Genomic DNA, 72,089 nt, shown 5'->3' with positions numbered 1-72,089 from the left:
TATTACATCAAAGTTTATAAATTGTGATTATGAAATAAAGCTTTAATGAATTTTTTTAATTGAAAAAAAAAACCATACAATTAATGTTACGTTGTCATGCAATCAAAACCTATAAAAATGGAAGTAGCATCCAATCTTCAATTTTTTTCCCTTTTAAATTTGATTGCATCAAATGCATGTCTTGATAAATATGGGGATTGTGACTTAAATAGAAATTTTTATACGACATTTTATATAATAATAATAATAATAATAATTTTATTTCATAATTTGCATGAATATTAGTTATTCATTTTTCATATCGTTGAAAAATGAAATGATTTAAACGTACTTTAAAGGGCAACATATTTGCTAATATATATTTAATAATAATCAATTCATTGACCATAATCATATTTAAGGCAATTTCGTGTATGATTAAAAAATATTAGAGTTGGACCATATTTATGGTGCGATTATACCATGGAGGATTAATAGGATAATCATTTCTTTCCTCATTTCCATCTCGTTGAAAAATTAGAATCCTATAAAATATATATATATATATATATATATATATATATATATCTTACTATACTTACAAATTTAGATGAAAACTCATGTGATACAGTTTTCTTCAAAGTGAGGGGGACTTTTCCATCTCGATAATATAAATGGAGGAAAAAGGAACTAGTCTTTGTAAGGATGAAGAAGAAAGGGTAGGTAAACGATCACAGTCAAAGACTAAATAATCGTTGAGAGGTGAAGGCTAAACAATCGTTGAGGGAAAGGCTAGACGATCGTGGTGAAGAAGGCTAGACGATCGTAGTCAAATACCTAGACGATCGTTGAGAAAAGAGTGAACGATAGGACAGGCGTCTACACAATAAGGGAAAACGTGTAGACGATGGATGGAAGACTGCACGGTTAGGTTGATCGTGTAGGTGACAGAAAGTACACGATTGAAGTAGACGATTGGTTTGAAGTGTACACGAAGGAAAGTACATGATAGGACTTAGACGATAGAGGAAAGTTACTACACGATTGGTAGAGAGCATAAACGAAAGAAGAAATTTGAGTAAGACGATCGACCTTCACGACTGATGACGATCGTTGTGTAGCGATATTTATTTGCATAATAGTGCCACATGGCAGAATGTTAATGGTTTACAATAACAACCATGAAAGAGAAATTACATATTAGTGGAACATGAAGTAGAGAAAGAAAAACGCAGAAAAACAAAATGAAATATGTTATAATTCTTTATTGACACTGCACTCATTTATCAGTCTTCAACTCAATCTTAGTTTAAACCTCATCATCTATATAAAATAGAAGATTTATTTCTCTCATAATTTATTAATTTTAAGATAAAATATTATTTTTATCCGTGAGTCTTTTTCTCTCTTTTTTTTAATTCAACAATTGTACGGTTAGATATCGAAACATTCAAACATTTAGAATATAATAGTTGATATTTTTATTAAAAGAAAAAAAGAAAAAGGTAAATTGGAATTTGTGTATTTAGAGATTTGGATAAAATTAAATGAAAGTGTGCAAGTTGCGAGAAAAGTAAAGTGGGGAAGGTTGTTGTGAAGTTGAAGGGTATCGGAATCGTGGGGGCAAAGGTTTGGCTATCATGTCGGTCACTACTTTTTATTGGTGACAGTTTTTGGCCAACCCGGTTCTCTTGCCTTTTTGCAGCCTTCAACTTCAGCTTCTATTTTCTTGCTTCTATGATTTGAATTGGGCTGGGCCCATTTTTTCCTATTTTCAGTTTCCTTGGCCCACCCTTTCTACATTTCCTTCATCCCCTTTTTCCTTGTCCTCATTCACCCTTTCTACCTTTCACCACCCACAACTAGAGGTGTTCAAAAAATCCGATGATCCGAAAAAATCGATGAATCCAATCCAACCCGCGTAGTTTGGGTTGGGTTATCAACTCGTTCAAATAAATGAAAATTTTATGAGTTGGGTTAGTTCAAAGGTTCACCTAATATAATCCAAACCAATTCGAACTAACCCGAATTTATTCTCACTTTTAAACTATGTTTTTTTATTACTTATAACACAATTATTTATACATATATTGATTTTATTTTTATTTAATTTCAATATTTTTAATAATTTATTTTTCAACAACTCTTAAAAGTAGTTTCTTTGCATTTTAGAAAGAAAATTTTCACTATTTAAATTGAAATTGAGTTGTTAATCTTAATCAATATATGAAAATAATTAAATAAGTTTTTTACATATTTACGTCGTGCTTCTTTTTAGAACAAAATTTTAAACAAATGACATGATTAACCCGAACCAACCCGACCTAAATATTTCATGGTTAGGTTGGATTGATTTCATTTTTTAATAAGGGTTATTTGAGTTGAAGAAATTTATGACCCGAACAATTGGGTTGGGTTGAAAGACTTTTTAGACCTCAACACATCCAACACACAAATCTTCAAAATTATAATTTTTACACTTTTTACCTAAATACTTTAAACCTCAAATAAGTTAATTGTTGATTCAAACATATCTCTTTTATTAGATGGTGATATTTTACGTCTATGATCTATATAACATATCTATACATGAAAAGATATATCACTTCGATTCGAATAGTTGTAATAGAGTAAATGATGTGATTATCTGTTTAAACATATCTTCATCGTCAGGTTGTGGAGTTTTATATCTATAACCTACATTACACTCATATTAAAAAAAAATACATTACTTCAACCTAAATAATTTGAATGAGACAAGAGACGTGACTATCCACTCATATATATATTCAACGTCAAGCTGTGATGTTTCATGTCTATAGTCTACATCAAACCTATACACAAAAACCACCACATTCAAATAATTGAAACGACGGACTATCTATGAATTATTAAAAGATATAAGAACAAAGTGGAGATTTATATATAGATTATTATTTTATCATACATCCGGAAGACATCAAACACATTCAAGACTTGAAAATCGCATATATTGTAAAAAGAAAATAGAAAAGAATAGAAAAGAAAATGGCACATATTTACTAAAATTTAAAGGTAAAATCCGAAAATATTTTTTATGTTAAAAATTAAGATGACTATTCCAAGTCACCAACAACTACGTTACTTCATTTGCTTCAATTTTTCAGTCGACAATTGTAGGCTTGTCAGAAATATTTTAAAACTAAAAGAATTTTTCAATTTAAAATTTATTTCTTCAAACGTATCATAAGATTTATTTTCCTTTATTCTATTATTGTCATATGATATTTAATTCCTTTAATCAACCAACATAGTATCTAAGACGATGATGGATTCTCGAATTGAAGAGCATCTTTTCAAGTTTTTTGATCTGAAAAGAATCTTGTCAATTTAAATATATAGGTTGAAATTTATTAATCAACCAATAAGGATATGACAATATTTGGTGGAAGTAATTTTTTTTTTTTCAAAAAAGGAAATTCATTACTCAAACTAAACCAAGGCCCAATGGGGTACAATCAGGAACATCAGAATTGAGTAAAGAGTTGACAAAAAGAAATAGCAAAATTTAAAGTTTCATTTGAAAAGATGGTAAAAATGTTTTAAAATTGTAAAAATAGTAAAATGAATTTAAATAATAGAAAATACAAATTCGTAAATGACCAAACTACCTAAAAAACTAACAAATTGAATGTAAATAGACAATACTTCAAAAACAACTCGAAAACTACAAATACACTCTATCTAAACTTCTAGAAGAAAAAAAAATGATAATCTCAACCAAAAACTAAAAAACAAACAGCATGATCAAAATCTTAAAAACGGTTCGAAAATCTAAAAACTCGCCAATATAGTCCTCATCGAGAAACAATTGTCACCGGTGGTGGCATGCGGCTGCTTAGAGAACTAGTCCATTATGAGCAAAAGAAGATTTACTAGTTATGCAAACCAAAATGTAGTAGAGAGGATGATGGTGAGACAAGAAAGAATTGAAGGTTCTAAAGGAGGTGACCCAAGATGCGACCGTAGTGAGGAGGATATGCTAGCATAGATTTTAAAGGAGAGGTTGTGGGGATGTTATGGCTACAAGCTATAAATGGGAAATAGAAAAGAAAGAAAGAAAAGGATGGGGATAAGAGGGAGGTAAAATAAAATTATGATTTTCTTAAAATATATTTTTTAAATATGTAGGGAGGAAACTGCTTAGATTTTTTTTTTCACAAATTATAATTATAGTGAAACTTTGGAAATAAGGGTTAGGTTTTTTTTTTTTTAAATGAAACGATATAAAAAAAATCTTATCGAAATAATAAATAGGTATATAAATATGTTTTATATACTATGGTATATTGTTATATCATTAGATTACATTTTAAAAAGTATAAACTATATAAATAGTAATAATATTCACAAAAAATTAATATAATAACAAAATATATAAACAAATAATAAAAAAAGATAAAACAGAATCTGATAACAAAAATGGATTCAAATAGATCGCATAACTTCATATTACAATTAAAATCGCATAACTTCATATTACAATTACACTGTATGTGTAAATGTCTCATAATTTTATGTTACAATTACACTTTATCTGTAAAGGTATTTTAGCTAATTTTCAGAGCCCATCGAAGACATATTGGAAATACGGTCAACTCTTATATTTTGAAGCTGATAACATGTTTAAATTAATGAAAAGAAATTTAGATAAAACTAAATCTGGTAACAAAAAGTTAAACCAATTGAAAAAGAGTTAGATAACCAAAAATTGATAATAATGTACTTAGGAGGTTGAAGAGAAGGTTATGTTTCGGCTGAATTAATTAAAATATATAGTATATTTGCAAGATTCACATGTACATTAGAAAATAGTTAACCACCACACAAAAATCATAACACCAATTCTCCAACATTCACTGCAACCACAAAAGTTCTGATTTATTGTAGTGTCTAACTTTGATTCTCTCCGATGAACAAGATTTCATCTTCTTTGACCAAAAAATAAAGAAAGTTCATTATAATAATGAAACAAAAGAAGATTTAATACGAAATATAAGAACAGATGAAGAGAAAAAGAAGAAAATCGATAGATTGATGGAAAGAGGAAAAGAGGAAAATAGAAGTCTAATCCTTTGTAAAGCCATAACAAAAACAATAGCTTGTGAAAAAAACCACAACAAAACCTAAATTGATAAACACTTTCATTCTTGAGAAAAATCAGCAATTACCCTGTATACAAAATTCGACATTGTTTATGATTCTACACTTACCATATATTTGTAGTTTCATAACAACTACGGATCAGACAAGGATAAATTAAGTATTTGGAAATTTGTGATCATGTGCATGTCACGTGAGTTACCATAAATTTTATTATTGGTCAATTTTGCCATTTTTCAAAAGGAAACTCTAGATTTACTCCTACTCTCCTATTCTCCTTTAGTCTAAACACATAACCAATCAGTAGAATCAGGTTGCTCAAAATTTGAGTAGCATAAAATTTAAACTTCCATAACTTTTTATTTCAAACTTAAATAAATGGTATAATCGGTTCAGTTTGATCAAAACTTAAGTTTATGATGAAAGTTGATAAATGATACTACTTTAGAGGTAAAAATTGATAACTCATCTTAGTCCTTCAAAATCTAAATATCTAAAACACCACTTTTTTTACTTCAATTATGAGGGCTATGCTCAAATTGACGTTTAAATGATCACTTGATCGGAAGTAACTAAGCAATTAGTCAATTAGTTTTTATTGGTATATTGTTTAGTTTGCTAATGTTTTATTTGATATGATTAATCAATTGGACTTTTACACAAAGAAATGATCCTCTAGTGAAAGAATAACTAAATCAATCAGCTCATTCAAAATGGTAGGGGATAAATTGATATTAATTTTTTTAGTTAAAAAATTATATTAAAGTTTGTAGGCGCTCAAATCTTGCTCTCGTTCACGTTTGCTGTTGTTGTGGCCTCTTCGTGGGTTTAACCTTCAATCTGCTTCTCCTAATCTAATCTCACTTTTTGAACAAACTTGCATAAGAGATTCTCACGATGTGGTGCCCAACCTACCACACTTTGATATATAAGTTAGTACAATGAGTGTATAATTCAACTAAACACACGGGAAGTAAAGTTAGGGCTCTTCTTTGGAAATTACTTTATCTTCTCTTTTAGGGTTATCAAATGAGATAATTTATAATGTCCTTCCTTCGACTATCGCCTGTAACTTTAGCGATATCAAGGTTGTTTCCAATGCTCAAGGTTATAGGGTGCCAGACCGAATGCACCTAGGTTATTTCTCGTTTTGTATATATTTATCGGCTCAACTAGTAAGACCAAACCTCAAGGCTCTGACTTTTTCCTTTTGGGATGCACGTTCCCCTATGCATCCCCTTGGTACTCCTTGGGTTTTGGCCTTGCCTTAAGCAATCCTCGACAAAGTTGATCTAGAAGATCATGTGATTATAATTTATTCCTTGACAATCGCTATGTAGCATTAATTAATAAACTATGTTAGAAATATTGTGTTGACAATATTTGTTTAAGTCTGATAGTTGTCTCCCAAGTTGTCTCTGTATTCTTTCTATCAGACAGGGGGTTATTTCTAGAAATGATGATCTTGCAAAATATATTTTTCTTATATGAAAAATTCTGTATGTAGTCTTTTTGCATATTTCTTGCCTTCCCTATGCGTGATTGTTTTGAGATCTACGGTTGCTCTTTTATGTGTCCACTATGCATATTTAAAGGATTTATGTTTGGTGTTTAAAGTTGGCTGTTTTGACAAGAATATCGAGTGTCATTATGTCTTGTGAGAGTTCAGTCACAAGTGTTGTGTTGATCTTTGAAGAGACGAAGATTGTGTTGTTGTAAGGTTGGAGATTTGCTCCAAGTTATCAGTAAACTACTTGATAACGATTTCTCAAGTTGGCAGCATAAGATATTAAAGTGGAGTGGTCTTCATTTGAGAGGGAAAGATAAAGTTCAAGTGAGAGGGAGTCTCAAGACTTAAAGGGAGCTTACGTTTTGTTAAAAGGGGGTCTCAATCTTAAGGAGAGTCTAAGCAGTTCTTCACTAATATTAATACTTAAGGGGAGCCTAAGTCACTAAGAGAGAGAGTTTCACATATAGAGGGAACCTAGGTGAACGGCTGAGTGATTAAGCTTTACGGGGTCATTGTAATCATGTTGTAGTTACAGATAAGTACTACGTTATAATTGCTTATCATTTATATTAGTTAAGATATCTTTTTTGGGTACCCTGCCCCCCAGACGTAGGTGATGTTACACTAGACTGGGTTATCAATCTCCAGTGTTCTATTTATTGGTTGTTTATTTGTGCTTAGTTTTATGTTAAATGTTGTAACATTAATCTTAACAACTTTTAACTGCAGTAGATATCATATGTTTACTTTGAAACTATATTAAATTAATTAATTGTCTATTATGAATTACTAAACTCTTGTTTTGTAACTATTTGGATTTTAGTTTAAAAACATTAAACTTCTAAATTTCTTGCTTTGTTATTTATTTTTTTACCAATGTTTTAAAAATCAAGCTAAGTTTTGAAAATGACAAAAAAAAAAAAAAAAAAGGTTTATAAAGCTTTTTTTTTTTTTTTTTGAATTTTGCTAAGAATGTTGAGAGTGCAACCAAAATCCCACATCGATCAGATAAAGGGAGGATCATGGGTATATAAAGAAGAACAATTATCTCTTTTGGTGTATGGCCTTTTGGGGTGAAACCAAGAGTAAAACCATGGACTTTATAGTCAGAGTGGACAATATCAGAGTTGTTATATGGAAAAAAATTATTTTTATTTAAACTCTTTTGATAAAAACTATATTTAAAATGAACTTTAAATATGTTTCAAAAGTTATTTTAAGTGCAATCATTTTTTTAATTTCAAATTGGCTTATTTTCAAAATTAAACACTCCAAAAGTTAAATCCAAACACACTCTGAATTTTTTTAAAAAATAAATAATCACCAAATAAGTCCTAAATAATTTTTCAAAAATATTAGATTTGTAATTTACAAATACATATTAAAAATTTTACCAAAATTAGATGAGTCGAATTAGCACATGCATCAAACATGGGCTTGGCCCACATTTTACCGTTCCAGGAGCCACAGAAATGACAGCACAAAATGGGCCTAAAACAATCAAACGACCCATTAAAATTGGGCCCATTTAACCCATGGGCTTGAACATGAAAACAACACGCAACCCCAACGACGCAACGAATCAGCAAAACGTGTATTTAGATAAGAAAAGACCAAAAATAAAAATTTCAAGAAGTTTCCATTTCGTCATTATTTCCACTTTCTAAATCCACTTCCACTTAATTTCGGTTAAGTCAACGCTAAAAGAATCCACCATACCGCCCGAAATATCGGTGCCAAAATCAGTGGGCAATGACATAAAACCACGATATTTAATTTTAATAAATTAATAACCTATCGTTATCAATTGATAAAATCTCCACCAAAGCCCTTACTTCATTAAAATCAACATAAAAAAAAGGCAAAATAAAATAAAATTTGAAGTTTGAAGTTTTTAGATAAGATCGGAGCCAAGAGATAAAGACACACTGCTCACCAGATCCCAACTTTGTTTATATATATATTGTTTGCTCTTCGTACTAAGAAACCATACAGTTATCATTCATTAATATTTTGAAAAGAAAAAAAAGTTTGGTTTTTGAGAGATGGGTTCTTTAATGGCTGGTTGGGACTCCCCTGCCACTGACCCCCAAGAAGGTAAATTCTGTTTTAATTTCAGTTTAGTTTCATTTTTAATTAAATTGAATAATTCTGAGGGTTTTTTTTTTTTTTTTGAATGTTTTATTGAAGTGAGTCATCGGAGGAATAAGTCATTAACAAAAGAAGAAATTGAGGCGTTTTGGAAAACGAAGAAACAGGTGCATGAAGAACATCTAAGAGCCATTTTAAGTCCATTTGAGACCTCTGAGGTATATATAATTATACGAAAATAAATAGTGGATATATTTTTATGATAACTTAATTAAAGGGTATTGGGTTTTGGCAGGAAAAGAAAATGGAAAATGGTGGAAATCTTCAGAGATCAGCCTCGCTGCCTCCATTCAAGACAGGGAAGGGTTTATTGGAGATGGAATCTGAAAAGAACTTAGAAAAGCCCAAGAAAAATGCCTGGTAATTAATTATATAATATATATGATTATTCTCCCTATCAAAACTTAATTTAGATTAATTTAAAATTACATAATATTTGTAGATGAGATTTTTTATGAGAGAGTTTTATAATTGCAGGTGGAGAAGAAGCAACTGGGCATTTCTAAACGAACCGCCGGAGACAGAAGGATCGGGTAACAGCTACGTGTCGCAGTTCCACGTGGCAAACATGGCGGCTTCTAGACTTGGTCCTGGTGGCGTCAGTGCTTGAGCAAAGCTTTATGTTTGTTACGTCGGTGACGGTGTGGGTGTGATCCGTTGTCGTGTAGAAAAAAGGAAAAAAAATAAATAAATAAAATAAAAAAACTTGTAAATTAATTAGTTTTATTAGAATTCTTCTGAATTTCAGTGGATATTTTGTAAATTGATATGGGTATTATTTGTAGATAAAGTTATGCTTTTATTATTACCTATAAAATTTGCCACCACATTATTTTGTTGAGCCTTGTTATTTCTATTCTTTATTTCCTTTTTTTTTTCCGTTAATTTACTTGCTAATTTTAACGCTTCCTACTCAATGTTGAATAATATCGTTTCAACTCTTTAAAAAAACCAACTATTACTCTTCTTTTAAGGCAGTACGATGTAGAGCTAGCCTGTATAATTTATTACATAGTAAAATAAAATAATTTAATTTTCTGAAAAACAAATCATTTTTTTTAAAAAAAATACTGTCCGATAAATTTTAATTTAAAAATTAATGAGTTACACAGATATGCATTTCAATGTATTTCAAAATTGATAGATAAAGTGAGGGTTAAATGTTGGATAATTATCAAGATTTTTTTAAAAAAATATTTAATATTCAATAAGTTTTTTTGAGATAATTTTGAACTATTAGATGTTACACTTTATCTAAGTTCAATTTGTGTCTTTAGATCTATCACGTTGATTAAGGGCGAATTGGAGTCATTAGATTTTTCACATCTATCAAGAATAATTTGGAATCATAGACTTGTTTAATGACTAAGTTTCTTCGAATTATAAGTAGGTAAGATTTATGATTGCGAAACTTTATGAAGTACAGATATTTCGTAAGACAAATAATTCGTATCAAACAAGTATTAGATATCGATATTTTCAGATACTTCTCGGATATGTATCTAACACACGTTTTGACGTATATGTCTTTATGCGTACTTTTTCTTAAAGAAAAAGACAACCAATTCATCTAATCTTTTATAATCTAAAACTAGGTAACCTATTTAAAAAGCTCACTAACTCGAGTCCAAAACTAAAAGGAAAAAAAAAAAATAACGGACCAAACCCTAGACTAAAATCATCTAATCTCCATCTTCACATTTGAGTCCCCACAAATTCCACCAAAATATAAATCATTTGGATATCTTCAACAATTCAATGAAGAAGTTCTTCGTATATTTTCATATTTCTTCCTCTAATCTTCTTTTTCTTCGCAATATGAGTCACTTTTCTATTGCATTTTATTAACTATTGTACTTGAATATCTTAAATGTTACTTTTTTTGTATTGTATTTCATTGTTTGTATTCTATTTCGTGTTATTGTTATTAACTTGTATATTAAATTTATCTATATCTTAAATTTTTTTAAAGAAAAAGAAAATGTATATTCAACGTATCATTATTTTTTAGAAATATATAAAAAAAATGATACATTTTTAGACGTATCTATATTTTAATTGATAAATCATCGTATCCAATCGTATCTGTATCTATACTTCATGGACGAAACCATCCGAAGAATCTCGAACAAATTAGATTGTTATTATTATGCCTACCATAGTAAATTTTGTATCCCAATCATAGTAATTTTTGAATTAAAAGAAATTCCGGAAGGTGGTTATTATAAATAAATTAATGAGGGGATGCAATAATTTGGGTGTTACTCTTTAGTGGGAAAACATTGCAGTGGGAGTGGGTGAGAAAAGACAGTATATGGTCCCTCACTTTCAGCACCTAAAAAATATCATATGCTTCTCTTCTCCCCATTTTCTATGCCCAAATCCAAGGGGATAACGTTCCAATTATTGACCCAAATTAAGATATTTTATCACACACACACTAAACTCCAAAACCATTTCCCACTTCTCTCTCTTTATATTTATATTCACATTCTTCTTTTGGAAAAAAAAAAAAAAAAAATCTAAATCCAACAAAAGAAAAAAAAAAACCATAAAAATCTCTTTCCTGATGAAAACATAGAGTCATTTTATAGTTTTTGAAGTCCTTCACTTTCCTGAACACGTAGAACGATTACACTTATAACATCTTGCCAAAACCTAACAAAAGTGCTCTTTCCATGATTCTCAACAACCATTTCCATTCTCGGCACCGGTGCCGGAGCGGCAGCTCCTCGGCCTGACGCAACTGCCTGCATTTGAACCAAACCCATCATTTTTCTGGTCCTGATTTCCCTACTTCTTTCTTCTGCCAAAACATATAACATATATATATGAAGCATGGAATTGAATCGATTATGAAACGAAAGACAAAATAAAAACAGTTAATGAAAAGCTGGGTAGTTTCTTACCGGTTGAATCCGCTGCAAAGGCAAGTTTGGAGTTGTCTGAAAAGAAAATGAGAGTTGGGGTAATGATTGTAATGATAGCCCAGAAGAAGAATATCAAGACGTAAGTTCTAGCAGTCATTTTGGCAGACACAAAAAAAGGCATGAAGACATCCAATAATTAGCCACTGTGTTTATGTAGACACTAATTGGATGAGAAATTGCTAAACTAATCGATGTTTTCTCCTTTTTGTTTGAATAATTTCGTTTGGCCATGAAAGTGTGATGTTCTTGAGAACTCAACTAGTGGTTGTTCTGTTCAAGTTGTTGAAGGGTTGTTATGGTAGTTGGGAATTTTGATGTATTAAGAAATATATTTCCATACCTGATTTGTTAATATATGGGAAAAAATCTAATACTAGGATTGGTAAAATATTTTCCCTTTTAATTCTTTTGAGATTATTTTAGTTTTAGTCCAAAATTAGATCATGTATATTAATCTTATTCTAAATGAAAAAACAAGAAAACAACTTTTCTAACATAGTAGAGAGCATATCAATCCCAAATTTTTTTTTTTTGAACTGTTGTGTTATCTTTATTAATGACACTTCTAACTATCTATTACTACAAAAGTACTGTTTTTTAATATTTTTTCAATGTCAAGTGCCACCTTTTTTATGTTTTTAAAAAGGTCATGAAATCCAATGTCAAGATTATGGATGTTCTCGACTAAAAAAAACGTATAAAATAGTGACACTTAAATGTTTGAGGACAAACTTACAAACAACTAAATTATATTTACTATCAACTAAATTAAAGTTGGTAGTAATCTTGTCATCAATTTTATGATAATTGTATATTGACAATAATGCTAATAACGCAAAAATTGTTTAGCAATCAATCTTCAATTTCATTCACATTAGTAGATTAAATCATTGAAGAATCTAATAATTTGAGCTTCACCAAATTCTTCCACCAGTTCCAGCAATCAACCTTCAACTGAAATTTTTTGGCATAACAGAGCTTCGGAATTGGATCAAAGCCAAGAACCTAAAATGGATCAGACTAAGAAGAAAGGTAACATGTTCGCGATTTCGAAGAAGTAGCATGTGCTCCGTTCTAGGTTGAAAGGCATCCATGTTTTGCGCTAGAGGTGCAAAACAAATTCATCTTTCTTTAGCATCCATCTCCTCCTCAATCATGAAAATAACAAACTTAAACTTTATAGTACAAGGGATATCTAGGTAGCACACCATAAAAGAATATATGGGGACAACCTAAATTTTTGTCAACATATAACTTACAACCTCGTGAAGATCAGAATTTCTAAGTCAGAAGAATATATGAAAAAATCCATATAATATGTGAATGTTTTCTACATTACAAAATTCATCAGTGGAAAAAAGAACTTGAATAATATGGACATTTCCCAAGAAGAAAAATCACAGCTGCAACTGGGCCTTTCTTTCTTCCTTGCGTTGGGCAAGAGACACATACAGAGGCTTCCCTCTTTTCATCTCTCCATTCATTTCATTTGACTTAAAAAATACACAAGAAACATAAATATCAGTACATATAAGAGAATGAACAACTTTGAATAACGCCCACCTTCATTAACTTCCCTCCTTCATTTTTCTATGTAAAGTTGTGGTTGCATTGTATCTATAAGAATAATAACGATTTCCTATGGTAACGGTTTATTTAAGAGGGACAAAAGCTTTATTCATGTACCTAAGATTGCATATGGTAATGACTTCTACACCTTTCTCACTCCTCACAGTTCAAAACAAATTTTAAGGATACAATTATTCTATCATAACATATGTAGGATTCTAAAGATTGATGTACCTAAGATTGATGTCCTAAAATCTCATGGGTCTTGTAGTTTGTAATTGTAATGTATAAATGATTTATTTACTTAATAAAATATGAGATATTTGATTCGACATTTAGTAACATTAACCTAGTGACACTACGAATACGACACTATCCTAGTGATAACCTAAATTAACATCCAATAAACTAACATCCAAAGTTATCTTCTGTAGCTTAAACATGTATGTAGACATACACAGGTGGATCATGTTTAAGTGATAACCTAAATGGTTTGTAGTAGATGGATAAGGTTGGATACCTTATCCTAGTGACACTACGAATACGACCTGCTTTGTAAATGTTAAAATGATATGATCTTTATCATTCATGTGAAGACATGTGAGCGAGGGTGTTTATACAAAAGAATTTGTATAAGACCAGACCATGAATAGTCTCATTATATAACGTTGTTAATAATAGAGACTTACATTTCACCAGAATGACCATAAGTGGCATGACCTGAATCCAGAGTGAGTTGTAAACTCCTGTCTATGAAGGCGGTCTTTTGATTTGTATGGGTGAGAGTGGCCAGATCGCCGACTCAATAAGTCTACCATTTTGGAGATTCCTCTGATTGGAGAGTTGGGAACACGACTATACAAGATGAAATTCACTCATTCCTTAATATCGAGGTAAGTAGATAAATTGCTCCCTTAAAAACTGATTTTGGGGCTTGAATAATGTGGCACCACACACTTTCTTGGCTCAAAAAGGGTTTGGTCATAGTTGGACTATGACTTATTGTTCAATAGAGGGATCGGTGGTACTTAAAGAATTAGATGTAACTATAGGGACAAAACGGTAATTTTGGCCCAACTGTACTTACGAGCAATTTGTGAAGGGTCATCGCACTGTTGACTGGTTATATTCAATAGACACAGAAATATATGTAATGCAAAAAGTGCAGTTGTCAATCTTGAGTTTAATTAATTATTCAAGTAGCATTAGAGCTTCAATCTACTAGTCCATAAGGTCCCCTCTGTAACTCAACGAAGATTATTGATAATTAATTTTGGATTAATTTGAATTGTTCAGATTAATTGAGTGAATTAATTATATATGATATAATTAATATAATGTATTTGATACAATATAGTATAAAATTTATTTGGAGAGAAATTAAATATTTGAATATGATTCAAATACTAATTATATGAATTGAATTTATATAATTAAATTTAGTATAAATGTGATTGTATTAAATACCATGATTGATTGAGAGAATTTAAATTATAGATTATATTGTATTTGATACAATATAAAAACTATAGGTTATGTGTTATATTCAATATAATATATAATTTTAATATGTATTATATGATAAGTTGGGTATCCTCTATGTATATATATATATATATATATATATATGTGTGTGTGTGTGTGTGTGTGTGTGTGTGTGTTTAATTTTATATTCATTAAATTTTTTAATTTAATTAAGGAGGAAGTTGTAACTCATTCCCCTAATTTCTCTCTTCACTTAGAATCGTGGAAGGTTGGGAGTTTTTATTTTTAAGTTATTGGCTTCTTATTCTACACAGAATTGAAGAACAGCCGGTGTGATTTCCCAAAAGAACTCTCCCCAAAAACAAAATTCCTTCCTTTCAAAATCCTTTCCCTCTCCCAAAATCCTAGCAGAGCCCACACTCCTACTAATTCTTAACCCCTAAGGAGAACACAGGAAGTTCACTTGTGGTGGTGGCCAAATTGGGTTACTGCATTTTTGGAGTTCGAGATTCAAAGAGAAGGGTTTGTGATCGTGTTTGTTTGTGACCGATCGAGGAGGATTATCGTGAAGATCTAGGTTCTTCAAGGGTAAGTTATCTCCTTCAAATGCATGTTGTAAAATTTCTGTAATTTGCACAATTTTTCTCTGTAATTTTGTATTTGTGAAAATTGGGAGTTGGGAATGATTCTGCTTCCGCAGTGGATCTCACTGTTCCTTCAAATTTAACTTACAAACACTTGTGAGCATTTGAAAGGATATTTGGTCTAAAGCACTTTCTCAAAAGTGATTCAATTATAATTCCTAAAAAGCACATAAGAAAATGAACAACTTTGTCCGTAGAAGCAATCAAATCAACAGTATCCCCAGGAAAAGGTGTCTTCAACCTTTACATATAGTTTTCCCTACTTAAGGCACAGGCTATATCCAACAACAATTATCAATAGTTTCAAACTTGGAGAATGGTTGAACAAAAAGGAATAACAAAAATATAGCAACATGGCATAACTCTTTCTTAAGAGTCTATCTGCTCAAATGAACAATCAAATCTTTTGATTTCATTTCACTCAAATGAAATTGATTAGATAGATTCTTGTTCCATTTGACCTCAACTTACAACTACCGGCAACAGGTAACAAGACAACTTTAGTACTAGAAGTTTGGATAATTTAAGGAGGTAATAAAAGGATACCAGATTCATCAAGGTCTTCTTGCTCTTCCTCATCTCCCAATGCTCTGGCTTCCCCAGTACTAGAAATGTCTGGCATAAAAAAACTCAAACTATGGCACAAAAGGCTTATCAACAACAAAGATAACTCAACTATGGCATAAACAAACTTTTCAACCAATTGAAGGATGTTCTCGTAATCTCCTTTTGGGTTATTTCCTTCCTATCTCACTCACTCACTCAATCATAATTTAATGTTATATACCATATCCAAATTTTCTTAGGAGAAAGTTCATAAAACACATAATAATTATGATAATAAACATTTAAAGAATACAAGAAAGAAGAAAATAGACATGTTTCTTTAATTTTCCCCAGAGTTGAGATTTATGGAACTCTATGACCCAAATTGTAGTTACAATAACTACTTACCTCAGATCTTTAAGACAAACACACAAAATTTTGTAATAGGAAAATGGTGAAAGCCAAGTAATGCAAAGGACATTGAAGAGAAAATATGAAGATCGAAAACATTCACAACATTAATGGTTAGATATCCTAATAACCCAAATATTAAAAATGATGCATTTCACCCTTTTCAAATTCTGATTGCTAACAACTATACGCCCTTAACAGAAATCTTCTAATTCATAAGGAGTAATATCAAACCTAATACTCTGGCCCAGGTTTGTTGGTAACAATGGACAACTTTTGTCCTATCAATTGGTTTCCAAGAGTACTCTTCCCAACATTCGACTTCCCTACCAAGGCTGTATATCCTACAATTTCATCCATAACTACCCACAATCCAATTTCTCTTTCACTCCTAATCGTAGGAGAAAAGAAGAATACATACCGCTTCTATGGTTACGGTCGCAGGCATATCCAAGCTCCTCCATCTCGTAATCGTCAAGCAAATTCAAGTTTCTATTAGGCTTCTCATTTAGAGATAAGAAGGATAATTCATCGTCGGAGTACAAAGAGCCCGTCCCTTCACCGTCTATTTCCTCTTCTTCGATGAATTCATCCTCTCTAATCCTAACGCTAAGCAATTGGTTCTTGAACATAGAACTCCGCGTCCTTTAACTTGAAATTTTGCCTCAGACTTGGAATCGAGAGTGGGTTTCGTGATAAGGAATCGACAGCAGCACTTCGCGCTAAGCAAGAGGCCCTTTCCCGACGTCGAAAATGGTCGAGAGAAGCCCAAAAATGTGTTGGTGATTCATTTTCCGAAGATGTACATAGCGTTGGTAGAACCGTCGGGAGAAGATCTCCCGACGGCTGATCATTATTCCCGATGGATATATTAAGCCGTCAGGAGTCGGGAGTTGTTGTACATACGTTGTTAGGAGTATTGATCTATCGACGGTTGCTTTGATGCCGTTGGGAGATCTTCTCCAGTTGTGTTTTTACTCGTTTTTCACTTCTGACGCCGATGCCACGTGGAAATATTTCACCAATTTGTTTTTTTTCCAATTTATTTATGATATTAAGTTCAATTTTTAAGAACCTCAAAATACTAATAGAATAATAATACATGTGTTTTATATTATTGCAAATGCATAATCTGTTCATCCAAACAAGTTTAACAAAAAGAATCTAAATGACCCATTCAACATTTTACAAAGCAAAATATTAATGGTATCTTAACAAACAAAAGAACCTAGTTAATTGGATTGAACAATTCAACTTTTACAAACCAACTATAACAAGAATTAATGGGTCCTCTCTCAAACTAGGTCATGTTGCTTCTCTGCGTAAACTTTAAACTGTGCATCCCTAAATCACATAAGAAAGACAAAATGTAAACTTAAGTTAAATGATTATTATTTCAAATTTATATATATAAACTACTTCAATATAACAGATAACAAAAATAGAAACACATAGGACAGTCCACCCCCACCCATTTAACTAATTATAAACACATATACAAACACATAACTCTGCATACTCCATACAACACGTAATTTACACTCTACTTTAGCCAATTCCAAACACGCAAACACATAACTCTAACCCTCATCCCTTACAAACACATAAAACAAACCTCCACCCCTTCAACTAATTTCAAACACACGCACAAACATATAAACACATAATTTGAAGGAACTCGTTTTAAAGAAATCCTTGAGCAAAAGCGGATTGTCCAAATTTCATTTTGATTGAAAAAACAAATTTATAGTGAACATACAAAATATGCATTCTTAAATAAATTACAACATGCTTTTTAAAAGAAATAGAGTTCAAGAGATACTGCCTTTGAAGAACCCTTCTTCTTGTAAATCCCTCGATCTGTCACGAACCTCGAACCCAGCACCTTGAAGACTTTCTTCAAGAACTTCACGAACCAAAACAGAACACAACCACTAGGAGCCTCCGATATACTCAGGATGAGAGTCTAGGAGTTGTGGGCTCTGACTATTTTGGTTAGGAGGGTGAGTTTTAGTTTGAGGGAGGAAGAAGATTGAAGAAGATATAGAACGTTTCTGTTCACTCTATCGTATAGAAACATTCAATCATATAGTGCTCAACGTTAGTCTGTAAGGAAGAAAAGAAAAAAATAAATTTTTTTATTCCATTTGTCATAAAGCCACTTAATCACCCACTAAGGTGGTTGGAGAGAAATGAGGAATTAATATCCAAAACAATAAAATTAATATAAGTAAATATGATAATTAATGTAAGTAAATATGATAACTAACTTATCATATATTATTTATATTAAACTATATGTTATATCAAATATAACACATAATCTATAATTTTAATATTGTATCATATACAATATAAACTATAGTTCTTTTTCTCTATTTTATGGCATTTAATATAAATCATATTTATATTAAATTTTAATAACTATTTGAATCTCATTCAAAAATTCATTTCCTCCAATTAAACTATAATGTATCAAATACATTATAACGATTATATCAATTTAACTATATCCCTCTTATTAATTTTAACAATTCAAATTAACCAAAAAACTGATTCTCAACTAAATTCTTTTGAGCTGCCAAGGGGACCTTATGGACTTGTAGCTTGAAGCTCCAACAGTATGTGAATAATTAATTAAACTCTTTAATCACATTATCCACCATCCGTTAACTGTCGAACACTCCACTAAAGACCGACAGTTACACTCTTGTCTATTAGATATAACCAATCAACAGTACGATGACCCTTCACAAATTGCTTGTAAGTACAGCTGGGCCAAATTACTGTTTTACCTCTGTAGTTATATCTAACTTCTTAAATACCACTGATCTCTTTAATGAATAATAGATCATAGTTCCACTATGACTAAACTCCTCTCGAGCTAGAAGATGGTATGGTGCCACATTGTTCAAGACCTGGAATCAGCCCTTAAGAGAGCAATTTAACTACTTATCTCTGTTTTGGGAAAGGAGTGAATTCCATCTTGTGTAGCTATGTTCCCAGCTCCCTAATTAGACGAATCCTCAAAATGGTAAGCTTGTTGAGTCGGCGATCTGGCCACTCTCACCCATACAAATCAAATAACCGCCCTCATAGGCAGGAGTTCACGACTCACTCAGGATTAAGATCATGTTACCTATGGTCATTCTGGTGAAATGAAAGTCTTTATTATGAACGGTGTTATATAATGAGACTAAACATTTCGTGGTCCGGTCTTATACAAACTCCTTTGTATAGAATATCCCCGCTCGCATGTCTAATATATGAATGATCAGGATCAAATTATTTGTAGCACTTTATAACATTTGTAACATCTACAAAGCAGGTCATACTCGTAGTGTCACCAAGATAAGGTACCCAGCCTTATTCATATACTTCAGACCATTTAGGTTATCACTTAAATATGATTTACCTGTATATCTCTATATACATGTTTAAGTTAAAACGATAACATTGGATGTTAGTTTATTAGTTTGTAATTAATACAACTAAAATATCACATATTTTATAGACAAAGTGAATAAAAATATCATATATTATTAATCACATAAGAGTTTGTTCATACATAATTTACAAACTATAGAATCCTATGAGATTTAAGGCATCAACATCAACAGTAACTTCAAACACACAATACATAACTCTACCCCCACCCTAACACATATATCAAACACACAAACACATAACTCTAACCCCCACCCCGACAAACACATAAAACAAACCCCTACCCCTTCAACTAATTTCAAATGCACACACAAACATATAAAAGCATAAACACACTCCCCCTCCCTAACCCTTTAACTAACTTCAAATACACAAACACACAACACATAAATCTACCCCCACCCCAACACGTATACCAAATACACAAACACATAACTCTAACCCCCACTCCTTACAAACACATAAAACAAACCCCTACCCCTTAAACTAATTTCAAACACACACACAAACATATAAACACATAATACACTCCTCCCCCCTTCTCCAACCCAACAAAAAAATAATAATAATAACTGTAGGATAGTCAACTCTCTACCTTTTTTTTTTTTTTTTTTATCATTTTCTCGATATTTTTCTTTAAAATTATCTATTACTTAACATTTTCTAAATAAAAATATCAAGTAGTTAAAATTGCAAAAGAAAAAAAAATGTGATTTTTCTGGTAATGATCCAAAACTTCAATTACTTAAAAAGAAAAAAAAAAAAAGAAAAAAAAAAAAAAAAGGTGGGGGGACCACATCAATGTTCCAAGTTCAAATTTTGAAACTTGCAATCAAGATCTTGCGGCCAAAGGTTGAACTCATGCAGTTCCCACTTGGAGTACAATTGTGATTAGGAAAAAAAAAATAGTTTTGGATTGTTATGAGCGGAATGATAAGGAAATACTTTGGAAGAAGCGATCTAGTAGCAAGTCGTTTTATTGAGAATAATGAAAGCATTTCTAAATATTCAAAGTTTCATATCGATTGACTGAGAGATTTGAAAGAGGATGCATCCAAACTTGACCTATTTTTGTGCAATCCAGTTAATTGTGTGATTTAAATTTCTCTCGTGACAAATAATATTTTTTTTTACAAATTAACAAGTTTCATGGAAATGCTGTACCTAATGATTGCCCTGGCATTATATGCCTCCAGACTCATCTAAGCCGCTGTGCAAGAAGAAGAAAAGAACGTCAACAACCATGAATAAGGCTGTTTCGCATAACATTGGGCCTTGGAGCCCATCCAACGTTGCCCGATAACAAGTTATGGGCTCGGCCCAAAACATTGGGCTACAAAGATCCACATAGGTGTTACCTTGACGGAAGGGAAAGCCACAATTTTATAATGATAATAATAAGCCTAGAATAATAATAATTAAATATTTTATTCCACTAATTATTAGCACACAGCTCCCATGAATAAAATACACCCATGATTAACAAATAATAATATAATACTCTCATAAGCATCTCTTGAAACACTGTCAACAAAAAAGGGGAAAAAAAACATATTGATTCTCAGCCTAATTTGAAATACTCGAAAGGAGAAAGATAAAGACATGAAGGGTTTTGTCTTGAATGATTGGCTACTGAAATCCCAATGAAAGCATTGGATCCATATATCAATATATTGCATGAGTGCAAAATGATGGTCAAATAAACACAAGTCACTTTCACACTCATTACCTTAATAAAGTGAAAACAAAACAAAAAAAAGAACACAACATGGATGAAAGATAACAAAAGAGGGTTAAAATTTGAAGAGGAATGAAACAGAAAAGTCAAAAGAGTGGAGATGGGAAATGGTCAAAGAATATGAAAATAATAATGATGATGATTAAGGAAGTGATTTTGATTATGATGTTAATTATGACTTATGAGTTATGAAATTATAGGGGGAAAAAATAAAAAGAAAAAAGAGAAGCTTAGAGTGGAAAGGAAATGACAATGAGGGACAAAAGCTGATTCAGGCATCCCCACCCACCACCGCCGCTGCTTTATTAATTATTTTTTATTTGTATATAAATTAAAATAATAATAATAATAAATAAATGCTTTAAATTTATATTTGTGAGGGCCACACATTCAATTAAAATCAATAGCTTATTTCGAATATGATGGTGAGGTCAAAGGCTCTTGCCGGACCCCATCCCCCTACTCCCGACCTAAATTCACTTTATCAAAGATGTTGCTTCACAGGTTTGAATCTTTTTTCCATTTTAAATATTATCACATCTTTCATTTTTACCCATGTACTAATCGAACTAAGGTGAACAATGAGTCAAATTAACAAAACTACATGAAATGTTATAATGTAACATTTCGTCTCTCAATAGAGTTTAACTTAATAATAATTGACATAATTTTTTCTTTAGAAGTCAGAGGTCTGATTCTCCACTCACATATTTATTGTACTAAAAAATTGTAGTTAGAAAAATAGTAGTTAGATCCAAAGTATTAGTAAATATAACGCAATGCAAAAAAAAAAAAAAAATTGTAGATATAACAAAATTTAGATCTATCTCCGTGAATCTATCAGTGATAGACTATATTGTTGGTAGAAGTCTATTAACGATAGACTATATTATTGGTTGGAGTCTTTCAGTGATATAGTCTATCATTTGCTATATTTGTAATTTTTTTAAAAAAATATTACTATACAGTTAATTATTATTCTTAAAAGTGTGATTCAGTGCAATTACCTTGAAGAAAATTGTTTGTCTCTTCTTCTATTTTACCTACCTAATCAAACTGTATACTCAGAGAAGTGGTAAATTTCCTTACTTTTTTTTCTCTTTGAAATTTTGTAATAGTTATGAAAATTTGTACGGCTAGATCATAATATATTAAGTATTGGAATAGTTGCAAATATAGCAATCAGACTCGATTATTAGTTGATATAATATAATGTAAAAAAATACAAATATAACAAAATTTAGATGGTCTATCAATGATAGACCATATTGTTGGTAGAAATCTATAAGTGATACACCATATCACGGATAGACTTTGCTATATTTGCAAATTTTTTAAAATATTATTATAGACTTAGTTATCATTCCTAAAAATGTTACCCATTGCAATTATCCTTTTTTAATATTCACTTTTCTAATACTATTTCATACTTTTAACTAATTTGATATTTCCAGAGCAAGCATAGTTCAATTGACATGTGGTATGTATTAGCAACACAAAGTTTATGGTTCGGATCCTTCCACCTTCTATTGTACTAAACAAAATAAAAAGTTAGATCTTAATATTTTGTTATTGGACTTTTTAGAAAAATAGATAACTAAACAAGAAATTTAGAAGTAGAATTGATGTAGATAACATTGGTTGAGGTGATGTTTAGAGGTTTAATATTAAAAAACTAATAATTAAAAACTAAGGTTCCGTTTAGTAATCTTTTGTTTTTTATTTTTTATTTTCGAAAATTAAGTTTATAGACACTATTCTTCCTTTGTCATGGAGGTAACAGTTTTATGGTTATCTCATGTCAACTCAAATTACACGTTTAAAATTTAAAGTATCCTTACAATTCAATTTTAATATTTATTACGCTAGTTGATTTAATTTTAGTTATCTTTGACCCTTTTTTTTTAAATGTAATATACATTCACTTCCACAGTTCCACCTAGAGCCAAACAAAATATTATTTTATTTAATATTGATTTGAATGATAAGGAGGCAAAAGTTAACTATAATTGAAGGAGTGGATCAGGCCGAGTGGGTCCATTTTGTTCCTCTTTAGTCTTTCCAAATGCCCAATTAGTCTTCTCAAATTCTCCATCGATATCTCTCTCACATCTTATGGATTGAGGAACAAATTAATGTATATTTTATTGATGGGATCCAACACGACTTCTCGTCCATCTTTCTATTTTTAGTTTTTGAAAATTAATTCCATATTCTCGTATTTTTTACCATAGTTTACATCTTATTTAAGTAAAGAGTTGAATCTTTGCCAAATTCTAAAAACAAAAACAAATTTTTAAAAACTACCTTTTTAGTTTCCAAATTTTGACTTAGTTTTTAAAAACATGAATTTAAAATAGATAACAAGACAAGAAACCTAGAGATGAAATGAGTGTTTGTAGGCTTAATTTTCCAAAACTAAAAACGAAAAACTAAAGCAATGTTTGGTAACTATTTTGTTTTTCGTCTTTGGTTTTTGAAAATTAGGGCTATTTCCTCTTCACTTCTTACAATGATTTGCATATTTTTTAAGTACAATAATTGAATTCTTAGTCAAATTAAAAAAAAAAAAAAAAAAAACAAAAGCTACTTTTTTACTTTTCAAATTTTGGCTTGGTTTTTTTAAACTATTGGTAAAAAGTAGATAACAAAGGAAGAAATTTGGAAGTGAAAGTAATGCCTATAAGCTTAATTTTAAAAAACAAAAACAAAAAACAAAATAGTTACAAAACAGGGTCTTTCGTTAATCACTTTTTTTTTTTTTTTAATAAAAAAGCTAATCACATTTAGGGTGTGTTTGGTTTAAATTTAATTTTAAAAAATAATATTTTGGATAAGTTGGAGTGTTTGTCAACCACTCAAAAAAACTTTTGAAAAAATAAGCTTATGAAATAAGTTAGTTTAGAATAAATACTTGAAATTAACTTTTAGAAAAATGATTTTTAAGTGTTTAATGATTAATCTCACATCAATTTGTATGATTTTTAAAATACCAAAACACCCTTAAAAGTCATCTACCTCACTTCCGCAACATTATTGGTTGCCTCTAGCCAACTCTGACAACTACCATCAAAGGCCAACTCCGCTCACCACCACCAGCAGCCACTCCGACACTACCACATGTGGCTACCTTTGACCACCACAACCACCAACTCTAACAGCAACTGCCCAAACGACCAACTTTTGTTATCATTATTTTAAATTATGGGCTAGTTGCACAAATAACAATTAGGCCCAAAATAATTTTTAAAAAAAATGTAGAACAATGATAAACATACTAGGGATATGGCACAAAATTAGTACCAGATATCACTGATAGTTCACTAGTAGCAGCTATCAGTTATAGCTATATAGGTAAATGACTAAAAAGTCTACATGCAACCTACCATTTCACATTTATTCTTTCGATTTTCTCAAATTGAAAACTATCACTAATTGCAGCTATCAATGATAGTAACTGATAGTAGCTATCAATGATAGCCACTGATAGCTGCTATTAGTTGCTATCATTGATAGCTGCTATCAGTATTAACTTTCAATTTGAGAAATATTATACAACCTTAAAATAGTAACACTTGAAATTTCACCTTTCAATTTGCTATCAATTTTCAATGGCTATCATTGATACACTTTGATCAATTGGAATCAAACTTGAAATATTAACACTTAAAGCTATTAGTGGATATCAAAGATAGACTTTTATATGTAGTAATCAATTTTATATGTAGTTACCATGGATATGACCCAGTTTATAATTGTTCCAATAGTTGTGGAATGTTACAAACGATTTGATCCTAATCGTTCATGTGGTGACATGTGAGTGGGGGTATCTTATACAAATAATTTGTATAAGACCGAAGTGCGAAATGAATAGTCTCTCTTTAGAACACCGTTACTTGAAGAGACTTACATTTCACTAGAATGACCATAAGTAACTTGACCTTAATATAGATCCCTAGAAGGGTCTAGTTTATAGTTGGACTATAACTAATAGTTCATTAGAGGGGTCAGTGATATTTAAAGTGTTAAATATAACTACAGGGTAAAATGGTAATTTGACCCAGTCGTAGTTATGAGCAATTTGTGAAGGGTCAACTTACTGTTGATTAGTTATATCCAACACATAAATATATCTACAGTACAAAGAATGCAGTTATCGGTCTTTAGTGAAGTGATCGACAGTTAATGAATGTTAATCAATTTAATTAAAGAGCTTAATTAATTAATCTTGTAGCATTGGAATTTCTAATTTGTAAGTCTACAAGGTCCCCTTGCTAGCTTACTAAAGGTAAAACAAGAAATAATTATTTTTAAAATAATTTGAATTGTTCAAATTATTTAAAGGAATCAAATATGTTAATTATATTAATGTGATTAATATAAAGTATAATATATATTCATACGTTATAGTATACAGATAATTATAAATATGATTTATAATTAAAACTTTATATTATATGAGAGATGAATATTTGAATGAGATTCGAATATGGTTTATATAAATGATAATTATATAAATATTATTGGTTAAAATTTAATGTGGATATGGTTCATATTAAAACTATAGGTTATAAGAAAAATGTGCATTTTAATGTGATTAAAATGCATATTATATGATTAATTAAATTAATTAACTATTCATATAATATACTTTAATATATGATAATAATGTCTACTTGATAACTCCCCATTACAGAGGAGTTATTTTCCATTACGATGGATGGAAGTTAAACTAACTCCCATCCTCCCTCTTCCTTCAAGTTCTATATTGTGAATATAAATATAGGGGTTGCATTTTACGTGAAAGTGAAAAGAAATAATCTCTCTCTAAGTCCTCTCTCAGTCTTACTGCCTTTTCCTTTTTTCAAAAACAAAAATAAGGCCACTCTTCTTGTTTCTAGTTAGAGAATAGCAGAGACTCCATGTGGTGGTGTCCTGTGTTGAGAAAAAACACCAGTGTTCGAGTAGAGGCATTGTTCGTGATCTCGGTGAAGGAGGATATTCACGCGAAGAGGAATACTATAAGGATAAGTTTTTCTTTTTCTCTTCCTCTTAATAGAATAACATGTTTATAGTTTTGATTTATAATGTTTATCTTGTCACTTACATTTTGAATGTTGTTCTTCTCTGTATTTTATGTTTTTCAAATTAGAAACCAATTGCATGACGTTCACAAGCTTTTGCAAAAGAATTCCATTCCTTCAATTGGTGTCAGAGTTAAATCGTGCACTTTGTTTTTCAATTTCAAATGAAAATCAGAACAATATGGATGTTTACTACATTATGAATGTTGGGATTGCAAAATAGATAATTTCAAATTTTGGCACTTTAGATTATTGCTTTAATGTTGATTAAAGTTGTAAGGGTCTGTTATTTTGGATATTTAATTAGCTATCAAGTTTGTAAGTCTGTGTCTTTACCTTTGGCTAGTGTTGCTGAAGAAGCAGAGGAAGATCGAAGCATTTCAAACTGAAAATCGAAGTAGAACACTGCATTCTGTGCTGGAGTGTATTGCTTTAATGTTGATTAAAGTTGTAAGGGTCTGCTATACTTTACGCTGTGGCATAGAAAGCCCAACGTAGCTACATTCGGTAATAGCGTTTTGACGCTGAGTCCGAGTGTAGTAATGCTGCATGAAGCGTAGCATTACATTATGGCAGCAAGCAACCTAATGTAGCTACGCTCGAGAGGAGAGTTGCTATGCTCTAGACGATTGACTCGTACGTGAGGAGTAGTTCCAAGTCATGGGTTCGATCCTTAGGAGCAGTTTATTTGTTTTTCGTTTTTATGTACTTTTTATTTTATTTTAATTAATTAAATTAATATAATTTGTTATATTTATTTAATTACTTTTTAAGGGTACCAAATTTTGGTCTATTTTTGCTATTTATTTAATTTTACATTTGATGTATGGTTAAATTTTATATGTTGCATAATGTATGCCATATAGTTTAAAATCCTACCTTGGGATAAACATTAATCATGCATCATATCTAATATAAATGTTACATTATATGGTCGTATGATGTTATAAGCATGCAGATGCATCATAATTAATATAAATGTTATGTTATATGATAGCATATATTATAAAACATATCAATGCATCATACTTTAGTATAATTGTTATATAAATGTATGATGGGTATGTTTTTATTTTCATTAGTGAATAATATAAATGTTATATTATATGATGAAAATGGAGATGTATTGAGCATGACATTACTTAGTAAATATAATTTTTATATTTAATTAATGTCATTAGGTGCATGTTATAAGTTTTAATACTTTTTTTATATAAAAATTACACGTTTAATGAATTAGATTCAAAATCTATAACAAAGAGTTGCATGCAAACATACGTTTTTTTCACCTAGATTTATGTTAAAAGTATTTCTAATATGATTAGAAATAGGTTATTCTTTTATATTTATTTTAATAGGATTAAAATGAATGCAATAAAAGATTAAATTTATAAAATAGTTGTCTATAAGGGATCTTTGTCTAAGGAAGATTCTGTCTAGGATTGGGGTATTTAAGATTACCGAAATGAAACATTCCTACCTAGGAACCAATCTAGAAAGTGAATTAGACAATAATTTATAAGTATGCAACACATGATTCAATTCATATATTATTAAACTATCCAGCATAAGAGTTACATTGGGCCAATTTAACAATGGACTTAGATAAATTACTAGCCGAATTTACTTAAATAATAAACTCTAGGTTTAAAACACTTTGTGGAGGAAAATGATGTATATGATATGTCAATTTATTTTCACATTCTCCCTATAAGTTCATATCATGAGACCTATACTCGGCCTCGTGACACCATTTTGCTTGTGCCCCTCTACAGAAGGTGTTTGCAAAGGTTAATATCAAGATCAATGGAGAAAGTTTTTATAATAAGTGGGAGAGGGACATGTGTCAAAACATCCCATAATCTCCTTCATTGGTTTGTAGTGAGGTTTCATGCTCGGTCTCGTGACATCCTTTTCTTGTGTCCTCCTATAGAAGGTGTTTGTATGGAATTAAATTCAAACTCTTGTGTCCTCCTATTCGGTCTCGTGACACTGTTAATGATTTCTTGATCGAACAACAGTGACCAATTATTATAGGAATAAGAGTTATTCTGGTATAATAATTGGTTGAGAACGTCTCAATTTAGTGAAGGGGTGACTGACCATCCTATGGTGGCTTTTATCCTAATTTGCAGAAGCATCATTGCAAAATTAGATGGCATATAAAGTACATTAAAATTTTGCTAAAATTGATTGGATTTAATGGGTCGTGCACGTATCTAATATAAAATAATTTGTATGGTTTCAGCAAACTTCAAAATGACTAGCGCTACAATCAATCTACTTAATGCTGATAAATTAACTGGTGATAACTACACTAGCTGAAAAAACACGATCAATATTGTAATTATCATTGATGACCTTAAGTTTGTCTTACCTGAGGAGTTTCCTTAGGTCCCTCCTGCTAATGTACCATGAAATGTTCAGGATGCATGTGAAAGGTGGATAAAGGCAAATGAAAAGGTCAGAACGTATATTCTTGCCAGCTTGATTGAAGATTTGGCATAGAAACATGAATTCATGGTCACTGCATGTGAGATTATGGATTAATTACGAGAGATGTTTGGACAATTATCCTCACAGATCAACGATGCTCTGAAGTTAATTTTCAACGCCCATATGTAAGAGAGAACCTCGGTGCGAGAACACGTTCTCAATATGATGGTCCACTTCAATGTGGTTGAAATGAACGGGATAGTCATTGATAAGGTCAGTCAAGTTAGCTTTATTCTGGAATCTCTACCAAAGAGTTTCCTGCAATTTCGTAGTAATTGTTGGGGTTGATGCCCTAAAGTCTCATGTCTTGTAGTTTGTAAACAATATGTATGAATGCTTGTGTTGTTAATATATGATATTTATTTCACATCTTGTATTTTGCTCATTTACTTGTTTTATTTGCTTTACCACAAACCAATAAACATAAAATTCCTTGTTATCTATATGTGACTCAAGCATGTATGTGGTGACATACAAGTGGATCATGTCTTGAGTGATGATAACCAAAATTGTCTGTAGTATATGGATATAGGAGGGAAACCTTATCCTCGTAACGCTACGGACGCGGCCTGCTTTGTGGAATGGTCACAAGTGTTGTGATTTGTCACAGATGGTCTGATCCTGATCATTTGTGTTGGAGATATGCGAGCGGGGGCGTCCTAAATAAAGAGTTTGTATAAGACTTGACCACGAAGTGTTAACATCTCATTATATAACACCATTCATGACAGAGACTTCACTTCACTAGGATGACCATAGGTAACATGACCTCAATCCTGAGTGAGTTAGGAACTCCTACCATTGAGGGCGGTTCTTTGATTTGTATGGGTGCGAGTGGCCAGGTCTTCGATTCAAACCTACCATTTTGGGGATTCGTATGATTTGGGAGTTGGGAACTCAGCTACACAAGATGGAATTCACTTCTTCTCCGAGACAGGGGTAAGTAGATAGATAGCTCCCTTAAGGGCTGATTCTGGGGCTTGAAAGATGTAGCGCCATACACCTTCTCTTGGCTCGAGAGGTGTTCACACATAGTTATATGTTCTATTGTTCATTAGAGGAATCAGTGGTACTTAAGGAGTGAGATGTAACTATAGGGGCATAACGGTAATTTGGTCTAGTTGTACTTACGAGCATCTGTGAGGGGTCATCGACTCATTGTACTCATGATTGGTTATATCCGATGGATACAGAAATATATTTGTGGTAAGAAGAGTACAATTGTTGGTCTTTAGTGGAATGTCTGACAGTTAACGAATGGTGGATCTCATGGCTAAAGAGTTTAGTCAGCTATTCACGTACCGTTGGAACTTCGAGCCACAGGTCCATTAGGTCCCCTGGGTAGCTTGGATAAAGTCGAGAACCAGTATTTGGGTTAATTTGAAATGTTCAAATTGATAAGAGGAAGTTCGATTATATGTGATATAATTGGACTGGTTAATTATATATGATATAATTGGCAAATTTATGAGATACATTATTATGGAGGAAATTAGATATAAATATGATTTATATAAAGTAGATGAGAAAATACTATAGTAGATTTGTGATATCAAACTATAGGATATAAATAAATATAATATGATTATATTTATTTATTAATTAATTGATTAATTATATGATAATTAATCCTTTTTAGACGTTCGAACGTGGGTTAGTGGACAGCATCAGTTATGGTAACTGATGAGTTGAAATGAAAAAAAAATTTCATTTTTGCACCGTGCAATCGATATTCATTCTTCCGCCCAAAAGATTTCGGGAAGCGCACATTGGTGAAAGAAAACGATCGCTTGAGAGCCCATACGGTAGTTGTTTCTCCACCTAAACGATCGTCCATCTCGCGCTAAATGAGCGCACACTCTCGCCTACATGATTGGATAGCTTCTTTAAATGATCGTAGAGTGTGCCAATTTAACTAAACGATCGTTCAGCAAATCTTACATGATCGTGTAGCTCCTCTAGACGATAAGCATTTTTGCTATGCGATATCGGCCTTCACTTTCCCACTTGCTTATTGCCTACACGACTCATTTTTCCTCCATCCTTTACCAAATTCACCAAAGCCCACCCTTTGGGTTTTCACTCCGAGAATACCTGAGGCTCATTAGTGGTGTTGTCGTCCCCGTTGCGGTGTTTGTGTTCACGTTGATCGTGCTATTGCAGTCGACGTTCCCGCCGGGCGTTGGTAGATCTCTTGGAGGGTTTCTGCTGCGTTAGAGTTCCGAAGTGTGAAGATAGTCTTCAACTGGTATGGAACTCTATCCCTTATGTTTTTGTTTGTTCTTAGCATGCCGATAATTAAATTTATTTGCATAACTATATGTGTTGAATGTATAATGTTATATTTTGGTCACAGTGAGATCAGAGCGATCCGAACACGCTCAAGGAACTCTCGGTATGAGATCCTTCAATTGGTATTAGAGTAAGGTTTTGATACTCCGATTTCATCTGTTGCAACGAAATGCCTTTTACATTCATGGTGGGTGCATTTCTACGCTGTTTAATTGTTAAATCTACTGTGGATGTGCCAGATTAATGGATGTTTTCGGGATGATTAGCCTTGGTTTGTTTAAGATCCTTTTACATTTGCAGTTATTTGTAAATGCCCCTGTGTTTTAGGGCATTAATAATCGTTATTGAGTCTGTATTCAAAGTTTATTTGAAGTTTTGAGTCGTTTGTCGAAGTTCTGGGCAAGCATTGCGGTTCTTCGAGGAAGAAGGCAATCTAGTGTTGATTGCATCGTGTAGAAGAAGTTCTACGTGATCGCTGTCCATCGCATCGTAAAGATGAAGGAGTACGCGATCGCTGATGAATGCATCGGTTAAATGATGGTGAATGCGATCAAGAGTTGGTCGCATCGGGTTGACGATCGAGTACGCGATCATTGAGTATCATGTCATGTAGACGATGAGTTGCTCGCGGATCACTTAACGTGCGGGCGCGCTAGACGATTGTTTAGGTCAGCAAGCTTCATCGCTTCGTAACTGACTAAGCGATCGCTTAGTATTGCAAGGTAAATCGTTTACCTGGTTGCACGCATCGTGTAGATGATGAGACGCTCGCTTATCATTTAAATCGCGTGCGCTAGACGATCGTTTAGGTCAACAAGCTTCATCGCTTAGTAAATGACTAAACGATCTCTTAGAAACTCAAGGTAAATCGTTTACCTGTCGTCGCGCTACACGATCACATAGAAGATCAGGCTTCACAACCTAGTCATCGTCTACGCGATCATTTACTTATGCTCCTATCGTCTAGTGCGCGCTGAACAATCGTCAATCCCCTGTGGCATTTGCTACACGATGAAGACCTCCTGGTAGTTCAAGACCCGGTTTGCTCGATGAAAAATGTAATAGATAGGATTTTTTCATTCCGATTTTTTTGTAAAGGCTCATCCCGGTCCATTAATCCTTTGTTTATGATGTATGCTTTTTATATGTCATATGGTATGCACATATAGTAAATCCCACCTTAGGTTATGCAATGGTCATGCGTCATCTCTTTATTGTAATTGTTATAATTTAGAGAAGCATGAGTTACTCATGTAAGAGCATGCTCATGCATCATATAATATAGGAGTTATATTTATGCATGCATACAAAGCATTGACATGCATCATCTTTATATTATAAATGTTATAGTATAAGGGTGAATGACAGCATGTTTGCTTGGTTGTTACGCGTTATATAAAAGTTATATATAGTAATGATCGGACATTGCATGAAACATGTCACATAGGTTATTTTATAAATGTTATAAATGCCTTATTGTACGCAATGGTTTTAGTTGTTTCTTTTTAAAAGTTAAAGAGAAATTAGAACTAAAAGAAATAAGAAAGACATGCATGCTCACTTAGGTTTCATTCATGGTTTTAAAGTGTTTAAAACTTGGATCACATAAACTTAAGATCACGGTTCTAATACGATTAGTAACCCTAAGGCTTTAATCTTTTAATCAGTTTAATAGGATTAAATTGGCTAATAAAAGATTAAAGTATAGCAAATCTATCTATAAGGGACCTTTTGTCTAAGGTGGGTTCTGTCTAGGCTGGGGTATTTAAGTTGACGGAAACGTAAAACCCCTACCTGGGAACTTAACTGGAAAGGTGAATTAGATAGATTTGATGCATGCATGTAAGTTAAGGACAATCCATTAAAGTGTTTAAATGTGACTACTTGAACTTGTTCATATTTCATAGACCAACGTTGTTTATGAGCAAAGTTTAAAAAGACGACTTAGACTAAAATCAGTAGTCAGATTTCTAGGTTAATGAACCCCTAGGCAGAACATTCAGTGGGGAGGTATTTGGGGCATAGATGCTTTACCTAAGCCTTTCACGTTTCTTCTAAATAGTCCACACCGTGAGATCTATCCTAGGCCTCGTGGCACCTTTGGCATGTCCACTCAACGGATGGTGTTTGGGTAGGTCAATATCAAGGTGGATGGAGAGAGTGTTCATAGTAAGTGGGAGCAGGAAGTGTGACAACATATCCCTCGGTCTCCCTCGTTAGGTTGAATAATATTACTGTGCATCGCCTAGAGGCACCCTGGGAGTGTCCCCTTAAAGGATGGCAGTTTTGCGCGTTTCTTTATTTGATCTCCTGTAAGAGGATAAGGTAACTTAATCACTTGTCTTAATCTGTCTTTTCCCTACGGTAAGTGCATTAGGGCGGGACTTTGGCACCGAAAGCGAGGGGTTACACTTACGCGGAATAGTTAAAAGTTAACGATTCTGGACCGAAAAATGGTGGCTGTTAGGTTTAGTTCCAAGAGTTGGTTTTGCCTAATGGTTGAAAATGTCTCATCCCAGCGAAGGGGCAACTGATCATCCCACTGGTGTCGTTTGTTCTGCCTCACTAGGGCATCATTGCAAAATAGAAGTCTATAATTTAGGATACTTGAAATTGTTTTGTAAAACTGATTGGTTTAAAAGTGGTTTAGCAAAATCTAATAAAGTTTTGTTTGTATTTTCAACAACATTTTCAAATGGCAACAGCCACATTATCGTTGTTAAGCACCGAAAAACTTACTGGCGATAATTTCTCAACATGGAAACACATGATCACGAGGATCCTAATCATTGAGGATCTCATGTTCGCTCTCACGGAGGCTTGTCCTTCTATTCTAGCTCCAAATGCCGCTCGAAATGTTTGGGAGGCATACGAGCGATGGACAAGGGCGAATGAGAAGGCCCGAGCCTACATCTTGGCAAGTCTTTCTGAAGTCTTGGCCAAGAAACATGAGCCTATTGTCTCAGCATGTGAGATCATGGAGTCCCTGCGGGGGATGTTTGGACAACCGTCTGAACAGCTTATGCATGAGGCTCTTAAATACATATTCAACTCCAAAATGCAAGAAGGCACCTCTGTTCGTGAACATGTGCTAAACATGATGTTTCACTTTAATGTGGCAGAGTTGAATGGGTCTACCATCGATGAGGGTAGCCAGGTTAGCATAATCCTGCATTCTTTACCGGAGAGCTTCCTGCACTTTGTTAGTAATGTGATTCTTAACAAAGTGAAGTATAACCTTACAACTCTCCTCAATGAGTTGCAGACATACCAATCTTTATTGAAAAGTAAGGAGAGGCACAAGGGTGAGGAAAATGTTGTTTCATCCTCCAGGACGTTCTATAGAGGTTTGACCTCAGGAACGAAGTCTGCACTTTCTACTTCTAACTCTACAAAGGGGAAGAAGAAAAAGGATGGTAAAGGAAATAGGAAGGCACCTGCTAAGCCACCACTTGTTGGCCTAAGGAGGCATCCATAAGTTATTAAGGGAAAGTGTTTCCACTGCAACCAAGATGGACACTGAAAGAGGAACTGTCCTCGGTATCTGAAAGAGAAGAAAGCAGCCAAGGCTAAGGCCAAGGTCAATAAAGGTAAATATGATTTACTGCTGCTTGAAACTTGTTTAGTGGAGAATGATGATTCTGCCTGGATAATTGATTCAGGCGCCACTAACCATGTTTGTTATTCTTTTCAGGGGATTAGATCTTGGCGACAGCTGAAGGCTGGTGAGATGACGATGCGAGTAGGCACCGGGCACGTCGTCTTAGTTGTGACAGTGGGAGGACTTCAGTTAGCTTTACAGAATAGGTTTCTTATTTTAAATGATGTATATATTGTTCCTGAACTAAAAAGGAACCTTATTTCCGTAAAGTGTTTATTGCAATGTAAATACACGGTCTCTTTTGATTTGAATAAAGCGTTTATTCATAAATATGGTATTTTTATTTGCACAGAAAAGCTGGAATCGAATTTATATGTGCTAAGGCCGTTAGCCATTAATTCCCTCCATAATACTGAAATGTTCAGAACTGTCGTAACTCAATCAAAACGTCAACGAATTTCTCCAAAATAAAATGCCCAACTTTGGCATCTACGTTTAGGGCACATCAATCTCAATAGGATTGAGAGATTGGTGAAGAATGGACTTCTAAGTGAGTTAGAAGAAAATTCTTTACCTGTTTGCGAATATTGTCTTGAGGGTAAGATGACTAAACGACCTTTTACTAGAAAAGGTTCTAGAGCCAAGGAGCCTTTTGAGTTAGTACATTCTGACCTTTGTGGTCCTATGAATGTGCGAGCCCGAGGTGACTATGAGTATTTTATCAGTTTTATTGATGATTACTTTAGGTATAGGTATGTTTATCTTATGCAACGGAAGTCCGAATCCTTTGAAAAGTTCAAAGAGTTCAAGGCTGAAGTTGAAAATGCATTGGATAGACGGATTAAAACACTTCAATCGGATCGGGGGTGGAGAGTTTTTGGACTCAACAATCTAGGACTATTTGATAGAACATGGAATCGTTTCCCAACTCTCAGCGCCGGGTACACCTCAGCAAAATGGTATAGCGGAGAGGAGAAATAGAACCTTGTTAGACATGGTTCGCTCGATGATGAGTTACGCTTCCTTACCGAACTCATTTTGGGGTCTCGCAGTAGAGACTGCGGTGTACATACTCAATTGTGTTCCCTAACAACAGTGTTGCAAGAACACCTTTGGAGTTGTGGAACGGGCGTAAAGCTAGTTTACGTCACTTCTACATTTGGGGTTGCCCTGCACATGTGCTTGAGGCTAATCCCAAGAAGTTGGAACCACGGTCGGGGTTATGCCTCTTTGTAGGCTACCCCAAAGGTACACAAGGGGGTTATTTTTATGAGCCAACGGAAAATAGGGTGTTTGTTTCAACAAACGCTACTTTCCTGGAGGAGGATCATATAAGGGAGCACAGTCCACGAAGCAAAGTCGTGTTGCGTGAGCTTTCCAATGAAACTACTGAAACTTCAACAAAAGTTGTTGAAGGGCCTGCTACATCAATAAGAGTTGTTGATGGGAGTTCATCCAGTAGGTCGGTTCCACCTCAAAAGTTGAGGGAACCTCGACGTAGTGGGATGGTTGCGAACCCACCCGTTCGCTATCTGGATTTCACGAAAATCCTTGCTATGGTAGCAGATGGCGATGTTGAGGATCTGTTGTCTTATAAGAAGGCAATGGAGGATGTTGACCGGGATGAATGGGTCAAGGCCATGGATCTCGAGATGGAGTCGATATACTTCAACTCAGTATGGGATCTTGTAGATTAGCTTGATGGGGTTCGCCTATAGGTTGTAAATGGATCTACAAGCGCAAACGGGGTGCTAATAGGAAGGTACAGACCTTCAAGGCTCGACTTATGGCAAAGAGTTATACCTAGGTAGAGGGAGTCGACTATGAGGAGACTTTCCCGTCTGTTGCCATGTTAAAGTCAATCCGCATCCTCCTGTCCATTGCAACTTGTTATAATTATGAGATCTGGCAAATGGACGTCAATACGGCCTTTCTGAATGGCAATCATGAGGAGACCATTTATATGGTGCAGCCCAAGGGATTCATAGCCCAAGGTCAAGAGCAAAAGGTTTGCAAACTGAATCGGTCCATTTATGAACTGAAACAGACGTCTCGATCTTAGAACATACGGTTTGATACTGTGATCAAGTCGTATGGCTTTGACCAAAACGTTGATGAACCCTTTGTCTACAAGAAAATCATTAACGCTTCAGTAGTGTTCCTAGTGTTGTATGTAGACGATATCCTATTCATTGGGAATGATGTAGGTCTACTAACTGCAGTTAAGAACTGGCTAGCGACCCGATTCCAAATGAAAGATTTGGAAGAGGCTCAGTTTGTTCTAGGTATACAGATCTTTCGGAATCGTAAGAACAAAGTGCTAGCATTGTCTCAGGCATCGTACATTGACAAGATGTTGCTCAAGTACTCAATGCAGGACTCCAAGAGGGGCCTACTTCTGTTCAGGCATGGAGTCACTTTGTCTAAGGACATGTGTCCTAAGACGCCTCAAGAGGTTGAGGAGATGAGACGGGTCCCATGCGTCTGCCGTTGGCAGTTTGATGTACGCGATGCTCTGTACTCGTCCAGACATCTGCTACACTGTAGGTATAGTTAGTAGGTATCAGTCTAACCCCGACCATTCTAATGTTGATGACCCGTTTACGAAGGCTCTCACGACTACAATGTTTGAGGGTCACCTATGGAGCGTGGGTCTACAGGATCGCCCGTGGCTGGACTAGGGCAAGTGGGAGATTTTCTTGTATTGGGCTTTTATGCCCTAGTTTATTATTTTGTACTAAGTTTTTGTACACCCCACTTCGCTTTAGGACAAGTGGGAGATTGTTGGGATTGATGCCCTAAAGTCTCGTGTCCTATAGTTTGTAAACAGTATATACGAACACTTGTGTTGTTAATATATGATATTTACTTCACATCTTGTATTTTGCTCATTTACTTGTTTTATTTGCTTTACCACAAACCAATAAACATAAAATCCCTGGTTATCTGTATGTGACTCAAGCTTGTATGTGGTGACATACAAGTGGATCATGTCTTGAGTGATAACCAAAATGGTCTATAGTATATGGATATAAGAGGGAAACCTTATCCTGGTAATGCTACGGACGCAGCCTGTAAAGACATACAAAGTATTCTAATCTTATGTCGTACAACGCATGGATAAATGATGATTTTATTTTCTTTATGCGATACTACTTCTAAATATGCGTTATTAATGAATGTTCTTGTAGTATGATGTGCGTTGTCGCAAGTTTCCTTGCGTTGAAACCAAGTATAATTCCAACAAGTTTCTCGGTGTGATCCGAGGTCGAACACAGGGACTGTTTTAGATTATTACATTACATTTGTGATATATGCGACCAGGGTTTTTCAATTTATAAAAAGGTTATGTGTACAAGTATTTAAAAATGCGATAAAGTAAAGGTAAGCGATAAAAATGCGATAATAAAGTAAATTACGATAAAGTAAACCTAAGCTATGATGATACAGGATACAGGTTACATGATACAAGATACTGAGGTTGAGACTGTCTGTGAAGATTATACAAAGATCGTGTTATGCGGTGGCAAGGCTTATGTGCGAAGCAGAAAGAGAAAATATAATTAATACAAACATCGCAAGTTTCTTAATTGCGTTAAAGATATAAGTACAGTTCCGCTTTCCCTTGGCGTACATCTCTCGATGATTGGTCACGTTCCCACATCTCTGTGGTGAAACAGGGACGAACGTAATGAATGCAAGGTTGCTTCCATCTCTGGAAGTACTTCTCGCTTTAGTTAATGCATTCTTCTAACCTTCTCTCGACAGATCAGAATGGCATCTTCACTTCTGCTTTCACAAGTGAAGATGTCATCTAGCACGCCTTAGCTAAACATCTTTATTTCTTTAGCACAGATTAAGTTACTTGTTTAATTCATATTAATCACCAAGGGATTAAGAAAACATCGTGGAGAAAATGATTTATGGAGGAACAGAAATAGATAGAAACGTGGAAATGGCAATGATCAAGACATTCAATAATACTATTTAGCGTCGATGGAGTGAACGAAAGGATGAGCTTCCCTCTTAGGCTTGCTCAACCGGTAGAAGGGATCTAAGCATAAAGCTTCATGGCGGGGATTTGACAGAATTGCGCTGAGATTCACCTCTCAGCCTTGTCTATTTTCTTCCCAGATCTTCTCCGATCAGCACTCAGATCAGCCTCTCTCACAATAGCCTAGTATCAATTCTCCCGTATCAAGTATATCTTTCAGTGAATTCTGTGAGGGTATTTATAGGCTGGAGGCTTTGACTCTCTGACTTGTGGTCCCCACTTTATTGTTATGTAAATTTCGAAAATGGTGGAATAAATATTCCTTCTATTATGCAATCAGTTCGTCGAATATGCACAACGGTTAGCTGTACAAGTGTCGCAATCCTTCGCATTTGCGTTGCTCATTTGCATCTTTCGATCGTGTGTCCGCATGCGGTGTTGTTTCTATTACCGCATGCGGTTGAAGTTCAGCTCTGGATCGACTGTCGCGTTGCGTCGTCATTGCGTTGATCGTCCCTTCATTGTTGATTGACGGGCGCAATACGACGGAGATGCGTTGTTCAGTTTCTCTTTGAGCCTTGATCGTAAGCAGTGACTTGGTTTCCTGCAAAACAGAATAGAAATATCCTTTTCTACCATCTTGATGGTGTCAGTGGGCGTATTTGCGATAATTTATAATTATTGTATTTCTTAGCTAATTTTCATACAATCGACGCATATTTTCTCTCTTTTGGCTGCAATATCTGAATAAGGCAGTATAAATAACTTGTATTTCTACAAGTTATCACAGCCGGGTTTGTGGAATGGTCACAAGTGTTGTGACTTGTCACAGATGGTCTGATCCTGATCATTCGTGTTGGGGACATACAAGCGGGAGCATCCTATACAAAGAGTTTGTATAAGACCTGATCACAAAGTGTTAACGTCTCATTATATAACACCGTTCATGACAGAGACTTCACTTCACTAGGATGACCATAGGTAACATGACCTCAATCCTGAGTGAGTAGGGAACTCCTGCCATTGAGGGCGGTCCTTTGATTTGTATGGATGCGAGTGGCCAGGTCACCGATTCAAACCTACCATTTTGAGGATTCGTCTGATTTGGGAGCTGGGAATTCAGCTACACAAGATAGAATTCACTCATTCCTCGAGGCAGGGGTAAGTAGATAGATAGCTCCCTTAAGGGCTGATTCCGGGGCTTGAACGTTGTAGCGCCACACACCTTCTCTTGGCCCGAGAGGTGTTCACACATAGTTGGACTATGTTGTATTGTTCATTAGAGGAATCAGTGGTACTTAAGGAGTGAGATGTAACTACAGGGGCATAACAGTAATTTAGCCCAACTATACGTACGAGCATCTGTGAAGGGTCATCGTACTCATGGTTGGTTATATCCGATGAACACAAAAATATATCTGTGGTAAGAAGAGTTCAACTGTTGGTCTTTAGTGTAACGCCTGACAGTTAACGGATGGTGGATCTCGTGGCTAAAGAGTTTGGTCAACTATTCACGTACCGTTGGAGCTTCGAGCCATAAGTCTATTAGGTCCCCTGGGTAGCTTGGATAAAGTTGAGAACCAATATTTGGGTTAATTTGAAATGTTCAAATTGACAAGAGGAAGTTCGATTATATATAATATAATTAGATTGGTTAATTATATATGATATAATTGGCAAATGTATGAGATACATTATTATGGAGGAAGTTAGATATAAATATGATTTATATCAAGTAGAGGAGAAAATACTATAGTAAATATGTGATATCAAACTATAGGATATAAATATAATATGATTATATTAATTAATTAATTAATTAATTAATTATATGATAATTAATCCTTTTTCCACGTTCGGACGTGGTTTAGTGGGCAGCATCGGTTGTGGTGACCGATGTGTTAAAATGAAAAAAGTTGTCATTTTTAAATCGTGCAACCGATATTCATTTTTCCGCCCAAAAGATTTCGAGAAGCACGTTGGTGAAAGAAAACTATCGCTCGAGAGCCTATACGATAGTCGCTTCTCCGCCTAAACGATCGTCCATCTCGCACTAAAGGATCGCACACTCTCACATACACAATCGGATAGCTTCTCTAAACGATCGTATAGTATGCCGATTTAACTAAACGATCGTACACCTTTTCCTAAACGATCGTTCAACAAATCCTACATGATCGTGTAGATCCTCTAGACGATAAGCATTTCTGCTATGCGATAGCAACCTTCACTTTCCCACTTGCTTATCGCCTACACGACTCATTTTTTCTCTGTCCTCTACCAAATTCACCAAAGCCCACCCTTTGGGTTTTCACTCCTAGAATACCCATGGCTCATTAATGGTGGTTTCGTCCCCGTTGCGGTGTTCGTGTTTGCGTTGATCGTGCTGTTACAATCGACGTTCCCATCGGGCGTTGGTAGATCTCTTGGAGGGTTTCCACTGCGTTGGAGTTCCGGAGTGTGAAGATAATCTTCAACTGGTACGGAACTCTATCCCTTATGTTTTTGTTTGTTCTTAGCATGTCGATAATTAGATTTATTTGCATAACAGTGTGTGTTGAATGTATAATGTTATATTTCGGTCACGGTGAGATCAGAGCGATCCGAACACGCTCAAGGAACTCTCGGTATGAGATCATTCGATGTTGTTATGAACAAGCTAGACTACGCCCTCACCACCCTCCTGAACAAGCTACAAACTTTCGAGTCCCTAATGAAAGTCAAAGGATATAAGGTATAAGTAAATGTTGCCACTTCCTCTAGGAAGTTTTACAGAGGTTCAACCTCTGGAACTAAGTATGTGCCTTCTTTATCTGGCATTAAGAAGTGGAAGAAAAAGATGAGAGGCCAGGGGAATAAAGCTAACCCTGCTGCAGCGTAAAAGGACAAGAAGGCCAAGGTTGCCAAAGGAAATTGTTTCCATTGCAACTAAGGGGAACACTGGAATTGGATCCGTCCCAAATATTTGGCGGAGGAAAAAATGGCAAGCAAAGTAAATATGATCTACTAGTCTTAAAAACCTGTTTAGCGAAGAATGATGATTCGCCTTTGATAATTGATTCAGGGGCCACTAATCGGGTTTGTCCTTATTTTCAGGGAATTAGTTCTTATTAGCAGCTTGGGACTGGTGAAATGACCATGTAGGTTGGAACAGGGTAGGTCGTCTCAGTAGTGGCAGTGGGAGGCGTGAAATTACTCTTTCATAAATCTTTTCTTTTATTTTGAAGAATGTTTATGTGGTTCCTAGTTTGGAAAGGAACATGATTTTTGTATAAACTTTGTTTGAACAACAGTACTCCACTACTTTTGAGATAAATGAAGTGTTTATTTATAAAAATGACGTCAGTATTTGTTCTGCAAACTTAGAGAGTAATTTATATGTGCTAAGGTTGTTGCATCCAAAGTGCTTCTAAATACTGAAATGTTCAAAACTACAACAACTCAACATAAAAGACAAAAGATTTCTACTAAAGAAAATGTCATCTTTAACATCTAAGATTAAGTAACATAAATCTCAATAGAACTGAGAGGTTGGTTAATATGGGACTTCTAAACGAGTTAGAAGAAAAATCTTTACTTGTATGTGAGGCATGCCTTGAAGGCAAAATGACAAAAATACATTTTACTAGAAAAGGTTATAGAGTTAAAGAACCCTTAGAACTTATACATTTAAACCTCTGTGATCCTATGAATGTTAAGGCAAGAGGAGTGTATAAATATTTCATCTATTTCACAGATGATTATTCAAGATATGGGTATCTTTACCTAATGCATCATAAGTTTGAAGCTCTTGAAAAGTTTAAAGAGTATAAGGTTGAGGTTGAAAATTCATTAGGTAAAACAAATAATATACTTCAATCATATGAAGGTGGAGAGTATATGGATTCAATATTCCAAAACTATGTGGTAGAATATGGAATTGTATCTCAACTCTCAGCAATATCAGAAAGGAGAAATATAACCTTGTTGGATATGGTTCGATCTATGATGAGTTATGTTCAATTTCGTTTTAGTGTTATGCGGTGATGACTGCAATTTATATTTTGAACTGTATTTCGTCCAAAAGTATTTCTGAAATGCCTATTGAATTATGGAATGATCGTAAAGGTAGTTTACAACATTTCAGGATTTTAGGTTGTCTAGTACATGTGTTTGAGGAAAATCCAAAGAAATTAGAACCATATTCAAAATCATGTCTATTTATAAGCTATCCCAAGGAAACGAGAGGCTATGATCCTAAAGAAAATAAAGTATTTGTATCATCAAATGCTACGTTTTTAGAAGAGGATCACATCAAGGAGCATAAACCGTGTAGTAAAATTGTCTTGAATGAGCTTTCCAGTGAAACTACTGAAACTTCAACAAGAGTTGTTGAAAAGGCTAGTACTGTAGGATTGTATCAACAGCAATGGAAGCACAAGGATCATCTAAGCACTCAAATTCACTAATTTTGGCATAATATAAAGCATGCTTTTGCAGAAAAAGTGAGTTTCAAGACATACCTCTTGTAGAACTTCTTCAAAGCTCCTTCACCAGCTGCAATCTTCTCCAAATCTTGTTGTAGTCCACCTCAAGATCTTCCCCACTATTCTCTTGGTGCTCTAGATTGAGTTGTGGGACTCAAAACAAGCTTGCATCAAGGGTAGAAGAAGAAAAGCTCACTGCAGCAACCTTGTTGGAGAACCTTTTCTTCAACCCGAATTTTCTCTAAAATTCTCTATAGATTGCATGCCCGATTTTCACTCCAATCTCTTCATTATATTGCAGATCAACATGTAAAGAGAAGAGTTGAATGAGTTGCAGCTCATGCTTGGAGAAGACAAGGCATAGTTAATGCCATTTGAGTGAGCTACTTAGTGATGGATAATGGAAAAACTTCTTTTTCCATTTTGTGTGTTTTGTTTTCTAATTTTCCAATTTTATCTAAAAATAAAATAAAATCTATTTTGATTTTAAAAATGAAAATTTAATTACTTTCATAAATTAATTATGAAATAAAACTTAATTAATTTAATATCAAATATTAAATTAATTTTAACACATATCGATCTTTATATATTTAAATCATATTTAAATATATAAATTCTCCTATTCCGTTTAATTCTAAAATTAAACATATAATTACTAATTTCCTTAATTCTAATTTGAACGTTTCAAATTAACTTATCACGCTATTCTAGAGCTAGTAGGGGGACCTCATGAACCTACAGATCATGAGCTCCAACGATCCGAGATTAATTGGCTAAACTCATTAGACCAAATTAATCTCCATTCGTTAACTAATGGATCACTCCACTAAAGCTCATAGTTGCATTCCCTTTACTGTAGATATATTATGTCCACAAGATTTAATCATAATCAGCAAATCGACCCTTCACAGGTTGTTCGTAATAACGGCTGGGTCAAATATCATAATCAGCAAGTCGACCCTTCATGGTATGTAACACTTTACAACTCTTTGTAACAACTACAGAGTAGGCCGCATCCAATAGTGTTACCAGAATAAGGTACCCAACCTTATTCATGTACCATAGATCATTTTGACTATTTACTCGAACCTGATCTACTCTTATGTCTCCACATAAAGTTCAAATACTCATACAATAGTCATGGGTCTTAGTTTATTGGATTTACAATTTATGAGATCAATAACAAGTATATTAATAATAGAAAATGTTTATTATTTTACAAACTATGAGTTTTTAGGACATAAAACCCAACAAGTACATTAACAAGAGTTGTTAATGTTAGTTCATCTAATCAAGCACGTTCACCTCAAGAGTTGAGGATGCCTTGACATTGTGGGAGAGTTAAGCACCAACCTACTCTCTATATGGGTTTAACAAAAAATCCTAGCCGTCATATCAGATGGTGACGTTGAGGTTCCATTGTCTTATAAAAACAGACAATGGATGATGTGGACAAAGATGAATGAGTTAAGACTGTGGATCTCGAAACAGAGTCTATGTACTTCAATCCGGTCTGGGATCTTGTAGATCAACCTAATAGGGTAAAACATATAGGTTGCAATACAAGAGAAAAAAAGGTGTAGATGGTAAGGTGCAAACCTTTAAGGCTAGACTAGTGTCAAAGGATTATACCCCAATTGAGATAATGGACTATGAAGAAACTTTCTCACTTGTTGTCATGCTTAAGTCTATCCATATTCTCTTGCTACATATTATGACTATGCGATATGGCTAATGGATGTCAAGACTACTTTTCTGAATGGTAATCTTGAGAAGACCATCTACATAGAGCAACTAGAGGGATTCATTAAACAAGGTCAAGAGCAAATTGTTTGAAAGTTTAATTTGTCAATTTATGGATTGAAACAGGCGTCTCAATCTTGGAATATAAGTTTTGATATTACGATCCGATCTTATGTCTTTGACCAAAATGTTGATTAATCTTGTGTCTATAAGAATATCATCAACAGTTCAATAGCTTTCTTAGTATTGTATGTGGATGATATCCTACTCATTAAGAATGATATAGGTCTACTGACAGATGTAAAACAATGGCTAGCCGCCCAATTCCAAATGAAAGATTGGGTAAAGCGCAATTTGTTCTAGGAATCCAGATTATTAGCGATCGTAAGAACAAAGCGTTGGCCTTGTCTCAGGCATCATATATTGATAAGATGCTTCAGATATTCGATGCACAATTCTAAGAGGGGTTTATTACCTTTTAGGCATGAAATTATTTTGTCTAAGGAATAGTATCCTAAGATCCCTCAAGAGGTTGAGGAAATGAGATGAATTCTCTATGCATCGACTATTGCTAGTCTTATGTATGTAATGTTGTGTACTAGGGCCGACATTTGCTATGCTATAGGGATTGTCAGTAAATATCAGTTCAATCCAGGATTTGAACATTGGACTGCAGTTAAGACCATCCTTAAGTATCTTTGGAGAATGAGAGACTATATGCTTGGTATGAGGCTAAGGATTTGATCCTTACAGGACATACAGACTCTGATTTTTAAACTGATAAACATTCTAGGAAATTCATATTAGGTTCACTGTTCACTCTTAATGGAAGAGTAGTAGTCTGGCGAAGCACAAAGCAAGGTTGCATTATTGACTCTACTATGGAGGCAGAATATGTAGCTGCTTGTGAAGCTGCTAAGGAGGTTGTATAACTAAGGAAATTTTTTACAGATCTAGAAGTTATTCCTGACATGTCAAAGCCCATCATCCTTTATTATGATAATAGTGGTGTTGTGGCAAATTCCAGGTAGCCTAGGAGTCACAAGAGAGGAAAACACATTAAGCACAAATATCAATGTACATCGAGGGGACATGATCGTCAAGAAGATCACTTCGGAGCACAATGTTGTTGATCTATTTACAAAGGCTCTCATGACTAAGTTTTCTAGGGTCACCTAGAGAGTCTGAGTCTACAAAACATGCACCATCTCATCTAGGGCAAGTGAGAGATGTTACTGGATATAGTGTATGCCCTAGTTTATTGTATTGTGTACTTTACTTTACTTTATATTTTGTATCATGCACCCCAATAACTTTAGGACAAGTGAAAGATTGTTGGGGTTGATGCCCTAAATCTCATGGGTTTCGTAGTTTTTAAATTTTATATATATATATATATATATGAATTATTTATTTAATAAAATAAGATATTATTTTATTTGTGTGCACTAATCCAATCCAATAAACTAAGATCCAAGGTTATTTAATGTAACTTAAACATATATGTGGTTGACATACAAGTGGATCGTGTTTAAGTAATAACCTGAATAATCAATAGTATATGGATAAGGTTGGATACCTTATCCTAGTGACACTACGGATATGACCCACTTTGTAATTGTTATAGTGGTTGTAAAATGTTACAAACGATTTGATCCTAATCGTTCATGTGGAGACATGTGAGTGGGGGTATCCTATACAAAGAGTTTATATAAGACTGGACTGTGAAATGATTAATCTCTCCTTATAACGTCATTACTTGATCCTAATAGTATAATTCAACTAAGCACATAAGAAGCGAAGGCATTTTTAGGCTTAGATTTTTTTTTTTAGTTTTGTTGTTAATTTGTGTTTGTTGATGCTTTATTATGTTTAATTAGAGGAAATCGAGTATTTGGACCAGAACGGGCTATTTTGAGATTAAAATCACAAAAAAAAAAAAAAAAAAATCCTATAATAGGTTAAAGTTTGACCTAAGGTAAGAGAATGGATTAAAGTTGACAAAAAGTGGAGAACTAGGGCAAAAAGAGACGTGAAAGCCGCGTGTAGCGTTGTGATGTTGTCCCGTTACTTTAAAACCCACAATTCATATTTTGGTCATAACTTTTGATCTGGGTGACTGTTTTAGGCAAATGACCACTCATCTTCTTTGATTTTTCATTCTCTATCTATCTACAATATTATATTTTAGAGGTTCTTTCATCTACTTTCTATAATTAAGTCAAATGTTGATGAATTTTATCTTTTATTTATCCAATTTCTACACAATTTGGGAAAAGGTTACTTATATAAAAGGGGGTATTTAGCAGTTCTCATCATGAAAATTGGAGCTTTTGAAGCCAAGAGAGGAAGTTTCAAGCAGAATATAAAGGTTCCTTGGTGTTGAAGCCGATTGTAAACTATTAGAGGGTCAATACCATCACGGAGACAATATTGGAATTTTAGATAATTCTTTATTTCTCTCTCTCTCTCTCTCTTTTTTTTTTTTTAATTTTTTTATCTTGGATTCTTTTCAATATCTTTTCATATTCTTTCTATGGTTCTATCTGTGAGAATCATGTTAGGCTGAATTTCTCATAGTTTTAGGGTTAGATGAATTCTTTGGTTCAATTGTTAAACACTTTGCTTCTTGAATGTTAATTTGCATGTACGCTTTCTAGCATGATTGTTATTAATACTTTTGAATGTTTGATCAATGTTTGAACTATTTTATGATTTGAATTTTGCTTGAAAGAGTAAGCTTTAGATTAGATCATATATGTTAGACTTTTGTTTGAACACACTACAGTAGTTGGATAATAGTAGAGGATGATGATGAAGGGACTTAATTCTTTGCTTAATTATCTAGTTTCAAGAAATTAGTAATTAGATAAAAGAAAAGATTGATCTTGAAAGGACAGTCCAGATAAAAGATTTCTAGACCTAGGTGTTATGCTAATTGGTTCAAGAGTCAAAATAATTGTGTTTATTAATGTCACTGATAAAGTTTATTCCCTAAAACATCTCTTTGTTGATAATCTTCATATTCAATCACTTTTATTGCTTTGTTAATTTAGTTTAATTAATTTGCATTACAAGTCGGTCCCCAAATAAAATTGGAACGATCTTTGAATAGCTAAAAGATTATCAGTCTGATTTTTTTAGAACGATACTCGACCAAGGCCATTTTAACTATATTATTATTCGACGTGTATGCTTGGGCGTTATCAAATTTTTTGTGCCATTGCTGGGGAATGAGCCTATTTATAATGATAGAGTAAATATACATAAAGCAGATGCTAACAAAATCATTAAGCACTCTAGTTACACTTAATTTGAGAACAAAGTATGCTGAAAAAATAAATTTTAAGAAAAGGAGGGTTTCATCATATATACCTTTGAAGATTTACTTAATCCTTGCTATATCCACGAAATTGGATCTCAAAATCTCTAGTAGACCACAAAGAGGATCTTCTCTACCATTCTCAACCTTGGATTGAGTGGCGAAAACTCATAATTGAGAGGGATTAAGTGGGAATTGGAGAGGTTTGAGTGCAAAACTTATTTTTGCAGAAATTTCTCTAAATTTCATATTGTCTCAACCCTCAATATTAGACAAATGAAGCTTTTATTAAGCTCTAGCATGCAAGCACTCAACATTCAACAATTTGATACTTCAAATTACACTTAGTGAGTGACCCAGGTGTTGAAATGTTGAGTAATCCACTCAAAATCCTATTTTGGGATAAATCCAGTAATATTTTCATTTTTTAATTTAAATTAATTTAATTTAAGAATAAATTAAATCTTAATTCAATTTCTGTAAATTGAATTTTTAAAAAATGGAAAGTTGATTTAATTTTAATTAATTAATTAATTAATAATTTAATATCAAATATTAAATTAATAAAACACTTAATTCAAACATGAATCCTATTCATGTAATCAATACTTAAATCATTATTTAAATATTTTGAATTAAATTTCAACAAAATTCAACGTTAATTATATCGAATATAATTATCCAAACCCTTAAAACTGAATTTGAACATTTCAAATTGCAAACCCTAATTTGAAATTTGAACACTTCAATTTCACTCAATTTTCTAATCAAAGGTTTTATTTTTTACGAGCTAGTAGAGAGACCTTATGGACCTATAGATTATGAGCTCCAACGATTTGAGATTAATTGGTTAAACTCTTTAATCTGAATTAATCAATATTCGTTAACCACTGGGACACATCACTATAGCTTGATGGTTGCATTCTCCTCACTGTAGATATATTTCTGCCCACTTGACTTAACCATAGTCAGTAAGTCAACCATTCACTAGTTCTTTGTAATAACGGTTGGGTTTAATGCTATTTTACCCTCGAAATTACATCTTGCTCTTTAAGTCCTGTTGATCCTCTAATGAACAATAGGTTTGTGATCCAATCACTAAACTGAGTCCCTCTAGGGCAAATGAGAGGCTAGGGCCCCTTTTTCAAGATCTGGAATCAGTACTTAAGAAAACAACCTCTCTACTACCCTTAGAGATGGGTAGGAGTGAATTTCGTCTTGCACCTTATATCCCTATCTATCTACCGGTCTTACCCTTGAAATGGGAGGCTTATTGAGCCGGCGTTGTTGAGCCAATCCTCATCTATGAAAATCTAAGGATAATCCCGAATAAACAGGAGTTCATAGTTAGCTCAGGATTAAGGTTGAGTTACCTAGGTCATCGATTTGAAACAGTCAGTCTTAAATAGTAAACAACGTTATAAAGTAAGACTGACTTATTTCTTGGTCCTGGTCTTATACAAACTCTTTGCATAGGAGGCCTTCAGTTGCATGTCTTCACATGAATGATTCAAGATCACATCGTTTGTACTAGATACAAAGTGGGTCATATACAATACTGTTAGCAGAATAAGGTACCCAACCTTATTCATATATTATAGACCTTTTTGGCTATTTACTCGAACTCGATCCATCTTTATGTCTCTACATAAAGTCCAAATATTCATGTAATAGTCATGGATCTTAGTTTATTAGATTTAGTCATTACAACTACAATTTATAGACTCAACAACAAAGTTTATTGAATGAAAGTCAATAACATCTTTATTGATAATAGAATATGTTTGACATTACAAATTGCGAATTTTAGGACATACAACCCAACATATAATGTCATTCCTCTGACAGTCGCCTGCGGTTACATGTAATTTTGATGATGTTAGAGTAGTTTACGCACTCGAAGCTACAGGGCACCAAAAAAATGCGTCTTAGTTATTTTCAGATTGGTATATATTTACAGGCTCAGCTAGTCGACCCAAAACCTGAGGTTCTGACTTTTCCCTCTTGAAACATGCGTTCTCACGTGCTGCTTCCCAATTTTCCTTGGGCTTAGGTTGATCCATGGACTTTGGATCTCACCCAAGGCAATCCTCAACATACTTCATCACCTTCGTCTACAACGATTTAACAATAATATAATATTAATTTCAAATTGAAATTGAAATTAATGTAAGTAAACCTTTTAATTCATTCAAAATCTCAGAATGTTGATGTCTTTATTTGTGTTTTTCCCATTTTTTTTAGTCCAACTGACTACAAAACAGAGCTTACGGACAAAGGGAATAAAAAAGAAGCAGAATCTTCCCATGAAGGGTGGTCTTTGAACCATAGAGTCGAATACCAAAAACTACGAGCATGAGAAGCTAAATCATGAGCAATAAAATTACTCCTACGGTTTAGCCAAAGAAAGCCAACAATAGAGCCACGAAAAATGGATATCTCGAAGAACATCAATGAAAGCATGAATCTCATTGGCATATCTAGTATTCTCATTTAGAAGATTCTGGAGAATTTTGGAGTCAATTTCAACCCTGAGTGGGAAAGTGCCAGTCTTAAGAGTTCTGGAAAGACAATAAAACATGACAATGACCTCAGCGAGCTCCACGGACTCGTAATAGAAAAGTGCCTCTCCATAGCAAGCATAACTTCACGATTCTTATCACGAACAATGGTGTTGATACCCACATCACCATCCAAGAAAGTCGCATCAGAGTCAACCTTGAAAGAACTGAGCAGAGGGTCTAATCAACGGGAGACCTCCTCAATTATCAAAGAAGATCGAGCCACTTGAACGGTATCTGAACCAGTATGCTGATCAAATGATTCAACCCAGGACACCACCCACCAAATAGGATCAAAATATAGAGATATGTGGCCATAAAAAACCAAAAGTTGCGTCTATGCGAAATGGTGGAAACAATCGACAAGAAAGTTCCAATGTCCAATAGGTTCAAAATCTCACGGGTCCTACAAAAAAGAGAGACAGAAATTATGATTTATGAGCTTGAAGTTCAACTTTAAAATAATTATAAGAATTATTATGAGCTGAAGTAACTTTTCGATAATTTATTATTATTATTATCATTTGAAAATTTGATACTAGAGATGTTTGTAGTTATTTAAGAAAGTTTTATAACCAGTTTGCCATTCCAAAAAACGGTATACTGAAAAATAAATTGATCTGAAAATAACAAAAATAATAAAAGCTATAAATGGTGGGATGGTTTGGGTATTTATTTTCATGTCTTGTCGTTGTGCCATGTGCTGGTACAGAAATTAATAGCAAAATCCGTTCAAACATGCGACTTGTACACTAAATTAATTATTTTATATGTAAATGCATAGTTTTTAAGCAATGATTTCTTTCCTTTTTTTTAAAAAAAAAAAACACAAAATATTATTTCTGTCCGGAAACTATCACTGTTATTGTCTATACATATTCTTTTTCATAATTTTCCAAGGAAATAGACATGTTCTAATCTAATGTATTTAACCAATCATCTTTTAGAGAACGCTTGATTATAAATCAGAAAAATAATCTACACATGAATATATTTACTGTCTAAATTTTACAATTATAGGTAAAAAATACTCTCCATAAATTAATAATTTAGTTCCAATCATTTCAATATAGTAATTTAATGTTGCACTTTAAAATTTACAACAAGTTAATCACTATGGTAAAAATATTATTAAATCTTAACAATATTTTTAAATTTGTTATTCAACTTTAAAATTTATAACAATTTAATTATTATGATAAAAAAAATTATTAATATTTAATAATTCTTACCTATGTAGACCAATATATTGTTTGCTGACTAAATATATTGAGAATTAAAAATTAAGACATAGTACACTTTGATATAAGTAAATTTTGATTAGACATGTTACCTTAACAGATTAAATTGGTAAGGCTCAATTTGGTAATCGTTTTTTTTTTAATTAAACTTATAAATACCACTTTCACCTCTAAATTTTTCTATTTGTTATCTACTTTTTACTAATAGTTTAAAAAACCAAACTAAAATTTGAAAACTAAAAAAAATAGCTTTTAAAATATTGTTTTTGTTTTTGGAGTTTGGCTAAAAATTTAACAATTGTACTTCATAAAGATACAAATCATTGTAAAAAATTAGAAAAAAAAAAGTAAGCCTAATTTTAAAAAAATAAAAATAAAAAACGAAATTTTACATTTTAAAGATCATTTTAGGGTCCATTTTTCTTTTAACAAAACAAAGAATTTATATTTATTGTGATAAACAGTTTAATTAATTTGCACTTGAATGCATAGTTGTAACTAAAGAAAAATAGACACAAAACCTAATTTGCAATACGACGTCGTTGGGTGAAATTTTGACAGCTATGGATGAGTTGGTAGTAAGAACAGTAAAATTGTCACTTTTCCCAAAAGGTTCGAAAGTGATGATAATAATTACAATCCTGCCACTGTGTGTATCGATATGCGTGATTTGCTACACGTTCGACAGGAACAAACATCCACGGTGAATAATGACAGTAGAAAAACCAATTAAATTCCACTTATGACGGTTTGTAGCTCCGGCTTTTCTCCGTCGTCGGCCTCCTTCAACGGCACTATTCCGGCTACCACCGGTGACTCAACCGCTTCCGTTGTTTAGTCAGCAAGTACGTGGCCTCTTCACCGTCAGACTGCATTTCATTTTCCACCACTTTCTTGGCAACTTCTCTCTCTCGCTTTCTTCATTTTCTTTTCTTTGACTCTGTAAACTCTGCTGCAGAGAAGGACCGGAGGTAGGAAAATCATCTCATCGAACCTTGAACTTGCCTCTTCTTCCATGGAGTATCGAGCATCGTCGACTATCTACAAGAAATTTTCAAATGCTCGCAGTTTCAACGATAAATCGGCGTACGATGGCGTCTTTGCTACTCCGTCGAAGCACGGAGCTCCGGTTTTCTCTGCTCGAGTTGAGGACTACAGAGAGATTTTTGGCGGTTCGCGAGTTTCCTCGATTCCGATTCTCGATGTTCCGGCACTGAGCGATAAGAAGTTTCCGGTTGATGTTCGTACTTCGAAGGTTGAATATTCGAAGATTTTTGGTGGCTTTGATGAGTTAAATTTCGCCATACCTTATGAGGAGCTTCTGGCGGAGGCAAACAAAACAAATTCGTTCTCTCAGAAAACTCGGTAAGCTATTGTTTTCTTAATATGCAAGCTATTTTGAAAATGAGGAACTTAATCTTTAGCGGAACGCTTTCCATTGAATAACCTGTTTCTCCTTCTATTCATTCATTTAATTTCCGGAATAGTTTCTTTTCACCAAACAATTCATTCCCCCGTTTTGTTGAGGGAGTAGGTAGAGAGGGAGATTTAATGAGATATAGTTAGGCTATATCGTGCAAATAGAGAATTAAAACAGAGGTTTGTTGGATCAGACTGTATTTGGTGTAAAAAGTTCGAGTGAATTGATTTGGAGTTCTTGTCACGGTGATAATAAAACATCGAGATAAAGGTGTGAGTGCTGTCAATTTCATCTTCACGTTCCGGTGGTGGTTTCTTTGTTTGGAATTGTTTTTTTTTTTTCCCTTTGTTCCCAATTTTTGTTTGGTGGTTTTGATACCACCTCTTTATGTTGCTCTCACTTCCAAGGACAAGAGGAAACAAACCATTAAGGAACAATGAACATGGTGGTTTTATTTGTATTAGTGAACTTTCTACATTGTTGCTATATCGTAGGATCTCAGCTGGAAGAGGATCCACGGCAGCTGAAAGTTCTTCTCAGTATGAAAAGGGGAGTAACTTTTCCACCCGTGAAGCATCATCTCAACCACTTGATAGAATGGAGAAATTCAGCGTTTCCTATCAAAAGATCAACCAAGGAAACAAAAGTTATGCTACGGAGACAGCTCATGTAGCTCTTCCCCATGCCATTCCAGGTTTTTCATGTTTAATTGACGAACACTCTCCTGTGCAGTTGTCTGGAACTGGTATGCCAACGTCTGAAAAATTGAATAGTATTCGCCCAGAAAGCATTGGGAGTACTGAAGTGGCAGATAGGCCTGAGCTTCCAATTTCTGGTGATAGTGAACAGGCTTTTAAATCAAGTAATCCAACCAATTCTCAAACCAGAACTGGCTGGTTTAGATCAGATTCAGCTGATAAGTTATTCAATGGGTATGAGGTGGATCAAGGGGTACAGAACCCTGACACTCCACCAAAATATAATTTTCTGCCTAAATTTGGTATAAGTGAGGGATTTTCAGGGAGGAAAACTGGTTTGAAGTCTGAAGCTTTTGGACATTCTGAAGATCCTTGCGATGGTTCTTCACCACCATATTTTGGTGAGGATGTTGAGGTGAATCCAGTTGCTGCTGCCTCGGTTGCAGCTTTGAGAAAAGCAATTGATGCTGCGCAGGAAAGTATTAAATTTGCTAAGGAGTCAATGGAAAGAAGGAAAACTGCCGGACTTCAAAAACATAAGAAAAAAAGGTCTTCTAGGAGCCTAAATTCTGAAGAGAGAAGGGAAGTAAAAGCTTCAAACAATTCAGGCACGTGCCAAGAGAAGGTGGCTGGGGGAACTTGTGGAAAAGTGGATACTTTGGCGCAAGCAGTTGCTGAAATCAGGGGACAGAATTCATGTACAGAATGTCCTATCACTCAAAGTGCAGTAAGGGAAAATTTAAATGCCTCGGGAACAAATTATATGGAATTTAAGATGACAGAAGTTGATTGTCGGGAGGAAGAAGGAGAAGAATTAGATGTAAAAGAACAATTTTATGAACCTAGGTCTTTTGGTGAAGACGAGCCAGAAGAAATGGAACCTGTCAAGGAAGACAATGGAGATGGATATGAATGGCAAGGAAACAATGAATTAAAGAAAACATTTGAGAATCCGGGAGAGTATGGTGATAGCTTGGTAGGGGTCAAAGAGGCTAGACCCGAGGAAAGTGGCATAAACTTAAGTGTAGTCAAAGATATTCTAATGAGCAAATTAAAGTCAGTTCTAGGTGTCGTTGAGCAGGAAAAAGATAAAATGAACTATGGCCAAAATCAAGATCAGCTAGAAACTAACATGAAAGCTGAGGCATCAATGGAACATGAAAAATGTGTGGAATTGCTGGAAGAACATAAAGTAACAAAAGAGCACGAGGAGTTTGTAATCAGGGAGATGGAGGAAAAGAACGATATGGAGACCCAGGTTAACGCTCATCAATTGGGGGTGGAAGAAGTAAGACATATCTGCCAACAAGAAGAAAAGGAGATGAAAACAAATACTGTCCAAATTGAAAATAATGTTAAAAAGATGTTAGACAAATCTAACAAAGAGGAAAGAAATATAAATAGGATTGATGACTTCCATGATGGAAAAGATGCTCATGACATGAAAGAAACTGACGAGTTGAAACTAAGCAACCTTCAAGAAAACAAACAGGATGATGAGATGATTGAAGGGCTTTCCTTTCATTTGTATAATCATGAGATTGGACAAGATGTTCTTAGACGAATAAACATTGGTGAATGTTCAGTACAGGAGAGCATTGTAAAAGCAACGTTAGACAATCTGAATACCGAGAGTAAAATTGAATTACAAGATGGTTATTGTAAGCAGGGTGAATTTGACAAGCTCTCTGAAGACCAAAAAGCTAGTGATTTTGTAGAAAGTATGGAAGGAGTGGAAGTGATTACTGACCAACTTGTATATCAGGACACTGATAATTCAACAGATATAGCAAAGATTTCCTTTGGAGTTGTAAGTAATGAATCTGGGACAATTACAGAGGGTGACTTGGAGGACAGATTGCCTTTCGAATTGTCTTCCATGGCCAAGGATATGCTTAAATGTCGAGAATTTAGAATCAAAATGGAAGAGTCATACACAAGCCCTATTTTCATCGAAAATGGGATAGATTTTGGTGCGATTGATATGAAATTGGAGCAGAAACAACATGATACACCTGCGAACAAGTCCTCAATCTTTTGCAGTTTGGGAAATGCAGAAGATTTGGCTCCTGAATTTAGAGGTATGGAGAGGAATATAAAGGAAATTGAATTCTCAACAAACAAAGAAAATGATGACGACAATTCAAATGAAGAAGAGACATTCCGGACTGTAAATAATATTGAAGCAGGCAATGGGCCTAGTACATCAGAAGATGACAAGAAAATCAGTGAAGAAGTAATGGAGGAAACTGTCACGAGCATAATTACTGAAGCAAGTATGGAAAACTATCAAGCAACCATCAAAGTAGAAGAAAGTGAAACTGATTATGTATTGAAAAAGGAAATGCAGTTGGAATCTGATGAGAACAATAATAGAGTGGGTAGCCAATCTGGCACGATTGAAATAGACTCGGAAATAATTCATATGATCAAAACAAGTCAAAGTTCAAGAGAAAGTGAGGAGAGTTATCATGTGACAGAGGATGAAATGGAAGCTAGTGATTCCTCTGACGAAGAGATGGAATATGCAGCTCATTTGGAACATTTGGAAAAAGTTAATTCGCCTGGTAGTTCTGGAAGAAAAGAAAATTTAGCTGATATACAACAGGAAGTTAGTACTAGCCAAACGGTTACAGATAATGAGGATCATCAAACCCCAACACTGGGTGAAATTGAATGTAATGCTGACCTACGGAGGAGAGAAGCAGAGGTTGAGTCCAAATTCAACAGTGAGACAGCAGCTCATGATTTGTCTCAAGCTAAAGAGGTAGTAGAGGAGTTAGTTGAGAATTTGATGAATCAAAGTATATTAGAAACTGAGAATCATCAAGCGACCCATTTAATGGAGGAGGAGAAGGTATTCCATGAGAAATTTGAGAAAGAAGCTGAAGTGATAAAGGAACGACAGAAAAAAATTGATGAAGCGAAAGAAAAGGAGAGAGAGAGAGAGAGATTAGCTGTAGAAAGAGCTATTCGTGAGGCTCGTGAAAGGGCATTTGTAGAAGCCCGAGAGAGGGCTGCTGCTGGGAGAGCTTCTGCTGACACTCGTCGAAGAGTAATGCCTGAGGCACGTGAACGCTCAGGGAAGGTTTCCATAGAGGCCAACCATAAGCCTTCTGTCGAGAAGGTTTCAAAAGAAGCCAAATTAAAAGCTCAACGTGCTGCCGTAGAAATGGCTACTTCTGAGGCAAGAGAGCGTGCATTAGAAAAAGCTATGTCTGAGAAGGCTATTTCTGAGGCAAGAAATCTGGCTGACAAGATTGTTGCTGAAAAATTACATGGTGCTACTGGAGAGAGCAAAATAAAGAAGAGTTTTTCATTTAGTGTGAGTACTTTTATTTTTTACTCTGCTCTTTTTATATTGTCCTTGAAACAGTTGAAGGGGAGCACAATGTAGTGATTAACGTTGAAAAGCACTTATTTCCAGGACTCACAGCCAAAAGGCCCATGTTCTTCCAACAATTTCAGGCATGCGAATTCATTTAACCTTGGAGGTGAGTTATGCACCAAGTACTTTTTAACAAAGCTGCTTAAAATTTTCACTATTACAAGTATAAAAACTTGTTCTTATAACTGTTTCATCTATGGTTTCTGAACAATTTGTCACTTGATAAAGGTCCCGACTCTTCAGAGAGAGAGGTGGGATCTTCTGGGGAATCAGCTCAGAGATGTAAAGCCAGGTTGGAGAGGCATCAACGAACAGTCGAGCGTGTGGTGAGTCCTGTTCAAATTGTGTTCTATCCAAAATTTTGACTGCAGAAACCACATTTCATTCTATTTTCCCGTTCCATTTCAGGCAAAAGCTCTAGCAGAGAAGAATATTCGTGATATACTCGCACAGAAAGAACAGGAAGAGAGAAATGTAATTGCACGTCTCAACAGTTTGGAAGTTTAGCTTTTTATTAGATAGTTCGTCTGACAGTTCCAAATTTTGTCTGTAACAGAGACTAGCAGAATCTTTAGATGCTGAAGTTAAACGTTGGTCAAGTGGGAAGGAGGGAAATCTGCGTGCATTGCTTTCAACTCTTCAATATGTAAGCTACCATTTTGTGCCTTATTATTGTTGTCTGATTTGGATATTATAATCAGAACCTAACTGTTAATTACATCGACAGATCCTCGGGCCCGACAGTGGGTGGCAGGCAGTCCCTCTAACAGATATCATCACAGCTGCTGCTGTCAAGAAAGCTTATCGTAGAGCCACTCTTTCCGTTCATCCTGACAAACTGCAACAACGTGGTGCAACCATTCAACAAAAGTACATATGCGAGAAAGTTTTTGATCTTTTGAAGGTATGTACTAAATGTACTACATTAATGAATCTATGCTTGTATTTAGGTTATGTTAATTTTTTAATTAGGAACTTGGTAAAAAATTCATGAACTATATAATTGTCACAAGGTGGTGTTACTAATTGTCACCTTCGTGCGCAAAAACCCTTCCAACTTAAATCTTAACTGGCCTTTTTAGGAGTGAGTTCTGCTTGCTCTCATCTTTAAAATTCAAGGACACGGTTCTACAATCTATAGAATAGATCTTGTTCAAGTAAGGTCGTTTATTGTCCAAAATATTTAGTAACTTATGGTCTGTTTGTTGTAAGTAGATTTGAAGTGATTTTAGATCATATTAGATCTCAAAATGAATTCATAAGAAGGGACATCTATATGATCTCGTATATAACATGTCAGGTTCTGTTGGAATTATGTATTATTGTATTTGGTTTAACAATTACAATTTCTTTTTTTGAGTTCAACTGAAGTTTATTTTTGGACCAAATGAATTAAGTTGTCCAAGTTTTGACGAAATCGAAATCTGTTGTGAACAGGCTGCATGGAACAGGTTCAACGTGGAGGAACGATAGTAGCACACTCCCTAAATTTCCTTTTTATTACATTAGCATTGCGATGGCTACTAACCATAGCGTATTGGTTGAAGGCAGTTACGATGGGAAATGCTAACACAATTCTTTCGATCTACTGTATCTCTAAGAGACCGTTTGGTCAGAAAAAAGGGCGCCATTTCTTAAGTCACATCATATTAGGGTTAAATTTGCGCACTATAGTTGGGAGAAAGTTAGAATTAAGTTCTATAATTTTGAACGGAAGAATTTAACCCATAGTTTGATAAATTGAGGATTTTATCAAACTATGGGAATTAAATATTAGTTATTAATTTAGAGATTAAATTCTAACTTTTTTCAAACTATAAAAATCAAATTTGTAGTTTATTCACTTATTTAATTCAATAATTTTTTTCCTTTTTTCAAAATCATAATTTAGAATTTAGACCTAAAAAGAAATGTTTTCTGAATATTGTCCTCTTGGTTTTTAAGGTTTGATCTCTTTTTCTTAAAGATATAACAAAAGAATGCTTTGGCCAATAAACAATATTCAAGTTGCCTACCAATTAGCACAACAAAATGTTGACATTATCATATAAAACACTGAACTTCTGACAGTTGAATAATGTCACATTACCATTATATAATATATAAACAAGATGGATAAAATATTGAAATAAATAACAAAGAATTATTGATTATTTTTTTCAAACGTCAATCTCAAAGCCTAAGGTAAAGATGTATACAAAATATAACTAAAGGAACTAAGAAAAGAACCAGAATAATTTAACCAAACACACGACTCAAGAAAAAAATGTCCAAAATTTAACTCTCAAGAGTCTAAATAGCCTCAAGCAATTTAGAACAACAAAAAAATACTTTAGATTGTCTAACTTAACTAACCATTTAGGGAGAATGCAATGTAGCTTTATAGACACAAAAATTATGTCCGTACCAAATATGATAGATACAAACACAATGGTTGACTCTCTAAACCTTACACCTAAAAGGATTACGAGCACAAAAATCCACTTGAACTTTGTATCTAATGAGTGATCTTATGAAAATGTCACCCCACAAAAGGATGTCCCAAATGGTTCGACTAAAAGGACACACTCAAATAATAAATGGTTTGTAACTCAACTAAGGCGATTGAGCGCTTAGACTAAGACGGCGACTCTGACCCGTATGGTTAAGCCATCCTTCTCCTGGGATTGTGAGAAGCTGAATTTCACGAGTGCACATGCAATAGAGATATCAAAACCCCACATGCGAATACGATCATACGTCTAACCAATTTTCAATTTGGAATAGCAAGCCATATTACGTCATCGCATGATTATTGATTAAATAGACGCACGATTGAACTGATGATTTACTCTACACGGTGCATGTGAACTGTGAAGAAACCAATTGCTTAGGTCATTAACGTTTCGACAAGACAAGAAATGCCGACAGGAGCTGGAGGCTCGTGACAAATTCTAACTGCAAAAGTTGAGTGTACTGCAAAAAGTGGGTTTAGGTTGTGTGCACGAAACAGAAGAAACAATACGAAAAGGTACAGAATCACAGGCCAACTTTGGCATTACTATTATTGAAATATGAATTGGCATATTCCATTATTAGATGCTGACACAATCATAAGCCAAGAACATGAAGCATTATAGCATTCTGTGCGTGCATTCGATTCTCTGCTTGAGGAAAAACAATGGAGTTGGGAGCCTCAATTACACCATCTGTCACCTCTACCCCTCTCTCTGCTGGCAGGCAATGCATGAAATAAGCCTTTGAACCTGCTAAGTTCATCAGCTCTTCGTTAACCTACAACAATAACGCAAATAATAATGTCATTCCAGCTCTGTTAAGTGGTTATATACCATATGCATCTTTAAAATTAGAGGACACGCTTGTACACTCTATAAAACAGATTAGATTCTGTTCAAGTAAGGTCGTGGTTATATACCATATGCATCCAAAATATCAAAAAATAAAATGGAAGAATCAAAGTACGAGCAGTGCTCTCCAATATTTGTGTCAAATGACTGTTCTGTATATGGTCCCAAGGAGTCGACAGTGCACACCACCCAAAAATGTAGAGAGTGGACAAGCTGGAGTAATTCTCTATTGGGGTGTTTGATGGGGAAGGTTTGAGTTTGGTTGGTTGGGTAGGGCATACATTTGACCAGAGAGTTAATTGTGCAACAAAATTCAGATATGAAACTGTATTTAGCCTATAAATTAAGCTGAACTCAAGTAGCTTTTTCTTTGGTGATCACTTCTGCATTCGTCAATGAGATTGCGTTTCACTTGGCTAGAAAAAGTGAAAAATTTCTTCCAGACCCACAATTGTCTTCATGAAATTAACTGGTACAGGCCATGTTGCACCAACTACACTTTTTCATTAGTGTGAATATTACTCTGAACTCACGTTACTGCTAACAGAGATACAACAGGACAGGTGAACATGTGAACTAGTCGTTAGCTATGAGGTATTCCGCATGGAAAAAGGGCAGACAAGAGGCTATTTTTTGAATTTTCCATCCCAAATGATCGCATAAGAGATCACAATCAGATAATTCAGTATAAGTCGGAGCATGTCCCTGTCTACTAACATTTTTTTTAATGATATCTTCATTGACAAAGTTATTTAGCTTGAAGTGCATTCATTAGAAAGAAAATGCTCCAACAAGTACCTGGAAGCCTTGAAACACTTGACGGCGATATTCAGCCTCCTCTTTTTGTCCCATGCTGGCCCAAACATCTGAGTACACAACATCAGCGCCTTTCACTGCTTCCTTGGGATCATGGGTAATCTCAATCTTGCTGACTCCAGCTTGCCGGGCCTTTTCAACTGTAATCTTATCTGGCTCAAAACCTTTAGGACAGGCGCAAACGAAGTGGAGGGGTACAACTGATGCCAACAACAACCATGAGTGCACCATGTTATTTCCATCTCCAACATACACAACCTAAATTTTCATTATCAGCCGCTCAATTCATTAGAACAAATATAATCGTATATTTTATATCTACTATAACGAAACACAGAGGTAAAGCCAAACCTTAGTTCCTTCTAACTTGCCAATATGCTCAATCATAGTGAGTGCATCAGCCATTACTTGACAAGGATGGTTGTAATCCGTCAGGCCGTTTATTACAGGCACGGTGGAATATTTAGCTAAATCAAGAATATCCTGCAACAAAATGGTAGTATGAAGACCAGTAGAGAGGCATCTGAACTATTAGACTACTAATAACACACAATGGATTAATGAAACAGAAGAAATCACGGCCCACTAATGTATGGCAACTCTGCGGATATTCCACTTGTTGAAACTTGACGCTTTTTGCTCTTGATTTTCCCTAAATAAAAACCCATCAACGAGAAAAGAACCATATAAGTAATAAGATTATTTCCGCCTCAGACACCTTTCCATGGTGGAAGCCTCTTCAGCTGTAATCAGTATTTTACCACCATCAAATTGGAATTGGCCACCAGCTAGATAATCGAAGAATTAGTGCCTTGCCCATCAAATAAGCTTTTCTAACAGTAAAATTATTTGGTGACAAAACAATATCTAACTAGTTCTACGCCTACCTGAATAGATATGCATCATAGCAGTCTTGCGGCTAAATGTCAGTATTCACTAACAGGCCAAGATTCCCACCTTAATGTCCCACAATCCAGTCAACATCATAAAATGAGTGACTTCATCCCAATAGAGACATGAACTTCATTAAATCATAGATGAATAATTCTACATATCTATCTATCAAAAGAGAAATCTCAAGCAAACTTAAATTCCTTTAATCGCTGCGTCAAATAAAATATGAAATAATAACTAGTAAGGGCCTGTCACAAGGAAGACTTAAGCAATTGTTACCTGTGTTCCAAAATGATTTTTCATTTAGAAACTCAATTAACAGTTTAATTACAGAACACATAAGGTAATAAAAGAAACATCATTAAGTCATACTTAGCTAGAAAAACCTTCTCACAAACCACCACTAATAGGCCCTAAAACTCAATCACCCTTATTTTTGCTTCATTAATATTGTGACAAAACAACAATTTTGACAAGGGAAAACTAGCTTTGATCAAGTACACTCATAGCAGATATTATCCATGTTCATAACTCAACATGTTGTCGTTTGGAACTAAGGAAATAAACTGGTCATGATACCTGATGCCCAAAAACACGAGCCATGATAACATCATTATAGCGAGACAAAACACGAGCAATATCCCTAGTTTCCTCTCTTTTTCCCATTTGGATAGTGTCAGGCCCTAAATATATGGCATGGCCCCCTAGCAAGAAGAAACCAGTCTCAAAGGAAACTCTGGTTCTCATGGATGGTTTTGCAAAGATCATAGCCATGGTCTTCCCTTTAAATGGGAGAAATGTCCTATCACCAGATTTCAGTTGCGCCTTAACTTCAATTGCACGGTCTAAGATCTTCAAGAGGGTGGATTTATCAAAATCACTGAGGTGAAGGAAATCCTTCTTCTCTGCTTTCACTGTGATAAACAATACAACAGAGCAAAAACGTCACATAATTAACGGCATACATCCGTCGATTAATAGAATTGCATGCATTTACAAAAAACGTGCATCCCTTGGGGGAAAGTTTTAGTCAGAAACACCATAATCTGTTCTCAAGCAAGTGAGAGAGCCGATCTCGCACATCGCCAATGCAAGCGTCAGAGATAAATCGGCACCGAAGAAGTTTAATAATGTATTGGATACTTATTCAACTTCACAAACCAAATAAGAACAGTGATCGAGCAATATAGATTTCATCATCAATCACAGTCCATAAACCCTAACTTCCAAGTCAAATAAGCAAGAAACGCAAAGAACTTAGTCGAAATGAAATTTATAGGAACAATATCGTAAACAACGAAGTTTAATCAAAGATAGACATGAACCTTTAGCTACGACGGAAGGAGGGGAAGTTGCAGAAGTCTGACAAGAGATTGAAGGAAAACGAGCAGGAAACGGCGGCGGAGAAGCGACAGAAAAGCCTGAAACCTCGCCGAAAAACTTCACCGATCGTCGAAGAGACCTACTGGAGTAGAAGTGAGTAGAGAAGGAGTTTTTATCCGATCGAACAGTGGAGTGAGAGCAAATCGCTGCCATTGCTTTAGGTAGAAATGGCGGAAAATCGGAAGTTCCGATTCCGATATTCCGAACAATTTAAGTATCTGAATCCGGCGGCGACGATTCTCCTTGGTTGATTTGATTCCCACAGTCTCAGAGTTTGGCAAAGGTATTCAACCGATTTTGAACATAAAATAGAGAATATATATTGCTTTTGATAATAAAATGACCCTTTCACAATTCATTCCTTCATTGTTGTTTATGGCTTTTCGGCCTCGGAACCAACAAAGCATAACGGATGTTTACATCAAAATGATTAATAAAAATAATAAAAGGAAACTAAAAACAAAAACATAGTGGATGATTTGGTCCCAAGAAAAAATGAAAAAGTGAGTACAGCGGATGTTTACATCAAATATATCTAATAATAGTAATGTTATTTTAAAAAGATACTACAAACTAATATAATGAGTCAAATTGAGCATAGTTCAATTGAGATTCATAATTCGATTCTCCCGATTCCTTACTAAAAAAACATAATGAACAAGTTAAAATCAATCTACCTTAATTAACATATGAATATGTTAGCGATTTAGAGGTCAATAGTTTTATCTTAATTCAATTAACATATAATTTACATATGTTGATAAAAAAAATTATGGTTCGAATCTCTTTCTCACCTTAGTCAAAAAAGAAGTTTAATGATTGAAATTCAAAATATTGAGTTTATGCCTATAAATATCTCTAATCTTTCTCTAATAAAAAAAAAAATAACCTTGTATTTAGTACCAACGATTTTTAAAAAGTTGCATGAGTGAATTGTAGTCATCATGATGTAAGATTTGGTTTTGATAGAATGTTATTTTACATTTATTTCATTTTGGTATCTTCTCCTATATAGTAGACATTGATGAATTATTTTCTTTCTTTATTTGTTTCCTTATTTATGAAACTCGGGGTTTTAAATTTCATGCCTTGCTCTAAACCTATCATCAATAATAATCATTCACCAATTGTGGTATACAACTCATCTTCTTTTAAGCCTTATTTAAAGGTTATCAGGTTTGATCAATGCTCATCAGCTTGGTTAGTATGCATAAATTTCGAGACAATGACATTTTTCTTTTGGGATGTGCATCATCTTTGCCTCTTTTCGATATCTCATGAACTTGAGTTTGCTCGTGGATTTTGGATCTACCTTGGTCAACCCTCAATATTGAGTGTGTGAATGAGTGTGCATTCTTTAGCTATTAGGCCCATTGTTATATTTAGGGGTTTCATAATGGGGATTTAGAAATTCATATCATATACAAAACTTATTTTCATAAATTTCCAAATTTTTAGATTTTTACATATGTAGGATTTACATGCAAATTAGAACCAACATAACCTTTTCGAGGTCCATGCCTATTTATTAAAAAAAATGTCCATATTTTGAAGTTTACTTGATGTTGGAGAGAGATTACGACCAAATATATTAAATTAGAGTGATAATATTTTGACTATTTTTTTAAAAAAAGAATGCCTTTATTATAGATTCTAAATTAGTTGAGATTACAATCAATTTAATTAATTCAATGACTAAGAGAAATTCGATGGGTATATAGTATACATTTTGTAATAGTTTTTAGATATGTCGTTACACTTTTTGTGTTTAATATATTCAGATGTATATATAGTATGTTACATATTTGCATGTATGCAATATATTCCATAGTATATTTTGAATCAATATGTGTAACGACCCGACCCCCTAGGACTTAAGTTAGACCGTTACTAAATACATGCATGCATGGAACTCAAAACGGCACTCGGTTATGGCGAAATAAATGCTAATTAAATAAGATAAGTTCAAAAGTCTTTCATTAAATTCAAATACTAAAACAGTAGTAGGGTACCCATAAATCATAAAGGACAATAAATAAGTCTGAAAAACAATTCTTAAAAATAAGTTTTAAGCATCAAAACTAAAAGTTAAGTGGAACATGAAAAGAACTTTAAATCTCATGAATGGAAGCGTAAAAACTAGTCCCAGTGACCCGATCACGAATTTCACTTGTCCATCGCTGGTGCATCTCTACCCTTACCTGAAACAACAACATGAGAAAGAATGAGTATAAAATACTCAGTAAGTAACCCCACTACTGGGGTCAGGCTGGACATCTATGTCCTCTAGATACCTATCTTTGGTGAAACATATAAATTGCTCTAGTCCTCATGGGACACATACATACATGAAAAACTGAGTTATATTCTACTGTAGTTAAATATACCCACTATCTCTAGTAAGTCCCGTATGACCTACAACCTCTGGTGAATCCTGAAGGAAACACAATCTCTTACATACGCATGGTTATGCATACACCTCTTTCATATACACATAACCCATTTAATATGTACCTCTTTTGTACACATGGTTAAGTATACACCTAACCTACTGAGTATGTACCTCTTTCGTACATCTAGTTATGTATACACCTCTTTCGTATACACATAACCTACTGAATGTGTACCTCTTTCGTACACCTGGTTAAGTATACACCTCTTTCGTATACACCTAACCTACTGAGTATGTACCTCTTTCATACATCTAGTTATGTATACACCTCTTTCGTATACACATAACCCACTGAGTATGTACCTCTTTCGTACACCCCAGATCCTCTCTATAAATGTAGGGATGCGTACCTCTTTCGTACACATGGTTAGGCATACACCTCTTTCGTATACACATAACCCACTGAGTATGTACCTCTTTCGTACACCCCAGAACCCTCTAGGTATGTATCACTTTCATACACACCACCCCTAATACATCTCTTTCATGTACTAGCGCCTTTGGACGTGCATCATTTTCATGCAGTCACATAGTTTGGAAAGGAAAAGAGAATGCATTTAACTTCATATTACATATAACATTCACCTAATCATGAATCTTCTAAAAAATCTCCTAATCAAGGTTAGGCTAGTTAACCTCAACATACGTAATTAATCTAGTATTAATGGATCCACTCTAGTACATCACTTTCATGCACTAACTCATGTAACAATCAAACATTTGAAATTTTATAATACATCATATAACTTACACACTTTCATAATAAATCACATCAATAAGTGCATCAACAAAATGCTCCAACTTTCACCTAACTTTAAGACATTTCCGTAATAGTGCCGCTTAACTCATAATTTAGGGTCATGCCCAATCGTTCTTTTAATATATTTCATAAAATTCTAAATCATGCTCATACATTAACATGCTTCAGTCATATTATCACATGTTCATATATCTTATCTAAACGGTCTATTAAATCTCAGAACAGTCAAAATTATCCTTGTAACCAGTCTTACAATTCTCAACATCAACAGATTAAATACAACCATATGGAATCACATACCATCTCATGCTAGCATTCAAGTGCCTATGTGCATAAATAAATCTTTCAGATCTCATACCAGAACATACATTGGTCATACTATACTATCAGTCCATCATGCTGTCATTCTGCCATATCATTCATTTATCATGCTAGCATACATCTAATGCCTGGCCCGTGGACAGTTCCAGTAGTAAGATTACTTACCTCTAATCGCAAACTCTAGAAACTAGAAGCTCAACCCCTTCCTTGCCCAATGGAACCTTGAATCAAACAAACATGCAAAATAACTTTAATTCTTGTTGGTTGTTGTTTGAAATTTGGAGCCATTAAGAAGTGGGTAACTCAAATCTAAGTCGCAAGCATTGTGGCCGTTGAAGTTGTATGTTGCGGCGTCAGAGGACATTGGTTGGAGATTGTGGGCATTGTCGTTATTCATTGGAAGGAGAAAACGAACAGATGGGAGGTGGAGTTTGACTTTTTATATAAAATAATAATAATAATAAAACAAAAAAAGAAATAAATATAATTACATTTAATTCCTTTCCGTTTTATAATATTAAATTCCATTACATTTAATTACTTTCCGTTTTACTATTAAATTTCTTTCCGTTTCAAAAGAAAATTAATTCCTGCCATTAATTTTAATAATTTCACTCAAACAATTAAATTTCCACACTTACACTTGAAGTCCAAAATTCCAAAAATGCCCTTAATTAATAAAAATTACTGAAATTCCAAATAATAAAGTTACTGAAATTACATTATTTATTAAAAAAATGTGCGGGGTGTTACATTCTTCCCTCCTCAAAGAACTTTCGTCCGTGAAAGTTCATTCTTTAAAAAAAAAAAACTCCGGGGGTGTTACAATATGTATACATATTGGTAGCACACATGTACTAGTGATAATTGTGGTAGGCATATAAAATATTTTAACATATGTATGCAATATACTAAGATTTTTTATACAATGAAATATACCGTAAAACATTGTATCAAAATGCTTTTTTAGTACTACGATATTTTCATTTGAAAATATATTCGTAATATACTAAAATAGATAGTTGTTCCTTTCGAAAGTCTCTTTAGATGTTCTTTTTTTTAAAAAAAATATATCTTAGAATATTGTGTTAGGGGTATGATATATTCTAACATATATATGCTACTAAGAGTTTTACATAATGAAATATATTGTAAAACACCAAGTTAATATGTTTTTTTTGGCATTATAGTAGTTCCATTCTAATGTATATTTAAAATATAACAAAATAGATGGTTGTTTCATACGAAAGTTTCGTTAGATGATTATTTTTAAATATACCTTAGAATATTGTATTAGACGTATAAAAAATTGTATCCTATACATACAATATACTAAGATTTTTATATAACGAAATATTCGGTAAAACATCGTATTAAGATTGCAATATGTGAATATAACATTGCAATATGTGAGTTTAAAACAGTACATATCAATTGTACCACAATACATAAATCACATGTGACAATGCAATATATAAATTAAGAGTATACATCAATTATACTGCAATACTTAAATCACATATTAACTCAATATGAATTATAAAGCAGATAGGTCATAATATATATCACATTCACAATCCATATAATTAGAAATTGTACATTCACAACCCATATTTTCAGATTATATGTCATAAACCTCATTTATATCATAAATATTCATACTTTTAAACAACCACAGTTTTATATCAAAGTACATATCACAAAAATCGTTGGTTTATATTTTTAAGCTTTACAACCCATCGACCACAGTTTTACAATGTCATCGAGTTGGGCGGCAGTAGCTATGATACTGTCCTCTTCAAAGAGGTAATCCTCTTCGTCTATGATATCGTTGCGCTTGTGGGGAACTGCAATTGACGTTCAAACTTTCTCTAAATGTCTCTAGGTTAGAGAAAGCTGCGAAGTTCCAAAAATACACCATGCTTTATATATGAAATACAGGATAGATGAACAATGGTTGAAAATATTTGACGGGAATCGCTAGGAAAAATAGGAAACGTACCGGAAGTTTCATCAGAAGGAATGAATCGCCTATGTTTTTCTTCGTTGTTGTGGACGTTGAAGAAAGATGGAGAAGATTGTGGATTTGGAGAGATATGAGAAGAAAGATGGAGAAGACCATGAGTTTGGAGAAGATCTGAGAATATAGATGGCGAAGATCGTGGGTTTGATTTTCGATTTAATTAAAATATTTGAAAAGGGTTAGTTTTTTCTTAAAGATTGCATGTGAAATCAAGAGACCTTTGAGTTTTTTTTTTTTTTTTTTTTTTTTTTTTAAATACGTGTAACTGATTGTCGGTTGAGGACATAAAGATAATGGGCCCTAATCATTACAAGCAATCTGGGCTTTCATGTCGGTTGAAAAAACTAAAAACGAATGTATAATCTTGGTTTTTTTAAAAAATAAAAAATGGATCTTTAATGTCGGTTTGAAACCGACATTGTAGGCATATCTATAATGTCGGTTTAAAATTGACATTGTAGATGACCCTCTCCTTTGAAGCCCAAATAATTTTTTAATCTTAGTTTTTTGTTCCCTCCCTCCTCTATTTCCATTTCCCTCTCAATCTTCATTTTTAGTCAAATTAAGGTTACAAAATAAGAAGGAAAAAGAGATGGTGCATTTTCATTTTGATCTCTCTCGTCTCTTACCTCCGTCTGCATAAGTCGCACCACCAGTAAGAAACCCACACTGTCGATCCTGCATTCGTCGCTAACTATCAAATCTCGTCGTCAGTTGCATTCTGCTAGCTGCTGATCACCCATGTCCGTCCACACTGGTTCAACACGTCACTCGTTTCGTCATCGATTAGAGTCATCGGCTGTCATCCGTCCATGCCAATCCAACAGCGTCGCTCGTCTTAGTCACACCCAACCCTTTGTCTCCGCTGTTGATGGTTCATTTCTCTCTCCGATCTCAATCTCTTCTCTCTCTTTTAAATCATATCCATTTCTTTTACTTCTTCCTTGTTCTACATTTTTCGTTCTTTTTATGACTCCATTTTCTGTGAAATATGCTTTGATTTAGTCGTCTTCATTTGTTGTCAAGTTGAAGCTTGCTATATGATTGTCACTAACTTTTCCTTTTCTTCTACAAAGGGAGAGATGAGATCCATCACATGGGTAAACAATCTTCTTATCGCAATCTTCGTTAACATAAAGCTCTTCTATTTCATGTCTTTTTTTGTTTCTAAACACCCATTTTCTTTTTCTTCTTCAAACTAATTTTGACTATTGAGAATGGATGAGTTTGAAGTATTTAATAAAACGTCCTTTGCAAATGTTAGCATTGAGTTATTAAAAAATAAGTCTAGGTATTTATCCAAATATAACGTTTATATTTGGATTTAACCTACGATGTTTAGGTGATAAACCAGTTTTAAAACTTCATACCACTCACATATTGCTCATAAAACTGGTTAACAACACTCAATTATTCGGCTATAATCCCCAGGTAGGAGGTGTTCTGTAGATCGTCAACTTAAGAACCCCCAGCCTTAGACAAGATTATATATCGGTTGAGTTTGTAACCATATTTTACAAGATTTCGACCTATTTTAACTATTAAAACAGGTGGTTAACCTACGTGAGCATGCAACTTATATTTGTTATGGATTTTAAATGCCCAATTTTATAACAACCTACAAAATTTTAGACATGCTAAATATCCATAACATACATCAAAGGCATTCAACATTTAATATAACATTTATATTAAAACATTTGAAACCATATACATGCATACTATATATTATAACACTTTATAACATACTTTCAAGGCATGTAACATGCTTCCTATGGTGGGATTTTAAATCTACATAACATACTTTATGCACATACAAGATTTATTTAATTATAACATACATCACATGCATAAATAATTAAACACAAACTGATATGGTTTTAGTGTTGGCATTTTCAAGCAAGCAAAGGCCTAATTATTACAAAAATCAGCAAAAATCGGCTCCAAAACACTTTTGGATCGGTCGAACCACCTTGAAACGGACCTAAACCTCTCAAACCGGACCTCCAATGCTCAAAACTGTGCTGAACCGGGCACAAACCATCGAGTATCATCAAGTATGGCATCAAGCATTGAGTACCATCGAGTATGGCATCAAGCGTCGAGTATGCCCTCAAGCAACGAGTTTGCCATCGTGCATCGAGTATTTTACTAAATACCATTGAGTATGAGCATCGAGTACCATCGAGTATGGCATCATACATCGAGTATTTCACAAAATACCATCGAGTA

General features: G+C 34.0%; 4 protein-coding genes and 1 long non-coding RNA gene across 7 annotated transcripts; 2 read left to right on the top strand and 3 right to left on the bottom strand.

Annotated features, from left to right (window-relative positions):
• Nucleotides 1-8,312: 8,312 nt before the first annotated feature.
• LOC120086405 (uncharacterized) lies at nt 8,313-9,623 on the top strand. Its single transcript, XM_039043034.2, has 4 exons — nt 8,313-8,728; nt 8,822-8,940; nt 9,018-9,142; nt 9,260-9,623. The coding sequence occupies exons 1-4, from the start codon at nt 8,677-8,679 to the stop codon at nt 9,390-9,392; spliced, it is 429 nt and encodes a 142-aa protein (XP_038898962.1). The 5' UTR covers nt 8,313-8,676; the 3' UTR covers nt 9,393-9,623.
• A 1,726-nt stretch (nt 9,624-11,349) lies between these two features.
• LOC150034012 (uncharacterized) lies at nt 11,350-11,943 on the bottom strand. Its single transcript, XR_016531795.1, has 2 exons — nt 11,692-11,943; nt 11,350-11,588 (listed from the first exon to the last, which is right to left on the bottom strand). It is a non-coding gene; the product is annotated as an uncharacterized LOC150034012 (long non-coding RNA).
• Nucleotides 11,944-12,868: 925 nt separating this feature from the next.
• On the bottom strand, nt 12,869-17,383 carry LOC120085378 (uncharacterized). Of its 2 annotated transcripts, XM_039041329.2 has the most exons (3): nt 16,789-17,383; nt 15,957-16,025; nt 12,869-13,205 (listed from the first exon to the last, which is right to left on the bottom strand). In XM_039041329.2, the coding sequence occupies exons 1-3, from the start codon at nt 16,997-16,999 to the stop codon at nt 13,198-13,200; spliced, it is 288 nt and encodes a 95-aa protein (XP_038897257.1). In that variant the 5' UTR covers nt 17,000-17,383; the 3' UTR covers nt 12,869-13,197. The 2 variants fall into 2 exon arrangements, with proteins under 2 accessions (XP_038897257.1, XP_038897256.1); XM_039041328.2 differs by having other exon boundaries at nt 12,869-16,025; nt 16,789-17,382.
• Nucleotides 17,384-53,010: 35,627 nt separating this feature from the next.
• AUL1 (auxin-like 1 protein) lies at nt 53,011-59,664 on the top strand. Of its 2 annotated transcripts, XM_039041833.2 has the most exons (9): nt 53,011-53,200; nt 53,314-53,720; nt 54,270-57,798; nt 57,901-57,967; nt 58,090-58,187; nt 58,270-58,335; nt 58,418-58,507; nt 58,589-58,765; nt 59,299-59,664. In XM_039041833.2, the coding sequence occupies exons 2-9, from the start codon at nt 53,371-53,373 to the stop codon at nt 59,332-59,334; spliced, it is 4,413 nt and encodes a 1,470-aa protein (XP_038897761.1). In that variant the 5' UTR covers nt 53,011-53,200; nt 53,314-53,370; the 3' UTR covers nt 59,335-59,664. The 2 variants fall into 2 exon arrangements, with proteins under 2 accessions (XP_038897761.1, XP_090174308.1); XM_090318182.1 differs by having other exon boundaries at nt 53,043-53,720.
• A 1,208-nt stretch (nt 59,665-60,872) lies between these two features.
• On the bottom strand, nt 60,873-64,806 carry OTC (ornithine carbamoyltransferase). The gene is made up of 5 exons (XM_039043637.2): nt 64,244-64,806; nt 63,498-63,832; nt 62,376-62,507; nt 62,007-62,282; nt 60,873-61,134 (listed from the first exon to the last, which is right to left on the bottom strand). The coding sequence occupies exons 1-5, from the start codon at nt 64,452-64,454 to the stop codon at nt 60,952-60,954; spliced, it is 1,137 nt and encodes a 378-aa protein (XP_038899565.1). The 5' UTR covers nt 64,455-64,806; the 3' UTR covers nt 60,873-60,951.
• Nucleotides 64,807-72,089: the final 7,283 nt, after the last annotated feature.

Source organism: Benincasa hispida, chromosome 9 (genome assembly GCF_027475165.1).
Source record: "Benincasa hispida cultivar pf3 chromosome 9, pf3_genome.v1.1, whole genome shotgun sequence".
Lineage (NCBI taxonomy): Eukaryota > Viridiplantae > Streptophyta > Magnoliopsida > Cucurbitales > Cucurbitaceae > Benincasa > Benincasa hispida.
The sequence above is the reverse complement of the archived record's forward strand: the minus strand, read 5'-3'. Positions and strand labels throughout refer to the sequence as shown.

Coding starts and splice junctions, on each gene's coding strand:
- LOC120085378 (XM_039041328.2), bottom strand. CDS start 16,999: ATGTTCAAGAACCAATTGCTTAGCGTTAGGATTAGAGAGGATGAATTC. Junction 16,026..16,788: donor CGACCGTAACCATAGAAGCG/GTATGTATTCTT, acceptor TTTTTATGCCAG/ACATTTCTAGTACTGGGGAA.
- AUL1 (XM_039041833.2), top strand. CDS start 53,371: ATGGAGTATCGAGCATCGTCGACTATCTACAAGAAATTTTCAAATGCT. Junction 58,188..58,269: donor AACGAACAGTCGAGCGTGTG/GTGAGTCCTGTT, acceptor GTTCCATTTCAG/GCAAAAGCTCTAGCAGAGAA. Junction 58,766..59,298: donor AAGTTTTTGATCTTTTGAAG/GTATGTACTAAA, acceptor TGTTGTGAACAG/GCTGCATGGAACAGGTTCAA.
- OTC (XM_039043637.2), bottom strand. CDS start 64,454: ATGGCAGCGATTTGCTCTCACTCCACTGTTCGATCGGATAAAAACTCC. Junction 62,508..63,497: donor CTCGTGTTTTTGGGCATCAG/GTATCATGACCA, acceptor ATTTTGTTGCAG/GATATTCTTGATTTAGCTAA. Junction 62,283..62,375: donor GCAAGTTAGAAGGAACTAAG/GTTTGGCTTTAC, acceptor ATGAAAATTTAG/GTTGTGTATGTTGGAGATGG.
- LOC120086405 (XM_039043034.2), top strand. CDS start 8,677: ATGGGTTCTTTAATGGCTGGTTGGGACTCCCCTGCCACTGACCCCCAA. Junction 8,729..8,821: donor TGCCACTGACCCCCAAGAAG/GTAAATTCTGTT, acceptor GTTTTATTGAAG/TGAGTCATCGGAGGAATAAG. Junction 8,941..9,017: donor GTCCATTTGAGACCTCTGAG/GTATATATAATT, acceptor GGGTTTTGGCAG/GAAAAGAAAATGGAAAATGG.